Source organism: Callospermophilus lateralis, chromosome 7 (genome assembly GCF_048772815.1).
Source record: "Callospermophilus lateralis isolate mCalLat2 chromosome 7, mCalLat2.hap1, whole genome shotgun sequence".
Lineage (NCBI taxonomy): Eukaryota > Metazoa > Chordata > Mammalia > Rodentia > Sciuridae > Callospermophilus > Callospermophilus lateralis.
The window spans coordinates 125506065-125576253 of record NC_135311.1 but is presented as its reverse complement, the minus strand read 5'-3'; the positions used below and the strand labels follow the sequence as shown (position 1 = coordinate 125576253).

Genomic DNA, 70189 nt, shown 5'->3' with positions numbered 1-70189 from the left:
ATTCCAGAATATGGATACCCATAATTTTATTTATTCCCCCACTGATAAGCACTTAGTTTATACCCATGTTTGTAATAATCTTTATGCTGTTTTTGTTTTAAATTACAAATGTGTTCATTGTAAATTTTTTTCTTAAATATTTATTTATTTATTTTTATATTTTTTAGTTGTTGATGGACCTTTATTTTTCATTTATTTGTATGTGGTGCTGAGAATCAAACCCAGTGCCTCAAGCATGCTGGGCAAGTACACTACCACTGAGCCACAACCCCAGCCCTCTTAAATATTGATAGAGGCAAAAAAAATAAAAATTGTTAAAAACAAAAGTTCACCACATCCCTACCAGTTGGAGATAACTCGTTTATCTTGTCAGTTGCACACCATGGAGTGCTTACTATAAGCCAGATATCACACAAAGCAATTCAAGGAATGGAAGTCTGGGGTTTGAAGAAACAGCTCTCTAGCGAGGCTTGCCCAAGGTCACACAGCTAGAAACAGTGGCACAGCCAGGAATTGGGCCCAACTTTATCTGGTTCCAAGGCTCTCCTGGCCGCTTACTGTTAACATTCCAGTAGGTTTCCTTCCAATCTTTTTTCCTATACAACAGGACAAAAATATTTACATATAAATATTCATGGTTTTTCCTCCTCCAGATTTAGTTCTAAGGAATTTTAGGAGGGCAGAGGGAAAGGGACAGACCTAAGTGAAAGCCTGATAGCAGCTGGAGGAATTGCCTGTGGTCCCACTCAGGAAAAGCAGCTGTGAGAGAAGTGAGCTGGCAGGGCTGGTCAGGAATTTGGAGAACAGAAAGCAGAGGAGTTTGGGGAGCTACTCAAAGCTTGGAAGACTTTGGAGGATTTTGAAAAAACATCTTGTGAGGTGTCCCTTTGTAAGCCCCTGCAGCAATCTTTTTTTTTTTTTTTTTTTTTGGTACTGGGGATTGAACTCGGGGGCACTGGACCACTGAGCCACTACCCCAGACCTATTTTGTATTTTATTTAGAGACAGGGTCTCACTGGCTGCTTAGTGCCTTGCTTTTGCTGAGGCTGGCTTTGAACTAGTGATCCTCCTGTCCCAGCCTCCCAAGCTGCTGGGATTATAGGCGGGCACCACCTTGCCTAGCCCCTGCAGCAACCTTTAATAAAGGCTTTTTTTTTTTTTTTTTTTTTTCTTTACTATTTTGCAGTGCTGGGGTAGTAAAAGTTTTTGCTTCCTATCAGTGTTTTTTTTTTTTTTTTTTTTTTTTTTTTGAGTTAGATGGGTTTTAAGGAGGGAGGAAAGGATGAGCTTTATTAAGGTTAATATAAATTTTGTCTGTTTTTCCTTTTATGAAAATAGAACGGTCTCTCTGCCCCTGGTCATTTTTTTAACACCCTCCTCTTAGAATGACCCACTTTCCCCTGCTGTTCCTTACTTCCTCCATCCCTGCCCCACCCCCAGTGGGTTTTTTCCAGTCCCTCATAATAGCCAGATCAGAATAGATGTCCAACCTCCCTACTGGTATAATAGTAAGCCATGTTAAGTGATGGTTTTGCTTAGAAAGTTTTTGATCATAATAAACTGTGCTGGTTTGTTGATTTTATAAATCTCTCTTTTTCTTTCTTTCTTTCTTTTTGCAGAGCTGGGGATTGAACCTAGGGCCTCACACATGCTAGGCAAGTGCTACCACTGAGCTGCATCCCTTCCTGTGCCTTGATTTTATAATCTCTCGGTTGGGATGACTCCTGTTTCCCTCTTTGCTTTGGAGGCTAACAAACTCAGAATTTTTCTGTATCTTGATCTGTATTTTCTCTCTTCCATTTTTCTTAATTATTTACTTTTAGCCTTAAAAATCTTTTTATTATAGAAAATAAAAGTAGAATGTAACACATCGCTCGCTGTTCACCTTCAATAATTATCAACATTTTGCCAATCTTGTTTTATCTCCTCCCTCCTTTTTCCTCTCTCTGCAGTATTATAAAGCAAATCCACATCATTTCACCTGAATTATTTCAGTGTTTGTCTCTAACAAGGCCTTTTCAAACATAAACCCTAATGCTATTTTCACACCTTAACAAAATAAAAAATTTCCTAATATTGCTTAGTACCTAGTCCATGTTTAAATTTCTTTTTGTCTTAAGGGTTTTTTTTTTTAATTTATTTTTTAGTTGTAGTTGGACACAATACCTTTATTTAATTTATTTATTTTTATGTGGTGCTGAGGATCGAACCCAGGGTCTTGCATGTGCTAAGTGAGCACTCTACCACTGAGCCACAACCCCAACCCTCAAATTTCTTTAATAGCTAGTTCCTTCATTAAAATTCAAATAAGGTCCATACATTCCATTCAGTTAATGTATCTAGTAATTTTTAATCTCTTTATCTTTTTTCATCCTATTTATTTATAGAAGACTCCAGATCTTTCCCCGCCCCCCCCCCCCCCAGGGCTGGGGATTGAACCCAGTGCCTTGTGCTGCTGATAAAAGCAAGTGTTCAACACTGATCTACATCCCCCAGCCCCATCTAGATCATTTTTTCTGTTAAGATTTCCATGTTCTAGAAGATTTAGCTGGTTGCTTCCAGGTGGTATAGTTCTTCTGTCCCTTATGTTTCCAGTAAACTGAAAGTTAGATCTAGAGACTTGATTAGATTTAGGCTTAATATTTTTGGCAAGACTACCTTATTGGTGATGGTTCTGTGTACTTATATTACATAATATTTGGAAGCACACAATGTCTAGCTAAATCATTTTTACTGGTTTATCAGTGGGTTTAGTGCTTTAATGCTCTCTCTCTCTTTTAGGTAGTTCTGGGATTGAAGTCAGGGGTCCTTTACCACTGACCTAAATCCCCAATCCTTTTTTTGTTGTTGTTGTTGTACTGGGGATGAATCCCGGAGGCCCTCTACCAATGAGCTAAAGCCCTGCCCCTTTTTTCCAGTTGGAGATGGATACAATATCTTTATTTTATTTATTTAATTTTATGTGGTGCTAAAGAACCCAGTGCCTCACACGTGCTAGGCAAGCGCTCTACCACTGAGCTACAACCCCAGTCCCCCAGCCCCCCAGCCCTTTTTGAGAGTCTCACTTAATTGCTGAGGCTATCCTCCAACTTGGAATCCTCCTGCCTCAGCTTCTCAAGTAGTGGGGATGCAGGCATCACCACCACACCCAGCTTTAGTGTTCTCCTCATTATAAAATTTCTCATTACCCTTTCACCTGCTGGTTTTAGCATCCACTAATGAACCATTATTTTATGAGGTATTGCAAAATGATGGTTTGTCTAAATTTATCATTCTCTTTGCATTCATTAACTGGAATTCTTCCATAAAAAAGAACTTTTCCTCCATATTTTATTCTCCTGAAATACAGTTTATATGAGGCAAACAGAATAAATGCTTGATTCCTCTTATGTGTTTTTTGTTTTGTTTTCTTATGTGCTTTTAATATTTATTTACTTGTTTGTTTATTTATTTATAGTGCAAAAGATCAAATCCAGGGCCTTATTCATGCACTCTGTCACTGAGATATATCCCCAACCCTTCCTGTGTGTTTGTTTGTTTTTGAGGTGGGGAAGTGCCGGGGATTGAATTCAAGGCACTCAACCACTGAGCCACATCCCCAGCCTTATTTTGTGTTTTATTGAGAGATAGGATCTCACTGAGTTGCTTAGTGCCTTGCTGTTGCTGAGGCTGGCTTTGAACTCCTGATCCTCCAGCTCAGCCTCCAAAGCTGCTGCGATTACAGGCGTGCGCCACCACACCAAGCTCCCATGTGTTTTTATAATTTGCCTCTTTGTTTCTTTGTAGAGGTATGGCATTGTGGATGTGGACGTAGCTCAGTGGTAGAGTAGTTGCCTAACATGTATGAGACCCTGGGTTCAAGCTCCAGTTCATGGGGGAGGGGACCTTATAATTCATTTCTTTGTAGAAAATAAAAGTATTTAAAAAATAAAAAGGCAGAGCTGTGGGATGGAGCACAGGCCTTGGAGTTAAACAGAACCCTGTCCTGTCTCTGTCACTTTTGACTGTGAGACCTGGGCAATCCTGAGCCTGTTTCCTCAACTGCAAGATGTGATTACTATCCCTGATTTCTCTAGACCTATAGAATCATGTCCAGGCCTACATCAAGTAATTTCTTATATAGGAAGTAAAAATATATTAACTGTGAAATTTTAGAGAATAAAAATAAGCACAAAGAAGGGGATAGATGTGTTGTGAAAAGCATCTCATACATGTCTGGCATATGGTAGCTATTTTTTGCAATCTCTGCTTGGCTGTCAGGTTGCCCTGTCTCAGAGGAAAAGAGGAAATTTAGCCAGGGATGACTCCAGCCTCAGCCCAAGAAGATCCTGGCAGGAGTGATAGGGGCTGCCCCAGGAAGGGAAGAGGAACTAGGTCTCTCTGGTCTGTCATGAGCTAGTGAAAGACAGACAGACCTGGCACAGCTTGCTGTGAGATCCTGGGAAAGTCACATACCTCCTTGCACCACAGTCCCTGTAACGTACAGGTGGTCCGTGCTGACTGGCCAGGATTGTTGGCAGGACCACATGAATGGGGGCCATAGATATATGCCACTACTGTTGCCAGCCTTCTGGAGGTGCTCAGGAAATAGGAGTTCGCTTAGATCTGGGCTGGGAAACTCCCTTTCTGAGCTCCCATCACATTCAAGGTCACTCAATTGTCTCCTGTCACAGAGGGGGCTGGGCAAGTTCTGGCTTGGAGCCCAGTTTTGTCACAAAGCTGCTGTGTGATTTGTCAAGCCTCTTCCTCTCTGGGGCTTGGATTCCTCCATTTGTGAAGTGAACAAATTAAAGGTCCAAATTCAGATGTCCACAAGAGCAGGCAAGTCCCTTAAATAATGAAACGGGTGAGGAGTTAACACAGTAGGACAGGGTGCAGACTGGGCATCATCTAAAGGAGATGCCACTCTGCTCCTCATGGTAGCTACCAAGTAGAAATAGTGGCCCAGATGCCCATACTTGTTCTTTTTAGGAGGTGGGGATCAAACCAAGGGCCTTATAAAGGCTAGACAAGCACACTACCTATACCCCAGCTTCCAAGTGGGCTTTTTATCCCATTTAAATAAATTTTATGTATGTATGTATATTTGTAGTACTGGGGATTGACCCCAGGGGCTCTTTACCACTGAGGTATAGCCCCGGTTATTTTTTTTTTTAGTTGTTGATGGACCTTTATTTATTAATTTATAAGTGGTGCTGAGAATTGAACCCACTGCCTCACACATGCTAGGCAAGCACTCTACCATTGAGCCACAACCTCAGCCCCCGCCCTCCCCCCTTGTCTTTTATTTTGAGACAGGGTCTTGCTAAATTGCTGAGGCTGGTCTCAAATTTGCAATCCTCCTGCTTCAGTCTCCAGAATTGCTACGGATTATAGGCATTCACCACCATGCCCAGCTTGTTAAAATAATATTTTTTAAAAAACAAAAAATAATGACCAAAAAATGTATGAACAAAATATCAAACTTTTTTTTCTTTCTTTTAATTTTTTTTTTTTTTTTTGGTTTTGAGGATTAAACCCTGCTGTGCTTTACCACTGAGTCACATCTAGTCCTTTTTATTTTTTTATTTTCCATCTTTTCTTGCGGTGGGGGGGAGCTAGGGATTGAACTAAGGGCCTTGTGCGTGAAAAGCAAGCACTCTACCAACTGAGCTATATCCCTAGCCCCCCATGTTTTTATTTTGAGATAGGGTCTTACTAAGTTGCTTGGGCCTCGTAAATTGGCTGAGGATTTTACTTAGGGGCACTTGACCACTGAATCACATCCCCAGCCCTCTTTTATATTTTATTTAGAGACAGGGTCTCACTGAGTTGCTTAGTGTCTTGCTTTTTGCTGAGGCTGGCTTTGAACTCATGATCCTCCTGTCTCAGCCTCCTGAGCCGCTGGGATTATAGGTGTGTGCCACTGTGCCCGGCTCCTACGTTTTAAATAAAGACAGAATCTGACCTGACATTGTATAACTTGGCCTCACTCACATCACCATAACTCCACCCTGTTGAATCTTGTCTTGATGTAAAATTTAAAGTGAGATGATACTCCATGTTAAACCTCAGAACAGTGCCTGGCACCTCATGGGTACTCAGTGAAAGAGTAATGAAGACTGTTGTGGAGAAGGTGATGTTGGTGTCTGTGGGTCCTATTTTTGTCTTCACACCAATTTCATTCCTAGTGTATTTGACACACATGGATCATATTTTATCCCCCATTAGAAAATGATCTTCAATAATAATCATGAAATAAGTAAAATAACAGCCAGTAAGTAAACACAGTAAAAAAAAAAAAAATGGGGGGGTGTGGAGGTCAGTGCTGAGATCAAACTCAGACCACACACATTAAACATACACTCTACTGCCGAGCTATGTCCCAAACTCTGTATAAAAATTAAAACAACAACAACAAAAAAAAACTCTTTCCTAGAACCTAGGTGCACTCTACCACTAAGCTACAACCCCAGCACCTTTTATTTTTTATTTTGAGACCAGGTCATGCTAAGCTACTGAGACTGGCCTTGAATTTGTGATCCCTCAGCCTCAGCCTTCCAAGTTGCTAGGATTATAGGAGTGCGCCACCATCCTAGCTTCTTCTCTGTGTTATTGCTGATTTCAGAACTTCTGTTTAAATGTGGGTCTTTGGGGACATGAACTGCTCCTGAAGTGAGCTTGAATGATCCCCACCCATTAGCAACTATCAAAAGCTCAGGAGGCTAAAGATTGTGAGTTCAAAGCTGGCCTCAGCAATTTGAGGTCCTAAGCAATTTAGCAAGATTCTGTTGCAAAATAAAAGATAAAAAGGGCTGGGGATGTGGCCAGTGCTTAAGTGCCCCTAGGTTCAATTCCCAGTACTAAAAACAAGAACAAAAACAAAAGTTTGTAGCTGAGTCCATGTGCACTGGGGACCAGTCAGCCACAAAACGATGAGAGTTCTCCAAATTCCAAATTAGCCTCCACTGGAATGTATTATATAGTAAAGATAAGATGATAAATGTGTATTAATTTGAAAAATATATATATATATATTTCTTAATGTTCCCTGTAATCATAGCAGTTATTTAGAACTGTAATTGAAAGAAAGGTGTCTTTGGGCTGGGCATGATGGCACATACCTATAATCCCAGCAATTTGGGAGGCTGAGGCAAGAGGACCTCACGTTCAAACCCAGTCTCAGCCACTTAGCAGGGACCTAAGCAATTTAGTGAGACAGTGTCTCAAAATAAAAAATAAAAAGGGCTGGGGATGTGTTTTGGTGGTTTAAATGCTCCTGGATTCAATCCCAGGTACCAAACAAACAAACAAACAAAATCTCTTTGGGTAGGACAATTTTATCACCAAATCACCAACATTGTTTAGAACTGCCAGGGCATGGTGATAATAAAAAGCAGACATACCCAGTTTCATTGACGTTTTAAAATTCTTTACAGACAATGCATACTTTATTTCTTGCACATGGCAGACTCACCACCACCCTTACCTGATTCACCTCTGCCTCAGGCCAACAGTTTCTGAGCTCGGGCTAAGACAATCCCAAAGGCCCCTTCCAAAACTAACATTCTACTGCTTTCCATTTTTGGCTCCATAAGCTATTTCAGCTATGGGACGTGGGTAAGTCAGGTCAGATCTGTTTCCTCATCTGGAAATGAGACTCATAAACCCTACCCATGCATTATCCCTGCAAGGGCTCCAGGAGGCAGACCTGTGAAGTACATTCTGTAAAGTAGCACAGCCCAGGTGCCCTGCCCCTGGCAGACCTTGCTGACAAATGGGATGATGTTCACCCGAAATCATGCAGAAGTTGCTCCAGGATCCAGGATCTGGAAGAAGGGGATTTTGTGGGTACTGGACCTTGCAAGTCCCCGAGTGTAATTTTTTCCTTCTTAGAAAAGCCTAGATCCCCAGAGTGCAGTGGTGCATGGCTGTAATCCAGCCTCAGAAACTTAGTGAGGCCCTAAGCAACTTAGTGAGACCCTGTCTCAAAAAAAAAAAAAAAAAAAAGGGGGGGGGGGCTGGGGGATGTGGCTCAGTGGTTAAGCACCTTGGGTTCAATCCCCAGTTCAAAAAAAGAAAGGAAAAGAAAAGCCTAGATTCTCTTGACCTAGAGGTAGGAGGCTAATCACAATGACCTGGGCTGCCCTGCAGTGTAAGGAAGCCCCATGCTAGGGGAAGGTTGGGAGGAGCAGGATATGAGGAAATGCCCAGGTCGGTGGGATCTCAGAGGTATCCAGAAATAAGTTTATCTGCTTGTTGACTCCCCCACTGAGAACATAAGTTCCTAGAGCAGGGGCCGACAAACTTTCTTTTCTAAAGAGCCAACTAGTAAATATTTTAGGCTTTGCAGGCCATATGGTCTGTGTTGCAGCTACTCAACTCTGCTGTTGTGGTGAGAAAGAAGCATAGACCATACGTAAACGGAGCGTGGCTGTGTTCCAATAAAACTTTATTTATGGATCCTGAAATTCAATTCTATACAATTTTCACATGTCATGAAATATTCTTCTTTTGATTTTTGAAATTATTTGAAAATTGTAAAAGCATTCTTGGTTTGCAAGCATATAAAAGCAGTAGGCCAGCTTTGGCCTGTGGACTGGATTCTGCCTGCCTCTACCCTGGAGAGCAGAAACCCTCTTGTCTGCTCCTTGGCTATATCCTTGGTGCCTAGGATAGTGCCTGGCATGTGACTAGTGCCCAGTACTTGTTGATGACCACCTGCTGTATTTTCTACCCCTTCTAACTCCAATTCTAATTCCATCTCTTCTTGCTATGGGGTTCTCTCTCCTGTCACCTCCTTTCCTCTCTAACTGGCAGCAGCAAGATTCTGCCTCGCTCATCTCCAGGTCAGTGTCAATGAAAACTTTCCCCTGCAGAAGGCCACTGGCCAATTCTACCACCTACTCTCCTCCACCCACTGCAGCCCTGGGACATTCCGCCTACAGGTTTCTGTTCCTCCTCTTCCTCTCTCATCCTTTCTTTGGCCTCATTCTTTACCAGCTCTGTGATCACGGTCATGAGAGTTTCTCCAAGCCACAGCCTCTTCTCTTCATCCCACATCAACGGAGAATCTGCCCAGTGAACCCAACCCCAGGTTCCTGCTCTTTCCCTCATTTGCAGGGGGAAAAATATGGAGGGAAGGAAGAGTCTTTGATTGCTACCTACCATTCACAGTGAGCATGTATCATGTGACAGGCACAGCACAGGTATTTTATTGCCTGATCTCATGTAATGCTCGTAACCACCCCTAGTTAACAGATGCAGAAACTGAGGCTCAGAGCTAAGAGGTGCAGAGCTGGGATTAGAGCTCAGATTTGTGCAGTTCCATCCACAAGGAAATCTTTTCTCTTTTAAAAAATATTTTCAGTTGTAGATGGACACAATACCTTTATTTTGTTTATTTTTATGTGGTGCTGAGGATGGAACCCAGTACCTCATATACCCAAGGCAAACGCTCCACCACTGAGCTATAACCCCGGCCCCAGAAGGAGATCTTGACCTGCTGCGATGTGTCAGGTGCTCCAGGCAGACAGCAGTAAACCAAGGAGACAGGTCCTGCTTTGTGCATCTTTGTTTCCTGTAGGGAAGCCAACAGGTGAATATGTGAGATGGTTGCTGGATGACAGGCAGGCCATGGGTGGGAAAAAACATCCCGGGAGATGGTGTCCCTGGAGAGCTTCTGTAGAGATAGTCAAGAATGTCCTTCCTGAAGAGGTGACATTAGAGCAGAGGTATGAATTAAGTGAGGGGGTGAACTCTGAGATCTGTAGAAAGAATGTTCCAGGTGGGGGGCACTGCAGGAGCAAAGCCTGGGGTGGGGGCTTACCGGACATGTGCAGTGAGCAGCAAGGGTGCCTGGTGGCAGGACAGAGAGGACAGAATTGAGGTGGGAAAGGATGTGCAGAGGGAGCAGGGGCCAGTCCTGGGGGGCTTTGCAGCCATGGCAAAGGCTTAGGGTTTTGTTAGTAGTGTGATAGGGAAGCGGCAGGAGGGTTGCCCCATCCCTCAGACCTAGCCTTCACCCTGTCACTGCGTCCCACTGTGAACACTGAGTACCTCTGACCCCCTTCTGGAATTAGTGTGGTAACGTGGTAAGAACATTGACTTCGAGGTCTGAGAACTGGGTTCTCACTGCAATACTTACCTGCTGTCTGATCTGACCACAGGCAATCCCCTTCCTCTCTGAGCCTCAGTTTTTTCATCTGAAAAGTAGTAACAGTAATTTCTGTCTCATGGCTTGTTGAGGTGATTTGATGAGCTCTTGCCCGTGATACTCAGCTTTAGGCAGGCCATACAGTTCTCTCAGCCCTCATGGTACTGATGATTATCACTTAAATGAGTATTTAAATATTCAGCCCGGTTCTGGCATATTGTAATCTTTTTTCTTTTTTTGCACCAGGGATTGAACCCAGGGGTGCTTAACCACCATGGAGCCACATCCTCAGCCCTTTTTACTTTTTATTTAGAGACAGGGTCTTGCTAAGTTGCTTAGGGCCTGGCGCCAAGTTGCTGAGGCTAGCTTTGAACTCATGATCCTTCTGCCTCAGCCAGCCTCCCTCCCGAGCTGCTGGGATTACAGGTATGCACTACCATGCCTGGCCATAGTATAATCACTTTTTAAAGGTAACTACCACTGTGATTATTCACCTCACCATGTCCCACCTGCTGCTAGGAGACATGTGGGGTCCCAAGACCCTCTTCTACTGAGAGGCCAAGAAAGAATAGTAAATGACAGACTGGGGCTGGGGATGTGGCTCAAGCGGTAGCGCGTTCGCCTGGCATGCGTGCGGCCCGGGTTCGATCCTCAGCACCACATACAAAACAAAGATGTTGTGTCCGCCGATTACTAAAAAATAAATATTAAAATTCTCTCTCTCTCTCTCTCTCTCTCTCTCTCTCTCTAAAAAAAAAAAAAAAAAAATGACAGACTGGATGCCTGGGGTGGAGCCCATTCAGACCCTGTGCTCTTGAACTCTACTGCATATACGCCCAGGCTGCAGCACAGGGACCCAAACTTGGCCCTCTGCCCCTGCTCCCTGCTCCTCACCTCTTCAACAGGTACAGATAATAAACTCACTGTCCAGCAAGGCCTTTCATACTCATGAGTCACTCATTTAACAAACACTTCAAGTAACCACCCAGAACAGCCTGTTCTAACCCCCAGTACTGTCCCTATTATTAATATCCAGCACTCAGAGTGGAGCACCCCAGAACATGGGGTTAGACCACCTGGGTCAAACAGCTTCACTGTTTCTCAGCTGGGTGATGCTGGACATATTACTTAGCTTAGGTGTGTATGTGTGTGTGTGTGTGTGTGTGTGTGTGTGTGTGTATGTGTGTGTGTTTTGCTGGGGATGAAAACCAGGGCCTTGTCCATGCTAAGCATGCATTCACCCACTGAGCTACACCCTTATCCCCAATTCTATCTTATTCTCTTTGAGCACCTATGTGCTGGCAAGACAATGTGGAGCCAGGAAGTACTACCCTCTCAGAGCTCAGTCTAATAGAAAAGCCAGATGTTAATCAAGGAATCACATAAAAGCATGTAAAAGCACAACTACCAGAAGCATCGTGGAGAAGTATTTGTTGTTTTGGGTCTGTATAACTGGGGGTGAGGGAGGATATCCTGTAGGAAGTGACTGTGGAGGAGGAGTATCATGTGCAAAGGGCCTGTGGCTGGAGAATAAAAGACAGTCAGTGGGGCTGAAGCCTAGAGATTTGGGTCCTGTGATCTCAGCCGAGCTGAGCTAAAGCAGTGGCAGCACTTTGAAGGCTATGGCTTTCTTTTTGTAGCCTTCTGCTGACTTGCCCAGGTACCTCAGATATAGCCCTCTAGTATATGGGCTCCTCTATGACCCACTTTCTCTCCAACATCCTTGGGGAGAGGGGACTTAGGAGGTGAAATGTGAAATTCATACAGTTGAAAGCACAATCAATTACTCAGTCCCTAAGTCAGATGAAGTGTTTGACAGGGAGATTTCTATGAGAGGGGGAAGGAAGAGGGTCAGGGCCCTAGGAAGGGGTTAGAGTGAAGGCAGGTCCACTCCAGCTTTCCCTGCCTCCTCTACTGCTGCCTATTCGGCTGGCCTCCCTCACCCAGCCCGCTGCCCTCATTCTCTGGGTCTTCGTGTCTCTTCCTCTGTAAGTATCACTTAAATAGGGCTGGCTGCAAGATGGACATTTGGCACATGTGTGCAATCTCTTTGAAGCCCTGAGTAGGATTACTAGACTAAACAAAACACAGGACCAGCTGGGTGTGATGGTGCCTGCCTGTATCCCAGCTCCTTGGGAGGCTGAGACAGGATTAAAAGTTTGAGGCCAACAGGAGCAACTCAGCAAGACTCTGTCTCAAAATAAAAAGAGCTGGGGGTGTAGCTCAGTGGTAGAGTGCTTGTTAGAATGTGTTAAGGCCCTGGGTTCATCCCTAATACTGTGAAAAACAAACAACCCCCCAACCAGGATATCCAATTAAATTTGGGTATTCACCAAAACAACCGATAATTATGTAGTCAAAGTATGTCCAAGTAGTACAACTGGAGGTCTGAGCAGCAGGGGTCAGAGCACCACAAACTGCCACCAGCGACTGAAGTGGTGTCTGGACCTGACAGTCATGTACAGGTCTAGGATGCCTTCAGTTTAGACCTCACTTTTCCTAACTGGCAGATGGAGCCAGACTCTGGTTTTCTTTTAGCTCTTGCCTTTTCTAGCTGTGTGACCTTGGCAGGACCCCGAGAATGAAAGGCTTACCTTCTCTGTCCTCATTGTCCTCATCTGTACACCAGCTTCCTAATGTTGTTACAAGGATTATATTATACAGGAAAAGAGCTTAGAACAATGCCTGATACCCAGTCAGTGCTATGTTAGAGTTGGCTGTAATTATTTAATCACACCAGAATGAAGGCAAACTCCATGTGAGCAAGGACCATGTATTTATTAATTTGTGCATTTATTTGGTACCAGGATTGAAACCAGGGGCACTTAACCACTGAGCCACATCCCCAGTTTTTTTTTTTTTTTTTTTAAATGCTGTTTCTTTTTTCTTTTTTTTTTAGTTTTTTCGGGCGGACACAACATCTTTGTTTGTATGTGGTGCTGAGGATCGAACCCGGGCCGCACGCACACCAGGCGAGCGCGCTACCGCTTGAGCCACATCCCCAGTCCCCCAGTTTTTTTTTTTTTTTTTTTTTTTTTTTTTTGTTGTTGTTATTTTGAGTCTTGGTAAGTTATTAAGGCTGGTCTTGAACTTGTGATCCTCCTGCCTCAGCCTCTCAACTTGTTGGTATTACAGGCATGTGACACCACACCTGGCTAAGGACCTTGTTTTATTCATTGCTATATCCTCAGCATCTAGAAGAAGGCCTGGTTTATAAGAGGAGGACTTGGTATGTAATTTATAGCCATAAATAATTTGTTGAATTAAAAGGAATTTAGTTCTTACTGTATACCTGAGACACTGGGATCATTAATTCCCATTTCACACAGGAGAAAACTGAGTTCACAGACACAAAATGAGTTTCCCAATCTTTTTTTAAAATTTTAATTAATTAATTAATTAATTTTTGTATTACAATTCTTAATACACCATTATTTATCATATCTCTGATTATATATAAGGTATGTTGACACCAAATTCATATCTTCATACGACTTTCCCAATCTTGAGGGGGCAGAGCTAGGGTTCAAATCTGGATTCATTGGGTTCTAAAGTCCTTTCCACTCAAAACTCACATTAGGTCAGTTCAACAGTGCAGGGGTGGGGGTGGGGGGGTCCTACCCTGGGGACAAGGAATAAGAGCATATGGATTGGGGAGAAATCATTATCTGCTTTGATTTTTTAAAATTTATTTTTATTTTCATTCATTTATATTTTTTAGTGGTGCTGGAGATTGAACCCAGGACCTCATGCATGCCGGGCAGCACTCAACCACTGAGCTACAGCCCTAGCACCACTTTGATTTTTCTTTTTCTTTTTTTTTTTTTGGGGGGGGGAGGGTGGTGCTGGGGATTAAACCCAGGCCTTGTGCATGCAAGGCAAGCACTCTACCAACTGAGCTATATCCCCAGCCTCCACTTTGATTTTTTTAATCCCTAGTGTGCTCTTGACCTGCTGGTAAGTGGCTTCATCTTTCTGAGCCTTTGGCTCAGTTTCATGATTTGCAAACCATATGGTGGTAGGCCAGGTAGGTGGCATATGCCTATAATCCCAGGGACTCAGGAGTCTGAGGCAGGAGGACTGCAAGTTTAAGTTTGAGGCCGGCCTCTCCAACTTGGTGAGACCCTATCTCAAAATAAAAATAAAGAGGGTTGGGTGTATACCTTAGGGTTTTAAGAGCCTCTGAGTTCAATCCCAGTACAAAACAACAACAAAAAACACCCAAAAAACTAGATGGTGGTGAGGATTCAAGGAAATCGCACGTGGAGTGAAGTTCAGTGGTAGAACTTGCTTCCCATGCCTAGAACCAGAGGAAAAAAAAAAAAAAAGGATATCACCTATTGGTGGAACCTGGCCTTTATGTTGTTTTGGTGCTGGAAGGAGCCCTAGGGCACTGCTAGGCAAGCTCTCCACCACTGAGCTACACCCTAGGCCCACAGGAGGCTGTTGATAAACATTCCCTTCCCTCCCCGCGCCTTAGAGCAGCTTTGCACACTACTGACCAAAAGTCTATGCCTGTGAAACCCGCAAACCCATCCTTCTGCTCCCTCACATGTGAATAAGTCAGGTCACACCTGGACCCCAAGACCTTTTTATGTGGAGGCTGAATCTCTCCAGGGCGATTCCTGGTCGTATACTCCAAGTCCCAGCAAGCACCGAATGATCCTGGAAGGCTGGACCCTGGACCCGGCTTTCCTCCCAGAGCAGGAGGCTCAGACCAGCCTGAGCAGGGTCTGCAGCTGAAAAGATGTCAGACCTGGGCTGAAAGGAGCGCCCTCAAGTGACAGGGCACAACACTTTGCAAAAAATGCACATTAAGAAATCACCCGGAGGGTGCTCTGAGTCTTGACAGAAGAGGGAGAGCCTACCTGAGGCTGGGCAAGGAGCTCACCTGGAGATCCCAGTGCGGGCTTCCGTGTTGGGCAGGAACTTGTAGAGGGGATGGGGATTATAGAGGGCTTGGTGGGGTGTGGGCCTAAGAAGGGCAGGGTCTAGGCTCCTTTCAAGTCTCCGCCTGGGTCAGACCCAGGACACCCTGAGAATGTAGGTGGGTGGGGACATGGGCTTCCTCCTTGCTGGAGGAAGGAACATCTGGGTTGGGATTCCCAACGAGCTGAGTGCAGGAGAGCGGTGGCATCAGAGGGGTCTGCGCAGGGGACAAGCCAGGGGAGGGAAGAACCAGCAGGGCCTCTCGTGGGCGGAGCCGAGTGCGGGCCGGGGGCTCGAGATGGAGGCGGGGCTCGGCTCCGAGGGGCGGGGGCGGGGGTCCGCTCCGGGAATGCCGCGCCGCGGGGGCTGGGGCGGAGCTTAATCAGCCCCGCCCCCACCCAGGTAGCCAATGGGCGCGGCGGCGCCGGGTGACGGAGGGAGCCGAAGTGCGAGTGCCGCGGCAGCGGCGGACGGCCCAGCCAGAGCGAGGGGCTCGGGGGCGCGCGGGGCTCGGGCTGCTGAGCTAGGGAACCCGGGACCCGGAGGAAGCGCAGCCGGGGTCGCCGGAGGAGCGCGGGCGGCCCGGCGGCGGCGCAATGCCGCTCGCCCAGCTCAAGGAGCCCTGGCCGCTCATGGAGCTGGTGCCGCTGGACCCGGAGGTGAGCGAGCGGGGCGGGGGACGGGCGCCGGCGGCCGGCGAGCCCGGATCCGCACAGGGGCGGGGCGGCTCGCGGCGCCGCTGCAGCCCGGCGGACGCCCGCGAGGGCGCGAGTGCCCTCGGATCTCTTGCCCACTGTCGGGCTCCACCCCCGTGTGCCCCGGGTGTGCGTGTGCAGAGGACAGTTCTGCCAAACGCTGAGTAGCTCCCTTCCTTAGCCAGGAGAGCGGATCCCTTGGGGCACTGAGATCTGGTCCCCTTCACCCCTCACTCCTAGGACCCGGCATTTTTTGGGAGCTGTCGCGCTCTCTCCAATAGTGCAAATGGGCAGGGCTTGGGTCAGATGTCTTTGATTCTAATAGAGACAAGGATCATGGGACCCCCACTTATCCCTGTGCCCTCTCACAAGAGCTGCCCTTGTTTCTCTGCTGCTGATCCTAGAAGGGTTGTCCCTCTGGACCCCTGGCAGTTGTGGAATGTGGGATGACAGTACCCCTCTGGGACTGGGATTCCTGTTTCCTTTTGCCCTGAGGCCACAGCCAGGGGACACCTGTGTCACCCACCCCAGAATGTGGAGAAGGGAGGGGAAGGCCCTTAGACCTGGTGAAGATTATTCCTGGAGGGGGAAGACCTTGTGTCTGCCTCCTTCCCTGTGGAAGGGTTGAGCCCTTGGGGAGTGAGGCTTCTGCCACCCAGTCTCTACTAGTGGCATTTCCTGTCCTCTGAGGGAGGGGTAAGGGTGCTTAGGGCCAGGTCCTAAGCATTCAGAAGGCCAGTTTTTCCTTTACCTTGTGACCCCAGGATCAAGGTCAAGCCCCGAACCATCAAGCTGAAAACTTTCCCTTAGCCTCATGCTAGGCAGGAGGCAGGTGATACTCCAGGTTTAGGGGAGCCATTGGGAGTATGCAAAGAGGACTGGATACCTCAATTGACCCAGGATCCTGATTTGAGCCCCTGGTGCTTGCATCTGTCCCCTCCTCTATTCTCCCACCTGGGGCAGCCATAGTGTGTCCTGCCTCTCAGAACCTCAGATGAAGATCAGGGTGAGGACCCCAGGTCTCCAGCACCCAGAGTGTGCTGCCGCTTTAAAGGGATGGCCAACACAGGCTATTGGAGGGTGGGCGCGGCAGGATTAGGTAACCAACCTGAAGGCGCAATTTGGAGTAAATTGCTCTGGGATCCCTGCCATGGGGTTTTTACAGGCCCTACAAGGCTGCTCAGAGGTTCTCTCGCTGACTCACCCTCCAAGGTGAGGAACACTGCCCTCTGTGGCCCCTCTTCTCCCCACCACACGCACAGTAGGACTGTGGCACAAGGGCCTTAGGGGGTGCTCAAAGGCTGGTTTCTTGGCCCAGGCAGGCCCCTGCGACCTGGGCCTGGAGAGAATGTGGAGCTGAGCGGGGAAGGGCTAGGGAGGAACTTCACCCTGCAACTTCCCTTGGGTTCTCCTAGCAGGGAAGGTACAACCCGGGATTCTTGGTCCAGGAAATCACTTCCTGCTTCTCTTTGGAAAATCCTGAGGCAAGGACTAGCTTCACCAGGGGCCAAGTATAATCCAGAAACTCCTCTAAGTTTGAGTACTACTCTACCTGAATTCTGTGAGAGAAGATTGGTGAATTCCTGAGAATAGGGGGGATGCTTTCTCCAAGAGTGTCACCCTGGAAATGCTGTGTGACCCTCAGTCAGTCCTCAGGTTGTCTGGACGTCTGTTTCTGCAGTGGCAAGAGCTGGGTTCAAGCTCTGTTCTCAGGGCCTGAGAGGGTGCAGAGCTCTTCGCACTGCTGCCTGTCTCCCTCCCTCGGTTCATGGGGGTGCCAGGCGACTGGGTGTTATTGTTTGAGTAACAGGAGCCACGGGGCAGCCAGGGTGCCGGTTCCTCTGTTCTGACTGGAGAACAGGGCTTCGCTGTTCTCTTAGCCCAGGTGACATGTAAGTGATACAGTGGCCTGACCTGCAGGTACAGGCGCCATTGCTGGTGGCTCCTGGCCAGGAAAGAGGCAGGTGAGGGGCTGGTGGGGCCATTTGGCAGAGGCCTGGGATCTGGACTGTCCCACCTTCCCTGTGATACTACCAAAAATGAGCTACTGGGAGGCAGGGCCTGGTCGAGGGTGCGGCCCAGGTGGAGAAAACTCATTGAAAGTGTAGTTGAAGAGTCCACCTGGGCTTTCCCTGGTCCTCCTGAAAGTAGTAGCTTTGTCCCCAGGCCTGGTCCTGCCACCTACAAAGCTTTACTATCTGCTACCCACCCTGCTTTACCTGTGTCACCTTATTTTAATTCTCACAATAACTTCTTAAGTTGGGGAATTCACCCCATTTTCAGATGGGACAACGGAACTTGGACAGCAGAACTGGCACATGAATTAATGTCAGGAACAGAATTGGAATCCAGATTTCCTGCTGTCTTTCGCCAAGTTGGGGGGAGTCAAGGATGGGGATGGGCTGGGTTCAAACCAACCCAGGTGGACAGTATTCCAAGAGTGCCTCCGGATGTTGGCAGACTGTCCTCCTCCGCAGGGCCCTTGTCCAGCCTTTGCTGAGGGCTGGCAGAGCCCTGGCACCTGGCCCCCAGCCTCCGGCCATTCAGAGGGCTGCCAGTGCTGGGCTCAGAACCCAGCTCCTGGGGCTGCTTCCTGACTCTGGGGCACGTGCTGCTGTCTTTCTCCATCTGCTGCCCGGCTTCTCTTGACGTTGCCCTGAGTCCCTCTCCCCTAGACAGAGCTGCTTGGGTGGGAAGGAGGAATGTCTGTTGGAATGTCTGATCTCTTGAAAGGGTTGAGTGGTCTGGGGGTCCTGGGCAGCTGTCCTCATGAGTGCTCTCTGAGGAAAAGGGAGGAGAGTGAATCTCCAGCCTCCAAGAGACCCAACGGCCTTCCCTGTACTAGGCTTTTTTAGACAGTGTCCTTCACTCAGGGTCAACATCATTGTCCCCATTCACTTATTCATTCATTCAGCACTTAGGTTACAAGTACTGTTACCATTCGAAATAATAGAGGGCAGCTGTCAACACAACAGACCTGCCCTCATGGTACAGAGGAGGAACAGAGGATCTGAAAAGTGATGTAACAGACCCAAGGTCAGAGTAAGTGGCAGGCAGTTCCAAAATGAGTGGCCAAGTCTTGGTGGCTGCACAGTTGTGTTCTTCCCACCATCCCATGTGGCAATCAGGCCAGAAGGACAGGTGGCCCCGGCCTTCTAGGGCCCAGTCTCTCCTACAGTCCTCTCAGTACCACTCAAGTCCTTTCTCTAGAGCTGCCCTCTCCCCTCTAGAGACCTGTGTATCAGCTTTTTGAGGCTTGGAGTCCCATGAAGGTGGAGCCAGGCCAGAGACCAAGCCAAATGGCCTGGAGGAGGGTCCCCTGAATCATCCAGGCCACTGCTTAAGAAACCTACAAGTTCTGTTATACCTACATCCTTTTCCCATCCCTTGTCAGGAATCTCAGCTTGCAGCCACATGACTTTGGGTTATGGTCCCATGGCTGCTGCCTTGTAGCTGAGGGACCTCAGGTTAGTCCCTTAACTCTGAGTTTGATCTGAAAAATGGGAGTAATGCAACCTGCTCTGGCCTCCTTGCTCTTGTTGCTGAGTTGACTTTTCATTTGACAAACTACATACTGGACACTGGCTAGGTACCAAGGAGCTGACGATGGACAGGCCATGATCATTTTGTGAGTTAACCTGCAGTGTGCTCAGTGCATAGAGGAGCGAGGGAAGAACTTGAGACTGTGTGGCCAGAGGAGGTGGCGCCAGAATTTAGTCCTGAAGCTGGGTGGTGGTGCACACATCTATATTCCCAGGGACTCAGGAGGCTGAGGCAGCCTCAGTAACTTAGGAAAACCCTGTTTCAAAATTTAAAAAATAAAGAAAGAAAAAGGGATGGGGATACAGCTAATGGTACAGCACTCCTTTCAATTCCCTGTACCATTAAAAAAAAAAAAAAAAAAAAAAATCAGTCCTGGAAGAAGCCCAAGAGTTTGCCAAAGTGAGAAGGCAGAAAGGGTTTTCTTTATAGAGTGAGCCACTATACAAATGCTTGGGGGTGTGAAACACAGTTTTGCTTAAATTAGGACCCAATAATAACAATTGCTTGTTTGTAGACCAATTACATGCTAGTGTATATATTTATAGGCATTATTTCATTTATTTCTAGCATCTACCTGATGAAGTACGTTACTTTTATCTGTATTTCAGATGAGGAAACAAGCCCTAAGAAATGCAGTGACCATCTTACCTTCTTAGGCTCTAGCAGATGGTAGAACCAGGATTTGAATCCACAAGGTTGGGTTCTAGAACCACCCCCCCACACACCTTTTTTTTTTTTGTGGAGTGGGGATTGAACCCAGGGCCTTGTGCATGTGAGGCAAGCACTCTACCAACTGAGCTATATCCCCAGCCTCCACAATATCTTTATTTTATTTATTTATTTTCATGTGGTGCTGAGGCTTGAACCCAGTGCCTCACATGTGCTAGGCAAGTGCTCTACCACTGAGCCACGGCCCTAGCCCCCCCACCCCCCGCCCTAGATTGAACCCGTGGATGCTCTGCCACTGAACTATATCCCCAGATCTTTTTATTTATTTTTTATTTTGACACAGAGCCTCACTAAATTTGCTGAGCCTGGTCTCTAACTTGTGATCCTCCAGCCTCAATCTTCCAAATTGTTGGGATTAAAGGCCTGTGTCACCACACCTGGCATGCTAGGCAAGTGTTCAACCACTGAATTCCAACCCCAGCCCTTTTAATTTACTTTTTATTTTGAGACAGAGTCTCACTAAATTGCTCAGGTTGACCTTGAATTTGCGATCCTCCTGCCTCAGCTTTCCAAGTGTCTGGGATTACAGGTATGCACCACCATGCCCAGCTAGAACCTGCATTCTTTTTTTTTTTTTGGTGGAAATTTTTATTTTTTTCCACTTTTTTATTGGTACATTATGGTTGTACATGATGATGGGATTTGTTGTTACATATACATGTGCACAAATAACAATATAATTCCTCCCTTCCTCCCACCTATTTGTCCCTTTCCTCTGCTGATCTCTTGGATTTCATGAGTTCCACCCCCCACCTTTTTATCCCTTTTTCCCTCTAGCTTCCTCATAAGAGAAAACAGGATCCATGACCTTCTGCGTTTGACTTATTTTGCTGAACATGATGGTCTCTAGTTCTATCCGTTTTTCTGCAAATGACATGATTTTCTTTTTCTTTATGGCTGAGTAAAACTCCATGTGTATATATACCACATTTCTTTATCCGTGCATCCGTTGGTGGACACCTAGGCTGATTCCATAGTTTGCTATTGTGAATTGTGCTGCATGTATCACTGCAGCATGGTGACTTTGATTCTTTTTTTTTTTTTTTATAGTTTTTAATGGTCAATGGACTTTATTTTTTTTTTAAGAGAGAGTGAGAGAGGAGAGAGAGAGAGAGAGAGAATTTTAATATTTATTTTTTTTAGTTATCGGCGGACACAACATCTTTGTTTGTATGTGGTGCTGAGAATCGAACCCGGGCCGCACGCATGCCAGGCGAGCGCGCTACCGCTTGAGCCACCTCCCCAGCCCCGTGACTTTGATTCTTTAGGATAAATACCAAGGAGTGGAATGGCTGGTTCCTATGCCTAGTCTTTTGAGGAACCTCCACATTGATTTCCATAGTGGTTGTACTAATTTATAATCCCACCAACAGTGTTGAATGTTCCTTTTCTCCACATCCTCTCCAGCATTTATTAATTGTAATAATAATGGCTGCCTTTCTGACTGGTGTGATATGAAATCTCATTTTAGTTTTGATTTGCATTTTCTTAATTGCTAATGCTGTTATCAATTAAGGAAATGTAATTTTTTATATATATTTGTTGACCATTTATATTTCTTCTTTTGAGAAGTGTATGTTTAAATTCATTTGCCCATTTATTAATTGGGTTTTTTGTTTTTTGGTGTTAAGTTTTTTGATATATTTTATATATATGTGTACACACACACACACACACACACACACACACACATATATTCAGTTAGAAGAATACCTAGCAAAGATTTTCTCCCATTCTGTGGGAAGAACCCATATTCTTTCTTTTTTTTTTTTAATTTTTAATTTTTTTGTAATTGTAGATGGACAGAATGCCTTTATTTTGTCTATTCTTTATGTGGTGCTGAGGACCCAGTGCCTCACACCTGCTAGGCAAGTGCTCTGCCTCTGAGCTACAGCCCCAGCCCAGAACCCATATATATATATATATATATATATATATATATATATATATATATATTTTTTTTTTTTTTTTTTTTTTTTTTTTTTTTTTTTTTTTGTACCAGGGGCACTTAACTACTGAGTCACATCCCCAAACCTTTTTTGCATATTTTTCATTTAGAGACAGGGTCTCACTGAGTTACTTAGGGCTTCACTAAATGGCTGAGGCTGATCCTCCTGCCTCTGAGCCTCTGGGATCACACTTTTTTTTTGTACTGGGGATTGAACTCAGGGCCACTCAACCACTGAGCCACTTCCCCAGCCCTACTTTGTATTTTATTTAGAGACAGGGTCTCACTGAGTTGCTCAGCACTTCACTTTTGATGAGGCTGGCTTTGAACTTGTGATCCCCCTGCCTCAGCCTCCTGAGCATCTGGCGTTACAGGTGTGTGCCACTGCTCCTGGCAGAACTCACATTTTTAATCATTGTATGGACAGTTGGAGATGATGACTTTGAATTTCACACTAAGGAGCATGAATTTTTATTCTCCAGGCAACAAAGTCTTTATTCTCAGTCACAGAAATATTTGAGGCCTGGTCCATTGAAGAGTATCAATAAATATTGGGTGACTGTGTCAAGTGAAAAGGTCACACTTGATTTTGGGGATGATAAAGATTCAGAGTGGAGCAGGCCAGGCAGGGGGCTAGTGGGTAAGCAGTTGTGATCATCTGTGGGATGATTCCTGTGTCAAGTCTGGAAAGGCAGACCTGGGGAGGGACAGGGCAACTCAGGGAGGGTGCGGAAACAAACACACAAAAAGAAGAGTCTAGAATGCTGGGTGAGTTGGAACCCAGCCTACAAATGCAAGCCTGCCCTACTCTGTGCCCTGGGTTCTGATCAACCTGTCCCTTCTCCCTAGGCTGCTGAGAGGTGATGGGGTATATGTGTAGGGACCTGCAGAACACTTGGCCCTGGGGAGGATTTAGGGGCATTAAAGGAGCTCAGGGGCAGGAAGGATGTCCTAGGAGCTGCAAGGGGTGCTGCTCCAGGGCAGGGAGGTTATGTAATAGGCAAAGCACAGCTGTGACTGCTGCTGCCAAGCAAGGCCACAGCTGCCCTTGTGGACCCAGCTCTGGGCTCCAAAGTCCTGCCCTGCCCTAGACTAAGTCTTCCTAGTTACTGGGGTCCTACCCTGCCTCACAGCACTCTCCATGCCAGGAGGGCTAAGGACAGTTCCTTCAGGCCCAGATAGGTAGTGTTACGCACGCAGCTCACCTCACACAGTAAACAGATGGCCTGGTTGGTACACCCCAGTGTGCCTCGTGTGAGGGTGAAATCTAGAAAAGCCAGCGCTGCCCAAGGTGGACTTCAGGTTTCCCACCGATAGCTGCCTTGGGAGCGAGGGGAGTCTCTGCAACAGACTTCTTTGAGCACCTCCTGGATTTTGAACAAGATTTGGAATCCTTGCTTTTCAGTGGTGTGACCTTAGGTGCCATCATTAACCCCCATTTGAGCCTCAATTTCCTCTTCTGCTAATGGGGCCAGGACCTACCTCCTGGGGCTGTCGTGAGGATTAAATGGAGCCACAGGTGTGAGGCACTGAGCCCAGCCTGGCATGTGGCAGGAGCTCAGAGGAGCAGCTGTTGTCACCAAGATCTCCTCTCTGCCCTCTCTGGACTCCCCGTTTATTAGGAAGGGCAGGCCCTGGAGTAAACAGTCCCTTCAGTGTGACAAGTGGTACAGTGAAGGAATGCAGGGGGATGGGGGAGGCAGCCATCACTGTGCCTGATGGGGAGGGAGGGGTTCCAGTCGCCACCTCTGGGCTGGACACTTGCCCAGACTTTGTCTCTTTCCACCCTGGCGGCAACTCTGGAGATCTGGGTAACCAACCCCACACTACAGATTGGGAAACTGAGACCTCTCGCCGTTGGTTGCAGTCTCTCTTGGGAGAGCCCGGGCCACACAGGCCTCTTCCTTCTCCCTGGGAGCTGAGTCTTGGAAGATGAGGTGTTTGTTAGGTGGAGAGCAGGGGAAGGCATGCAGCCCCTGAGATTGTTCTGCCAGGGTCGTGAGGGACTGTTGACAGAGGACTTGGTTCCTGTGCCCTCACTGTGGAAGCAGAGGTCGAGGGGACCCACCCAGAACTCCTACTCCTCTCCATGGCCTCCCTGACTCTTGGGGCCACCAAGAATGAGGCGCCTCTTCCTCCACTCAGGTGAGTTCTCACAATGCCTCCCCATCTCCCTTCTTTTTTTCCAGAATGGACAGGCCTCAGGGGAAGAAGCTGGACTTCAGCTGTCCAAGGTGAGGACCAGGGCCGGTGGCCTGGGCTAGGGACTGTGGGAGTTCTGTTTGTGTGGCTCTGGGGAGAGAGGCCTGCCCCTTGCTCCACCTGTTCCCTCGCCCCTCTGTCCAGTTCAGCCTTCCTTCTCATCCCTCCTAATCCTCATAGCAGCCCTGGGCATAGAACTCGTTTGTTCCAACCTCCCTGTGACATGAGGGGGTCGCAGCCCAGAAAGGGTTAGGAGCAGGATCCAGCCTGGGACTCTGGCTACCTGTCACCCCCGCCAGGGCACTTCCTGGATTTATTTACTTAGGGAATTTGGGTCACTCTAAGGAGAGAGCCTACACAATGATGGGAGAGGCTCAGACACTGTGCTCATCTCCTGGGCCTGGGGGAGTGGCTCCTCAGGCTCCCACCTGGCTGAGGCCCATTTCCTCTCCCCTGCTGTCTCTGCTTCCCGGCTCCTTCCAGAGCTCCTTAGACCTTGCTCCTGGTTTTGTATTGCCAGAACTGCCAGAGGCTAGTTCCTATTGTGTGACCTTGGGTAGGTCCCTTGTTCCCTTTGGGCCTTGGCTATCTCTGTAGTGGGAAGGACCATACCCAACTCATAGGTAGCTCTGGGTCAAAGGAGGCAGCTGTAGAGTGGTTTTGGAAGCCCCCTGGGCTGGGGCAGAACATGGGCAAACCTGGATTCTGGTCTCAGTGTATCCCCCACCATTTGCCCAAAAACTCTTCTCTTGAGTCACAGTGTGGGAGTCCGTAAGTTGGGAAAAATAGTACCTTTCTCACAGGAGGATGTGGAGGACAAATGGGGTGGTGACTACCTGGTCCCCCAGGGGGCATCAGCACCCTTGGTGTGAATGCCTTGAGTGTTGCTCAGTTCCACTTCCTGTGAGAAGCCCCACCTTCCAGGCCTGGGTCTGCCCATCTACCATAGGCTTGACCTTTGAGATGGAGTTGGGGTTGGTCCGGGTGTTTACCTTGACTCAGCTTCCTAAGATAAGGTATTTGAGCTGGTGGGGTGGGGCAGGATGAGAGAAGGAGGTTCCCACCCCCTCCACTGTTGGTTACTGTGACAACAGCCAGCAGAGAGGCCAGTGAGTAGTATGGTCTGGGCTCCTTGGTTTATCATTTTAAAATTAATTTTTTTTTTACTGTAGATGGACATATTTTATTTACTTATTTTTATGTGGTGCTGAGGATCGAACCCGGCGCCTCACATGTGCTTGACAAATGGTCTGCCACTGAGCCACCACTCCAGCCCCCCACCCCTTGGTCTGGAGATGCCTCTCCCACAGAGTAGCTACTCCTAATTACGTAAAATAAAAGAAAAGGGCTGTAGGTCCTGGTGGAGAGCCAGAAGTTCAGACCTTGGGGCTGAGTTTCTTGGTTGCAGGGGATTTTGCAATCTTTGGGGAGCTTGTGGTGAATGTAGCTTCTCACCCCAAGAATTGGAAAAGTAGGCTTGGTGGTGCATACCTGGAATCCCAGCAACTTAGGAGGCTGAGGCAGGAAAATCACAAGTCCAAGGCAAACCTGGGTAACTGGGTGAGACCCTGTCTTAGAATTAAAAAGTGAAAATGGCTGGGGGTGTAGCTCAATGGTAGAGCACCCCTGGGTTAAATCCCTAGTACAAAAGTCAGAGAGGCTGATTGAGAGGAAGGAGGAGGCTTCCCAGGCAGGTAACCTCTACTGGCTCCCCATCTCCCCATCCTGTGATTTCTGCTAAAGAGGAGGAGCACGGGGTATCTGACCCCAATGCCAGCATCCCTGGGTGTCTACATATCCATCTCTTGTTCCAGCCACCAGTATCCCCATTGCCCACTTCCAGGCTTACTACACCAGGGGGCGCTCAACCTGTGATCAGTCCCTCATCATTGTGCAGTAGAAACTGGCAATGGGCCAGTTTATCCTTCATCAGAAATTTAGTGCACCTTGTTGTGACATTGGGAGACCCCAAAGTGAAGTCAACATCCCCCAGCCTCAGGGAGCTCCTGGTCTTGGAGGGAGGGTGGAAACAGGAGAACTGTGTGGTGGGTGCTAGGATGCAGCAGGAACATGGCTGTGGGCATACACAATCTCCATTCCATGTCCACTAGAGACATATACCACCTTCCAGGTGCCCATTTTTCTCTTGGTGGCAAGATGTGATAGCACATCGTAGCCCCAGTTGGTGGCCTCTGAGCTCAGGGCTGAGAGTGGACCAGACAGATGGTCATTGCTATGTGTGGCAGAGGAAGAAGAATTGGGTGGACTCTTGGGCACCTGGCCACTTCCCTGCAGAGCTAGCATTTGGCCAGGCTTTGGACGGCAGAATCTGAGCAGCAGGGCCTTCCAAATAGAGAAGAAGCAGGGGAGGGGACTTGGAAGTCAGAGATTCTGAGATCAGATTCCTGCCCCTGTGTCTCCATTTGCCTTGTGACCTAGGACAAGTAACTTGGTCCTCAAGGCTTGGATCTTTTCCGATAGAAGCAGTGTGGAGCTTACCTCTCAGGGCCACCTGGAAGAGGAAATGTGATATGTATAAATTAAGGTATCCAACAATGTTTCTAGAATAATATTGGTGTCTAATGCTTGCTTATTTTGTTTATTTCAGGCAGAGGGGAATCTGGGTTTTAGCAGTGAGGGTGTAAACAGCTGGTGCAGAGCGTGCACTCCCTGGATCTCTTCAGCACCTGGGTGCACCTGGTATCTTCAGGCACACGGAGTTCCCACTCTCCTTCCCTCCTTTCCTGGGTATGGACTGGGCACCCCAGGCCCTCTCCTCTGGCCATCTCCGGAGCTGGACCCCTTTGAAGTGCCTGCCCTGCTATTTTGAGAACTGAATGTCTCCCCCCTCCCCTCCTCTCTTCCTGTTTATGAAACCCTGATCCCTCCGGATCCCTCATGCGCCCCTGGCCAGAGCTTAGGCAGGATGTGACTGTGGACTTTGGGGAGCCTTGGGCACCCTCAGGTGTTGGGAGGAACTTCCCTTGGACTAGCCACAGCAGGTCAGCCCACCCGCTCAGCACCTGGGGCCAGTGCCTGGATTCTGTCCCTTTCGCTTGCCCAGTGGAGATTCTGCGGCAGTCAGATCAACTAAACCAGGGAGAACTTCTGTTTAAAATGTCTCTTTGTCTCCACGGCTCATTTTGCTTCTACAAACAACCTTCTAGAAATAACCTTCTGAGCATGGAATGTGTAATTTGAAACTTCATTTTACAGAGGAGGAAACCGAGGTTCAGACAGGGAAAGAAAGAGATTTGCCTGGGAGCACCTAGCTAGTGAGGAGCCAGTTCCTTTTCTACCAGAACTGTCTCCCCTCCACACCCTGCATTCTGCCTGGTCAACAATCTTTGTACCCAACTACACTGTCCTGTCTCTAGAAGATCTACCTAGACCCCGCCCTTGGCTCTGGGCATCCACAGCACCTTGACTGCAGCTCTGGGGCAGGGTAATTGTGTTTTGTTATCTTATTTCTTTTCAGAGCTGCCAGAGGTCAAGGCCTGGGTTGCCTTAGCATCTGCTGCCTTCTAGTGTCTGGTTCCTGCCTGAACAGAGCAGGGGCCAGGAACTATCAGGGACCTCCACAGGTGGGTAGGCAGTTTAGCCTTACAAGAGGGCTGTGGTGAGAGGTTAAGAGCGCAGGCTTTGGAAGCAGTCAGTAAGTTTCACTCTTACTTCTCGGCCTCGCTAGCCATGTGACCTCGAGCAAGTCACTTTCTCTCCAAGTCTAGTTTTCTCATCTCTAAAATGGGGATGATGATATCTCCCTTTGGAACTGAGACATGGGCTCTTAACCCCAGTGCCAAGCATACGTCTGGTGGAATTCACATCAGCAAAAGTTGAAAGATAGAATGGGCAGGGGACCTGAATGCTCAGGGACAGGAGTCTCAGTTCTCATTATCACTGGCCCCAAGTCAGGTGCCTGGGTACTGGGGGCCCCTCACCTTCCCAGAGGCATGCTGTTAGACAGAGCTGGAGACATCTGCCCCACTAGAAAGGGGAGCACCTGGGAGGCCCTGCAGATCACTGCCAGTGGAGGAAGAGCTGTTGGTGTCTGTTAGGGCGGGGATTATCAGGTGGGCTTGACCATAGTAGAGGGAGGCCAAGGATGAAGACCTTACAGACTGGGGATCCGCCTGTGCGCTCTCCCCTTCTCTCCCAGCTGCCCTGTGGGAGGAAGTAAATAAAGAGGAAGTGTGTACAGCAGAGACAAGGCAGAAACCCAGGGGTATGGGCTGGTGGCTGTCCCTTCCTCCGCCACCAGCGGCCTTAGGCCCCCCACACCCTTCAGCAGAGGCAGTGCCGAGACGGTTTCCTTCCTCTGGCCTCTTCTGGTACCCCATAGCCACAGAAGTGCTTTCCCTGCTTCTGAGGGATGAAGGGAGTTGGGGGCCCTGAATTGGCACTGGCATTAGATCAAGGGACTTTGGGTGTCCAGGCTGCCCTGCCTGAGGAAGCAACAGGGCCTCCAGGGGAAGATCTTTCACAAGCCTGTAGGCCATCACCGCAGACTGTTATCAGAGGCCCAGTGAGCATGGGGAAGGGGAAGTCCGCCCGAGGGCGGGGGAGCGTGTTTCTCTGCAGGGGATGGCTGTGGAGAGGGTTTCCGATCATCACTGAGTGTATCTGTCAGTTCCTGTGGGTGTACTGGTGTGAGGATGAGGTGAAGCCACATGGGAAGGGGCTGGGCCCACTCCACCTCCGGCCTCGGAGGCCCACTCCTCCTCGTAGCCCTCTGTGAGGTCCTGGCTGGAGTCTTCTTGCCCATCCCAGGGCCTAGGACTGGCAGGCGTCTTCAGGGCACCTGAGCTGGGGCAGGGCCAGGCATGGTGGTATGTGTTCTGTGGACTGCTGTTCTGGGTGGCCACAGCTGGGGCAAGCCAGTGCCTACACTGTCTGCTGGGCAGTCGGGCCCCAGCCTTTCCAACTGCTGTCCCACGTGCTCTTGGGGACCTCCAGGTGCATGTTTGCGGGTACTGGGAGCCCACTGTGTCACCACCTCATTGCCTTGTGACTTCTATCTGTGACCCTGTCACCCTCATTACGGTCAGAGGAGACAGGGAGGGACATAACCTTGGGCTGTCCCTGGGTTATAAGCTTGGGGTCTGCAGTGTCCTCTCCGCAGCAGAGGCTCCTGACCCATCTGCTGTCCCTCCTCCTTACCAAGGGGGAAGTGAGAAGGAGGGGGGCCAGGGACCCTGCCTTCTGAGCCAAGAACACTAAAAAAAGCAGAAGTAAGAGGAGTAGCGGGGCCCTCTGGCCACTGCTGGAGCCCCACCATGCAGACCCCAGCAGATTTCCCCAGGGTTGAGAGAGACCTGGTCTCCTGTCCCAGGAAGGTGAGCAGAAGGGTGGCCTGCCTCCAGTAGTATCTGTCACCATGTCTTTGAGCAAGGAGTAAGTTTGGGGATGGCTCTGTCCCTTGGGGTTTCCGGGTGACTGCCTCTGTCCCCGGGGAGTGTTCTCTGTCAGAGACAGCCTGGCAAGGTAGAGGCGCAGATCTCAGGGTGGGTGGCCAGGGATTGCTGTGTGGTCTTGGCCCATCTCAGCCCCTCCCTGAGCTAGGCTTTCTGCCTGTCCCAGCAGAAGGTTAAGCTCAGGGGCCTGATTAGCATGCGGCTTCTTTTTGTTGGGGTGGGGGGTGGAGGGGTGGTTACACCAACTCCTTTGTCCATCAGGTACAGTCTGCCAAAGATAGGGTTGAGTCTGAGGGTCAAGACCTGGAGCGGGAAGTCTCAGACTGGCCCTGGGTCTGAAGGTGAGAGTGGGCAGGGAGCAGCTCTGGCCGACTTACCTGCCCGCCCTTTGCTGGTACTGGAGGCTGTGGACCCCAGGCCAGGCAGGAGCCAGAGGAGGGTTGGGTCCATGCTGGCTCTGCCACTGCTTTGCTCTGAGCCTGGGAGTTATTCTCCTCTGGGCCTCAACTTCATGTTCCTGAAAAAAGGGGTATTTGGGATCTTTGGACGGGAGTCAAAGCTATCAGATTCTACTCAGGAGATGGCCCTCTTGGCCACTACCTTAGTCATGGGTCTCTCTCAGGCCCTGGAATGTGAGGAAAAAAACTAGGGTGGACTGGTTTGTGGATTCGGTGGCAGAGCGCTTGCCTAGCATGTGTGAGGCACCACATATGAATAAATAAAATAAAGGTCCATCAACAACTAAAAAAAAACCTAGGGAAATGGAATACCTCAGAGATTGTCTGACACAGACGCTGGGCTGCTCTCCTGAGTGCTGGGCCCTGCAGGTTGTGTCCTCTCATCCCTTTCCCCACCCCCAGGCATATCATCAAGAACCCACAGCTCTGCCCTTAATCCTTTGGGGATCCTGCCTTGCTGCCTGCCTGAGTCTACCCTGGTATCTGTCAGTCTGTGTGGGCCTGGTGATGGGTGCTTCTCTGCTGTGCAACCTGTCTGTGTGTGTGAGTTCCTGTCTCTGTTCTCTGTGTGATAAGTGCCTCTTCAGTTGGGTACATGCCACATGTTGGGTGCCTATTGCGTTTGTGTTCCCTTCTGTCTTTTGGGTCTGTGTCCCCATTTGCCTCTGCATGTTGGATGCTAGTCCCTCCACCTCTGCCTGTTAGATGTGAGTTCCTCTTGCCTCTGCCTGATAGGTACATGACTCCCTCCTGTCTCTGCCTATTGGGTGTGTGTCCTCACACATCCCTGCCTGCTGAGCCTGTGCGCCTTCCTGCCCCTGCTTGTTGGATGCGAGTCTTTATCTGTCTCCACCTGTTGGGTGTCTCTTTATCTGCCTGTACATGTTAGGTGTCTGACTGTGCCTGTTGGGTCCCTTTTGCTTCAGCAGCTGGGTTGGCATGGGGCTTTCCCTTTGTGGGCATTCAGGGAATATCAAGGAGGGCCAGAGGGCAGCCCTCAGGCACTGGGGAGAGGGGAAGAGAGGGAACATGGGGAGGGTGGAGGCCCAGGGCTGGGAAACCACAGGCCCTGAATGATTGGCTGCCCTGGGCCGGCCCAGCCCCTGCGCCCTCATCCTGCACATCCGCCTTGGGGCCGACCACCTCTACAGCAGCCCCGGAGACTGCTTGTCCCTGCCATGGTGCTGTGGCCCTGCTGGGCGGATGGAGCAGGATCCCAAGCCGCCCCGATTGCGGCTCTGGGCCCTGCTCCCCTGGCTGCCCAGGAAGCAGCGGCCCAGGATCGGCCAGACCTCTCTGCCTGCCCATGGCCCTGGCTCTGGTCCCCAGCAGGACTTGGTAAGTGTGTCCGGATATCTAGTCCTGGCCTGGTTGTGGCCCTTGGAACAGGTGCCCAGGCAGCTGGTTTGGCTTAAGCTGCTTTGGGCTCCTCGGGCCCAGGCCCGTGCCTGCTGGGGGACCAGCCCTGCCTAGACTTGCTTCTTGGGGAATTGTTGAGGCTTTTTGGAACTTCAGGGCAAGACCAGCTGATAGAACAGTAGGACCTGATGAGGGGTTCCTAGAGGTTTGTCGGGGGAATGTTTGGGCAAGTAAGGCATAGATTCTCTGGCCTAAATCCCACCTGCCCCACACAGGCATTTCCTGGGTTGAGGGGAATATCTGGATGACTCTGGGTCTCCATATGTCTTAGCCCTGTCCATTCAACCAGAGGATCCCCTCATCTCAGGAACAGAGGCCCAGCTCTGCCTCCCCATTATGAGAACAAGCCCCACTTCCTATTGTGGCAAAACCAAAACAGCAGAGGGGGGGGAGCCCCACAGGGCGGACCTGGGGCAGGTCCCTTCGCCTCAGCCTGAGTCAGGTTGGCTTGGTCTGGCCTGGCTTGGCCTGGCCTGGCCAGCCTGGCTGGGCCTGGGCACCTTTTTGAGCCTAAGCAGGCCAGAACATCAGGAGTGATAGGAGCAGTGACTCTCCTGGGCTTGCACCACCTGGTGGTTTGACCTGCCCAACCTTGAACCCTGTTTATATTGATGATCCTGAGGCTCCCTGACCAGGGGTGGCCTATTGGATCTGATGAATTCTGGGGGAAACGACTTGGCTGGGGATATACCCTGTGCTACTGCTGGTCTACCCACTCTCTCCCTCCACCAGGATGAGGGCATCCTCAAGGAGATCTCCATCACACACCACGTTAAGGCTGGCTCCGAGAAGGCCGACCCATCCCATTTTGAGCTCCTCAAGGTTCTGGGCCAGGGATCTTTTGGCAAAGTGAGTCGTGAGCCCATGTCTGGGAGGGCAGCATTGGTTACGTCAGAGGTGGGGGTCAGGGTCACCTTGGGGTCCAGAGGCTCTGAGGGCAAGTGTGAAAGGTCACCTGGGTACCCAGGAAAAGGTCAGTGTGGGACCCAGAGAAGCAAGAGGACAGCATAGGACAGAGCTGGTGGCTTCAGCCCCTTTCCAGCTTTTCCCTGGCTTTTCCTCCTCTGCCCTCTCAGGTCTTCCTAGTGCGCAAGGTCACCCGGCCGGACAGTGGGCACCTGTATGCCATGAAGGTGCTAAAGAAGGCAACATTGAAAGGTGAGAGGGTCTCATGGGGCTTGGGTGGGATGAGGGAGGCAGCTCCGTCTTCAGGAGCACCCGGCAAGAAGGTGGAGAAACAGGCCTACTCTCAGCCGCCCCTGCCCTCAGGCCCCCCTCCCAAGCCAAGTGAAGGTGGCTGGCTGAAGGCTCATGTCTAGAGTGGTATTTGGTTGAATGCAGCCTGCTTGTGGCAGGGTGGGGGGCATATCCCCCAGAATTCATCAGGGCCTAAGAGAAGAGGTGGGGAGACCGGGGACAACTGGGCCCATAAGAGGGTGAATCAAGGAAGCCATGGAGGTAGGTGGCAGAAAGGTGTGGAAGGGAGCCCCAAGCCAAAGTCTAGAATTCCGAGGTTTCAAGTGGTTTGAGGACAGCTGGAAGAGGATGCGGGGCGGCTGTCACTGACTGGTGTGGCAGCCAGTGTGGCGAATGCAGGGTGGAGTCCAAGCCTAGCCCTGGCTGGGGGTGTGGTGGGGAGAATAGGAGTGACAGCTTAAGGTTGTTATCGGCCGTGTGGCTCATGAAGGGCTGTCTGTGGGGTGAAGGCAGTTTTCGGGGAGACTCCTCATTTTCCCACAGTACAGGGCTGTGACCTGTGTGTGGCGATGGTCAAAGCTGGAGCCTGAAAGGGGGGGGGGGTGCAGCCTCACAGAGGGCAGGTTGAGGGCTGGGGGGACACCTAAGGAGTAGCCATGTGAGATGTGCCTGAAGGGATGAGTTAGGAGTTTTCGAGATCCCGGTGACTGAGGATGGGCACTCCAGGAAGGAGGGACTGTTTACCTGAGATGGTTTGGAAATGTAAGGTGTGTTTGGGAAAGTGTGGCTGCAATAGTTAACCTCAGAGGCACAGACCCTGCTGTGTCAAAGCAAGGGCACTAAAAGTTGAAGCAGAATAAAGGCCTGTGCGTGGCTTATCCCGTAATCCCAGCAGCTCAGGAGGCTGAGGCAAGAGGATTGCAAGTTCAAAGCCAGCCTCAGCAACTAAGCAAGGCCTAGTCTCAAAATATTTTAAAAAGGGCTAGGGAGATGGTTCAGTGGTTAAGTGCTCTTTGATACAATCCTTGGTACTGAAAAAAAAAAAAAAAAAGGAAAAGAAAAGCATGTGGCTAGGGGCAGTGGCACGTGTCTTAGATTCAAGGCCAGCCTCAGCAAATTTAACAAGGCCTCAGCAACTTAAGGACACCCTGTCTCAAAATGTAAAAAAATAAGTAAAAAGGACTGGAGATGTGACTCAGTGGCAGAGTGCCCCTGGGTTTAATTCTAGTACCAAAAAAAAAAAAAAAGCAAGAAAAAGGAAAAGCATGTGGAGAAGCCCCACTCAGAGCTATCAATCAGGATTGTTCAGGATTTTAGACCCAGAAAATCTACCCCTCTAGCTAGCTCCCTAGGTTACCAAATCTCAACACCCCAGACTAGAATTTGGGAATTTTGATGGCAGATGGAGAGGGGCCTGGTAAAGGAGTATTGCGGGGAGGTACAGAGGCAAAGTCTGGAGACCTCAGAAAATAGGACAGACAGGGGCACAAGTTGCTCGGAGGCCCTCAACGGAGCATGGTGGAAGATAGGCCAGAGAACTGGTGGGGTGCCACGGCCTAGCCCGGGGCATTGCCATGAGGAACGGGGGGCAGAAAGCCAGTCGAGGAGCAGAGCAGCCTGGGAAGGAAGAAGGAAATCAAGATCGAGTGTCCCCAAAGCCCTAGGTGAGGGACCGTGGGAGATCAGACCTGGAGGAACAAGTGGAAAAGAGCCCTTAGTTGGAACCGAGAGAGTGGCTCGGTGTGTAGACTCTTAGTGACTCCTTTCTCCTCTGGCCAGTGCGTGACCGTGTTCGGACCAAGATGGAGAGAGACATCCTGGCTGATGTAAACCACCCATTTGTGGTGAAACTGCACTATGGTGAGACCGCACACCCTGCCTGATCTCCCACCCAGCACTGGGCCGTGCCTATGGTCTGCTGCATTCTCCTGTTCCTTGTCCCACCTCCCTCCTGGCAGACCACGGGAGCCAGGGTCCAAGGGGCAGGTCACAAGGCCCAGCTGACCACCATGGCCTTTCCCCTCTTCCCAGCCTTCCAGACCGAGGGCAAGCTCTATCTCATTCTGGACTTCCTGCGTGGTGGGGACCTCTTCACACGGCTCTCAAAAGAGGTGAGCTGATGTCCCACTGACAGCCCCAGGATAGATCCGGGGGCATGACCAGGCCTCCCGTCTCAGGAGGGGAAAAACACGTCCAATATGGCCTTGTGAAAAACACGTCCAATATGGCCCTGGGCCTGGAACTTCTCAGGCCTACCCAGCAGCCCCTAGCAGGAGTTGTCACCTGTCCGGCATAGAGGTCATACTTGGCAAAGCTGCTGAGAGTTTCTCCCAAGATGGGCTGGGGATGAATAGGCCCTGGATTTGATGCCACCCTGTTTTGGGGGGTGAGTGTACCTCTTACCTCTCCAACTCCATTCTTTCAGGGCTCCATCTGGAAAGCTAGCGACGTTAGCATTCTTGTCCCACATGTTATCCAAGGGGATTTGGAATGGATACAAAAGAATCTGAGCCAAATAAAAAAATGGGACCATTAATGCAATTCAGTCTTTAAAGAGAACCGAACTTTTAATTTTAATTAATTAATTTATTTTTTATTTAAATTTTATTTTATTTTTTGTACTTGAGATTGAACCCACCTGAGCTACATCCCTGCTTTTTATTTTGAGACAGGGCCTCGCTAAGTTGCTGAGGCTGACTTCCAACGTGTGATCCCTCCTGCTTTAGCCTCCCAAGGGGCTGGGATTACAGGCGTGTGCCACATGCCTAGCTAAACTTCATTTTTAAAATATAATTTTAATGTTTGAGTAGGTAATACATGATTCAAAAGAAAACTATTCATCGAGAAGTCCTCCTCCTAACCTAGTCCCTTTCACCTCTCCATAGATGAGCACTTCCCATGTTCCTTTTACAAACAAACCAGATACATGATCTGAACCCTCACCTCCCACCTTCTTATGTAAAAAGCGCCATTCTGAGTACACAGTTCTGTACCTGTCCTTTTTCAAGACAGTCTACCTCGGCAATTGCTCCCCATCGGATCACAGAGAAACTCCTGCTCTAGGTGGTGGCTGCACAGGCTCCATTATGTAGGGGACAGGCAGTTTGTTCCAGGCTCCTGGACATGTGGGCTGTTTCTAGCCTTTTGCTGATTCCAAACAATGCTACAATGAGTGACTCGTATATTAGTCATTTCATACTTCAAACCCCTTTAGAGAGAGAAAGGTCTGTGGTGCTGGGCTGTGTCCCCAGGGTGGCCCCTTGGGACCAGGAAGCTGCTGACCACTCAGCATCCCCATTCCTGAGGAAGAAGCGGTTCCAGCTGCAGCTCCTGCCTGCCTGTTGCAGGTCATGTTCACAGAGGAGGACGTGAAGTTTTACCTGGCCGAGCTGGCTCTGGGCCTGGACCACCTGCACAGCCTGGGCATCATTTACAGAGACCTCAAGCCTGAGAAGTGAGTGGAGTCCCCCCCTGCCCTGCCCTGCAGAAACAGTCTCCAGGCCTCTTCTAGAACAGGGCCACGCCTACGGGGTGGGTGTGGTTCTCCCAGGAACTTCCCCCTCTCTGGGGCTATCTGAAGGGGGAAGGGACAGCAGCAAGCTCATGTTAGGGGCTATCTAATCACCAGTGCTGCTGTGACCAAGGCAGGTACACACACCCCACCCCACTTTTTTGTTAATCCATTGTAATTAAGAGCATTCCTTATTGGAGCCATTTTTAGAATTTCCCTTAATACCTAAATACAGTACCTTCCAACGATAACTTGGGATCCAGAGGCAAGTGATGGGGTAGAATGGGATCTGGCTTTAGCATTAGGCACACCTCAAGCTGGGCATGGTGGCACACAACTATAGTCCCCGCCACTCGGCAGGCAGGAAGGAGGTTCACTTGAGCCCAGGAGTTTGAGGCCAGCCTAGACAACATAGTGAGAGTCCATCTCAAAAACAGCTAGGCACACCTGAATTCAAATCCTATCTCCATCACCTACCTGCTCTGTGACTGTGGGGAGTCACTTAACTTTCCTGAGCCTTAGTTTCCCCATTCGCAAAATGGGGCCGTAATAGAACCTGCTGCACACAGTTCTTGCAGGGATTGATGGAGGAGGTCAGCAGCACACCTGCCTGGCACTGCCACAACCCAGTCCAACACTCATTCATCAGATAGATCTGGGCGAGGCATCTCCTCTGGGCAAGCCAAAGACCCACTGCCTTGTGGTGTCACCAGAACCCACACGGTACCGGCCTCTGGTAGACCCTGACTCCCATGTCTCTATTGCAGCATTCTTCTGGATGAGGAGGGCCATATCAAACTCACTGGTGAGTGGTGGGCCCTGGCCCTCTCAGACCTCTGGACTTGGGTAGAAAGAATTCCTAATAGGTCCCAGCTGAGGGCCAGGGAAGGAGTGCCAATTATTTGGAAGGGGTCAAACCCCAGGCCCCAAACTTGGAACAGCTCAAGATGAAATCCTGGCTCGTCATGGGATTAGAGAGGTCACCTAACCTCTCTGGGCCTTCGCTTTCTCATGAGTGTTACGGGGCGATGCCCTCATGCTTCTGGGCAGGGGAGTCGAGTGTGCAGAGTGTGGCAAGAGGAAGGCAGAGGTCCTAAAGGGTTGTCCTGTGCCCTCCTTGCTGCAGACTTCGGCCTGAGCAAGGAGGCTATTGACCACGAGAAGAAGGCCTACTCCTTCTGTGGGACGGTAGAGTACATGGCCCCTGAAGTCGTCAACCGCCAGGGCCACACCCACAGTGCAGATTGGTGGTCTTACGGAGTGTTGATGGTGAGTACCTAGGCAGGGGTAAAAGATCCAGCCTAGAGCCACATGTGGTGGCACACACCTATAATCTCAGTGGCTCAGGAGGCTGAGGCAGGAGGATCACGAGTTCAAAGCCAGCCTCTGCAATGGCGAGGCACTTAGCAACTCCGTGAGACCCTGTCTCTAAAATAAAAAATACAAAATAAGGCTGGGGATACAGCTCAGTAGTTGAGTGTCCCTGAGTTCAATCCCCAGTTCAAAAAAAAAAAAAAAAAAAGATCCAGTCCAGGACGTGTTCAGTTTCCCCCTATACAGTGAGGGGCTTGGTCACCTCCAAGGTTCTCCCCTGTCCTCTCACAGCCAAGTTGACCTCATCTGACATGCTGCCACGGTTTCCTTTCTTGGATGGATGGATACCAGGCTGGACCCCCCATGGGGCACCCCTGACCTGGCTCTGGGTCTCTCGGTCTCAGGCCCCTAGCGTTGTGGTTCCCAGTGGTCTGGGTTGGCAGAGGGGAAAGGGAAGGGGCAGTCTTTGCTGTAGCTGGGGTCAGAGGTCCATCAGACCAGCAAGAATCCTGGGACAGAGCCAGGTGCAGTATACACCTGTAATCCCAGCTACTCCTGGCTGAGGCAGGAGACTCACAAGTTAAAGGCCAGCCTGGGAAACTGAGTGAGACCCGGTCTCAAAATTTTAAATACATAAATAAAAAGGGCTGGAGATAGAGCTCAGTGGTAGAGGGCTTGTCTGGCATATGCAAGGCTCTGGGTTCCATCCCCAGCGCAGCAAAAAAAGCATCCTAGGCTAGAGTATGGTGGTCTGGGCAGGAGGAGGCCAGCTGGTGTATGAGATGGGTGGAGCCTAAATGGACCCTTGTCCTCTGCAGTTTGAGATGCTGACGGGCTCCCTGCCCTTCCAGGGAAAGGACCGGAAGGAAACCATGACCCTGATTTTGAAGTAAGCTCCAGCCCTGCCCTGGTACTGGAAGGGCTCCCCAAGTTCCACCCCATTTGGGGGGCCAGAGGATTACCCTGTCCCTACCTCTGAGGCCCTCATTTATGGGACACTCCTGGGTTAAACATTACACTTTCCACAGCCCCCTTTCCATGCACCAGGGCCTGTGGGGGGGATCCTTGAAGTCTTTGGCAGGTGAGTTAGTGGTTGGCTTGTCTAGACTAAGTTGGGAACGAGACCTGGACAGATAGGGGGAGGGGAGCTGCGGCTTCTGGGGCGAGGCTCAGCCCTGATGAGACCTGGGGGCTGTTTCAGGGCAAAGCTAGGCATGCCCCAGTTTCTGAGCACGGAAGCCCAGAGCCTGCTGCGGGCCCTATTCAAGCGGAATCCTGCCAACCGGCTCGGTAAGCAACCCCAGCTCAGGGGAGGGCATGGGGTGGAAGGGAGCAGGGTGCAGCTGCAGCCTAGGCCACAGGGACACATCTGGGGCTGAAAGGGGCCCCTTGTCCTTTGTGTGGGCAGACAATGCCCCTGGCCACCCTGCCTTCTGGCTCCATGTGTGGTGATGGAGGGGGTGACCTGTGTGTAGGGGGAGGCAGGAACTGAGTCATTCCCACTCCCTCTGAGGACAAGGACAGGGCCCCTACACAGATTCTCCGCCAAGGCTGCTGGCCCAAGAGAAGGCACGTGAGTTCAGGAGCAAGACGCTCGGTCCTCATCCCAGCTACATCTGTCCCCGCTGCTGACGCACAGTGGGGCCTCCATAAATATTTGTTGAGTGAATGAGTGCCATTTATGAGTTATGTGACTCGGACAGGTGACTTCACCTCTCTGAGCCCCAGATTCCTTGTCTTAGTGGAGTTGGTGGTCCCAGGCCAGCTAGCAGGGCCTGTGGATGAAAGACGTCTGTGCCTGGTGGGGAGTGAGTGTTCAGTGTACTTAGGGTTCCTCACTCCTGGGATCACCTGGACCATGACCCAGTTTGTGAGGTCCAGTCCAGGTCAGGTCCCTGGGGTTGAATGAAACGACAGCCTGTCTCATGATTGAAAGTGGCAAGAGGTTAAGAAGAGCAGAGACAGAACCTGTGTCAGGAGGGCTCAAGGGCCCTCAGGAGGTCTCAGGATAAATCCAGCTTCTGTCCTGACTGGGTGGTCTTGGAAGAGTTGCCTAATCTCTCTGGACCTTCCTCTTCAATAAGTACACTGGAGTTTGATCATCAGAAGCTCCAGAAAGTTCGAGATGCTGAATGGGCCTCAGGCCTTGGGGCAGTGGCTGGGTGCATCTGGCAGGGTGAGCGCCTCATCCTCTCTGCTTCAGCAGCTGCTGGTCCCAGAGCCCTGGGCAGCTGCTTGGCAGGCAGGGGCTGTCTGGGTTTGCGCCATCCAGGGGTAGACCCTTTATGTGGGCTCTTTCAGGCTCCGGCCCGGATGGGGCAGAGGAAATCAAGCGGCATGTCTTCTACTCCACCATCGACTGGAATGTGAGTCAGGGCGGGAGGTGGGGGGCTCTGCCAATGAGGGCCTCAGGAATGGAGGAAAGGGTGAAGGCATGCTCCTGGGGTGAGGGCTGACCTCCCCAGGGCAAGTCGTTATGCCACTGTCTGCTGGGCCCATGTGGGGGCACCGTGGTGACCAGAGCACCCACCCCACCTTGCAGAAGCTATACCGTCGTGAGATCAAGCCACCCTTCAAGCCAGCCGTGGCGCAACCTGACGACACCTTCTACTTTGACACTGAGTTCACATCCCGCACACCCAAGGGTGCGTCCCTTGTCTGGTTTGTCAGCCTGGGGCTGGTATTGGAGGGCAGCAGGGAATGGGGCACCCTGGGGCACGGGGGTGGTTAGGATCTCTGGGAGGCCTGGCTATGTGGGTAGACAGGCCATGAGTGTCTGCCTCTGTGGGACTGTGACTCTGTCCCTGTCTCACGCCCCTGTCTCTCTCCCACTCTGGGGCTCTGTGGGCCTCTTTGTGTTTGGGTGAGAGAGCGAGTTGTGTGGGTGGCCAAGGCACAATAGAAAAAGCAGGACCCCTGCCCCAGGTGCCTTCCCACCCACTGGGAGGACTCAACACATCAGGCCTGCGCGCACGTCAGAGATAAGGAATCTGACCCAGCAAAGCTGTGGTGGAGACAGTCTGGCAGAGCAGAGGTGACAGCACCCACAGGCCAGGGCCAAGCGTGGGCATCAGCTTTGGCTGTCCTGATTGCCAGACCTCAGTGTACTCATCAGGAACATGGGCTCAGCCCCAGCCCTACTCATTCCCAAGAGTCGCTGCAGGAAGCCAGAGGGGAGACTTTGGGAGGGGGCCTGGTAAATTCTTGGCCAGATTTCAGTAGTGGACAGAGGGGAGGGTGTGAGTTCTGAGATGCCACCTAGAGGGGCATGTTTGAGCAAAGGGGGTGCTTTTCTACTCTAGCCTGCACACTGCTGGTGACAGGGAGCTCAGCACGTCTCTGGGTGATCCACCTCATCTTTATTCACTTGTCTGACAAATCCATACCAGGTGCCTGCCATGTGCCAGCCGTGGGGAATGGTGGTGAACGAGACCACCCCACCTGCCTCATGGAGCTCAGACCATTTTTAGAAGGGAGGTTCATAGGAGAAGGGGCTGGAGGAGCAGCGACAGCCAGGCTTTTTAGAGGGAGGCCGTGGGAGCTGAGCCTTAGAGGGCGGATGCCCCCTGACAAGGAGCATCTGGTCAGAGGGACTGGCACGCGCAGGGGCACAGAGACCCTTTTAAGGGTCTAGAGACCCAGCATGGCAGTCAGCAGTCAGGGGAGACAGGAGGCCAAGACCACCAGGGTCTCAGCTGCCACATTGAGGAGTTGGGGGCAGCAGGGACATGTGCAGGGTGCAGGCCAGCTTGTGTTGGAGCCCTCCCTCTGGCTGCCGTCCAGAAGATGGACCCAAAGGGGCGGACTTGAGGCCAGGAGGCCAGGGAGGAGGCACTCAGGATCCTTGGCCTGGGCTTGGCTTGGGCTGGAGGCTGAATGAGAGAGTCTTAGGTCCCCCATGCTATAGGACTGGCTGCTCTACACACGTGTGAACAGATGGGCTGAGGCCTGGAGTGGGTGGGCCCCTAAGGCCCACCATGGCTAGCTACTGTGAGTGGCAGGACCTCCATGGTCTCCCTGTGCTTGGCTGCTCCAGGGTCATGGGTACCCCCTTAGGCTCATATCTCCTTCCACCCCTACAGATTCCCCAGGCATCCCCCCGAGTGCTGGTGCCCATCAGCTGTTCCGTGGCTTCAGCTTCGTGGCCACCGGCCTCATGGAGGACGATGGCAAACCTCGGGCCACACAGGCCCCCCTGCACTCGGTGGTACAGGTGAGGGAGGCTGGGGACTGCTGCTCAGTTGTCCTTTTCCACCCAGAAGACACAGGGCAGAACAGCTAAGGGCACAGCTGTGGAGCTGCACAACCCTGGGTCAAGTCCCAGTGCCCCTGGGTGAGCCAGAGGCCTGCAAGCGCCTTGATCTTCTTCCCCATTCGTAAAGCAGGGCTGATAAAGCCCGCCTCATACAGTGGCTCTCATCATTGGGTGGAAACATGAATATGTAAATTTCCTGGCACAGACCAGGGTCTGGGCAAATGCCAGGGGATGCCCAGGGTAGAGTTGGGGAGTTGTTGTTGAGGCCCTAGTTGATTGGGTGGCAGGGAACTTGCGTGTCCACATTTATCCCTTGTTTGTATGTTACGCTGCTTCATGGGAATTTTAGATTTGAGAGACAAGAATGTAGACTCTGGCCAGGAGCCGTGGTGCACGCCTGTAATCCCAGTGGCTCAGGAGGCTGAGGCAGGAGGATCTCAAGTTCAAGCCAGCCTCAGCAATGGTGAGGTGCTAAGCAACTCAGTGAGACCGTGTCTCTAAATAAAATACAAAATAGGGCCGGGGATGTGGCTCAGTGGTCGAGTGCCCCTGAGTTCAATCCCAGTACCCTCTCCAAAAAAAAAAGAATATAGACTCTGGGTGGGGGCACGGTGGCATACACCTGTAATCCCAGCTACTGGGTAGGCAGAGGCAGGAGGATCACAAGTTTGAGGTCAGCCTGACAATTTAGCAAGACCCTCTCAAAATTAAAAGGGCAGGACTGAGGTTGTGGATCAGTGGTAGAGCGCTTGCCTAGCACATGTGAGGCAATGGGTTCAATCCTCAGCACTACATAAAAATAAATAAGGGGCTGAGGTTGTGGCTCAGCAGTAAAATGTTCGCCTAGCATCTGTGAGGCCCTGGGTTCGATCGTCAGCACCACGTAAAAATAAATAAAGGTATTGTGTCCAACTACAACTAAAAAAATAAATATTAAAAATAAATAAATATGGGGCTGGAGTTGTGGCTCAATGGTAAAGCACTTGCCTCACATGTGTGAGGCCTTGGGTTCGATCTTCAGCATCGCATATAAATAAATAAATAAAACAAAATATCCATTTACAACTAAAAAATATAATTATAAATAAATAAATATTAAAAAAATAAATTAAAAGGGCCGGAGATATAGCTCAGTTGTAGAGCACCCAGTTCAATCCCCAGTACCAAAAAAAAAAAAAAAAGGAAATGCCAACTCCAGATCTCATTGCCTGGGTCCAGAGCCTCCAAGGTAAAGGGACTTTGGCTGAGTCACTTGTCTTCCCAAACCTCAGTTTCCCATCTGTAAATGGAGGTAATGATAGAGTTGCTGTGAGGATTACCTGAGATAATATGAGTAAAGTTAAGATGACTGTAATTTATTATCCAAACTGGGACATCTTTGTCCAAGACAAATGTTAAACCAGACTGGATACGAGAGCAACAGGTGACACATGCCACCTGATGATCGTGCTTGGAATAGTGCCCGGCACACAGCACGCGCGGGACACCGTGTGAGCATTTACTATTGTTAATGTCTCAGAACCTGAGACACCCCACGCCGAGGTCTGTGACACCCTGAAACAGGAGGCTACCCACCCAAAGCTGCAGAAGGTGGCAGAGCTGGAATCCAGCTCAGCACTTCTGCACCCCCTTGGGCTTTCCCAGGCTTCTCAGAACCACGCACCTCTCGGTATGTGTCCCGACTCTCTTGCCACCCTTCCACCACCCTCTGACTATAGACCACCGTGGGCCAGCAAGGAGGCAGTGAGTGTGTCCACTGTATAGAGTAGAAAACTGAGGCCCAAGGAGGGGCAGGTCCTTCCAAGGTCACACAGCCAGCAGTGCCCCAGGCTCCTGGCTCTTCCCCTACTCCATCTCCATGCAGGAAGGCCTTGTACTGGGGTGACCCCTGGCACTGTGGAGCCAGGGATTAGCCTTGTCTCTTGGTCTCTTGCAGCAACTCCATGGGAAGAACCTGGTTTTCAGTGATGGCTATGTGGTAAAGGAGACGATTGGTGTGGGCTCCTACTCCGTGTGTAAACGCTGCGTTCACAAGGCCACCAACATGGAGTATGCTGTCAAGGTGGGCCTCCTGACCACGTCCTGGCCAAGGCTGCTGGGCTGGGGGTGAGGCCAATGTAGGTGTGGTCCTTTGGCGGGGAAGGTTAGTGCCTGAAGCTCTGGATGGTTGAAGGAGAGCCCCCAGGGCAGGGAGATACCTTGGAGTCGTCCCCCTGACATGCCATTTGTTCCCACTTTCTTCAGGTCATTGATAAGAGCAAGCGGGACCCCTCAGAAGAGATTGAGATTCTCCTGCGGTACGGGCAGCACCCCAACATCATCACCCTGAAAGACGTGAGTGGAGGTCCTTGAGGCTGGGCTGGGGCCTGGCATCCTTGACGCTAGGATTTGTCTGTGGGAGGTCATGCCTTGGTTTCTCACCCTCCTCCCAGTGCACAGAGAGGGGCAGGGGCACTCTGGGTCCCAAGTGTCCTCTCCTTGAGACTCGGACATTCTCTTGAGAGCTTCCCTGCTCATCAGGGACCAGGGCTGGCACCACCTCACCCAGGAGGACAGGGTCCGGATGGGTGAGGGTCCGGCCAGGGCAGAACACTGCCGGAGGCTCGTGTCATGCCTCCGTGCTGGGTGCTGGTGACTGAGCCCCCAGGCCTGGCACTGGGGACAGGGGCCTGATGGCGAGGTCTTCGGCAGGTGTATGATGATGGCAAACACGTGTACCTGGTGACCGAGCTGATGCGGGGTGGGGAGCTGCTGGACAAGATACTGAGGCAGAAGTTCTTCTCAGAGCGGGAGGCCAGCTTCGTCCTGCACACCATCAGCAAGACTGTGGAGTATCTGCACTCACAGGGGGTGAGTGTGGACTTGGGGAGGGGCAGAGAGTGCCGAAGGTCATGTCATCCGCCCAGTGGAAGAACCATGGTCTGGCCCAGGAGTGCCAGTCTCCACCCAGCCAGACAGACAGAAGGGACGTGAGGGACAGGTGTGTAGGTGAGTGGATGGATGTTAAGGGAGACAGAAGCCTAACTGCAGAAAGGAACAGTTTCTTTAGTGCCAGGTGCCATGCCAAGGCTTAACGTAGGGTGAGGTCTCCCTATATTATCTCAATTCACACCCCTGAGTTAGTTGTAGTTATTGGCCTGACTTTACAGGTAAGATGACAAGTGTGAGGTCATTTGCCCAAGACTCCACAGCCAGAGAAGAGTAGAGCCAGGATGTCAGGCTGAGGAGTGGGGGTGGAAGCCGCGGGGAAGAGTGGGCTTTGAGTTGGGAAGCTGCAGGGTCCCTGTAGGGAGGTGCAAGCCTTCCAAGGGGTGAATTTGGCTGCGGACCAGTTGCTAAGACAGGAAATGGATGCAGGAGGAAATGCTGCTGGAAGCAGTGGGCGGAAGAGGTATAGGGCCAGAGAGCAGAACGTGGCCTTTATTGCTGCACAAAGCAAGTAAACACTACGTGGCTCTGGGCCAAGGCGCAGAGCGGAAGGTAGAGAAGTTCTGTATGACTGTGAGTTAACCGAGTTTCTCTTTGGATGGGGTGATGTTTTCAGGTACTTCTAATCAGTCTGTGAGGATTAGGAATGGAGGCTCTGAGCTGAGGGAGATGGTGCACACCTGGAATCCAAGTGACTCGGGAGACTGAGGCAGGAGGATTGCAACTTAGAGGCCAGCCTTAGTGACTTAGTCTCAAAAAAATGTAGCCCTGGGTTCAATCCCTGGCACCAAGCAGAGAGAAAAAAGAACGTAACCTCTGAAATCCAATTGACTGTGCTGTGGTCATGGCTTCTCATCTTACCTGCGCATGCAGTTGGGAAAGCCATCTGGCCTCTCTGAGCCACGTCCTCAGCCCGCCTTTTTCTTTAATTTTTTTTTTTTTAAGTTGTAGGTGGACACAATGCCTTTACTTTATTTATTTATTTTTATGTGGTGCTAAGGATCAAACCCAGTGCCTCACATCTGCTAAGCAAGCGCTCTACCACTGAGCTACAGCCCCGGCTCCCCCAGCCCCTTTTTTATATTTTATAGAGACAGGGTCTCACTAAGTTGCTAAAGCTGGCTTTGAACTTGCAATCCTCCTACCTCAGCTTCCCTTAATATATGTATTTTGGAAAATGCATTTGAAAGGAAGTTACAGGCATTTTGACATTGACCTACAAAGGCTTATAAAGTCTTGCTTTTGCTTGGTACTGGACATTGAACCCAGGGGTACTGTACCACTGAGTTAAACCTCCAGCCCTATAACTAAAGTCTTTTAAAGCATGTTTTAGACTTCACATCATCTTAGTCATATATCTGTAATTTTTTATACCTTTATTTAATTTATTTATTTTTATGTGGTGCTGAGAATCAAACTCAGTTAGGCAAGTGCTCTACCACTGAGCCACAACCCCAGCCCATATATCTGTAATTTTAAAAACAGTGGACATTATTTTTCAACCAACTAACAAAATTAGCAGTGAGTTGTTTTCATATAAATTCACAAAAACATTTTCCCTCCTGTCCTTTCAAAAATGTCTTTTCATGATTGGGTATTATAATTGAAATCCTGATCTCTTTTTATGATTGGATATTATTGAAATCATAATCCCTGCAAAGTCCACACATTTATTTCATTTAGTTGTTCTATCCAAGTCTTCTTTTTTTAACATTTATTTTTTAATTTTAGGTGGACATAGTATCTTTATTTTACTTTTATGTGGTGCTGAAGATCGAACCCAATGCTTCATGCATGCTAGGCGAGCTTTCCACCACTGAGCCACAACCCCATCCCAAAATTAAAGCACAGGGATTTTTTTTTTTTTTTTTTTTTTTTTGTGGTGCTGGGGATTGAACCCAGGGCCTTGTGCGTGCAAGTCTTCTCTTTTTTTTTTTTTTTTTAAATATTTTATTTTTTAGTTTTCGGCGGACACAACATCTTTGTGTGTATGTGGTGCTGAGGATCGAACCCGGGCCGCACGCATGCCAGGCGAGCGCGCTACCACTTGAGCCACATCCCCAGCCCAGCAAGTCTTCTTTTTAAACTGAAGTAAAATCTGCATGAGGTAGATGTTCTGTGAACAATTTGATGAGTTTTGTTAAATGTGTATACCCATGTCACCTGCATAGTAAAAACTCCCTTTTGTAAGCCACTTACTTGCTGAAGAGATCAGTTGTTCTGTAGAATGTCCCACATTCTGAATAAGTCTTTTACTTCCTGGTGGCATCATTTATGTTATTTCTCTATTGCTCATATTTCCTGTAAACTGCAAGTTCCTCTAAAGCCTTTTTTTTTTTAATTGCTGTGGATTGAACCCAGGACTGTGTCACACATGCTGGTCCAGTGCTCTACCACTGAGCCACACCCCCAGCCCTTTTGAATTTTGTTTTGAGACAGAATCTTGCTAAGTTCCCCAGGTTGGCCTCAAACTTGGGATCTTCATGCCTCGGTCTCCTGAGTTTCTGGAATTACAGCCATGCACCACCATACCCAGCTTGCTCCAGAGTCTTATTTAGATGTAGCTTCAAATTTTGATGGGATGGGAGAAGTTCAGAAAGCCAGGATCTGGGATCCCAGAGAATCATGTGGAATACTTAACTATTATGAATCATTGACCTTCAAGGAATTCCAACTGTGTTTATCTTGGCCAGATCATGTCTGTAGAGGACTAAGGAAAAGTCTAGAAAAGGGACCTATTGTGACCATGTTCGATCATGGGCACCTATTTCCATACATTGATTACTGGCAGGGATGGGATGGGAATCATGACATCATTGCAGGTGCACGGGGAAAGCGGTTCCTCCATTCAGACCTGGAGTCCAGATGCCATAGGACCTGACTGGTGTTCAAGTGTTTATTCAAAACAAAAGAATCATATGTCCCATTGGCACTTGTACACTAGCTTCTCTTGTGCACAACTAAATATCTGCAGTACCTAATAATACGTTGGCCATTCTGCTACAAAACAATAATAATAGGATAGGGCAAAACAAAACAAAACAAAATCAGCAGGAGGCCACTCCATGAGGTGCAAGTGCTTTGAGCACATGACCTCGTGTTGCCCCCCATTATTCAAGCCAGGTGATAACAGGCCTATCTCCTCATTGTAGAGAGCCTCACGTAATGGCTTCCTCCTTTCAGGGTTTTTGAATCAATTATTTCACTAGGGTGTACAAAAATGGCGCTGTCTGACTAAGTGTGATTGATTAGCAGGATCTCTTTTATAAAAAGGAACTTTACCTCATACTCAGAGCTTCAGTTTGGTTACCACATATGCTTTTAATGGTCCTGTTTGAAGTGGCTTTGGTTTCTGAAATGGCCAATGCAAACAGACTAATGATCAAACATGTGAGATCAAAGAGTGAGTGTGTTTCCTTTTCCTGTTTTGTTGTCAAGTGAGTACTAGTTAAAGTTACCTCCAAGAGGGTTTAGGAGACAAAGCCAAGGCAGTGAGTTACCAGTGGGTTGCCCGAAGCTCAGAGCAAGGAAGAGCTTTCTAGAGCGGGAGATGTCTCCAAAAGGACTCCCTTCCACAAGGCAGGTTCCAAGTTTGAGGAACCACTTGAAGGAAATTGTATCTTTCCCAAATCCAGGAGTTGACTTTAGGAAACTGTAATGTGTCTGGCCCTCTCCAAATACCAGAGACAACTGATGAGGAAATGGGCAGTTGTTCTTTATTTTATTTGTTTATTTTTATGTGGTGCTGAGCATCGAAACCAGTGTCTCACCCATGGTAGGCAAGTGCTCTGCCACTGAGCTACAACCCCAGCGCCTGGGCAGCTGTTCTTATTGAAGTATTTGGAGGGCATTCTCTGGGTTGATTTGGCATCTGGGGCAGCTGTGGTCTATAAGATGGGAATCCAACAGAAACTGAGGGATGGGAAAAGGTGACTGGGGTTCCAGATCTTCTGGGATCCCTATGTGTGTGTGGCGGGGGTCACTGGAGATTGAACTCAGGGGTGCTTCACCAGTAAGCCACATCCCTAGTCCTTCTTTTTGTTTTTGAGACAGGGTTTTGCTAAGTTGCCAGGCTGACCTTGAACATGCAATCCTCCTGCCTCAGCCTCCGGAGCTGCTGGGATTGCAGGTGTGTGCTACTGTGCCCAGCAATGTTTTCCATCTTTTAAGTAGTCATTCTGATAGCTGTGGATGGTATCTCATTATGGCTCTAATTGACATTTCCCTGATGGCTGGTGAAGTTGACGCTTCTTCACATGCATATTGCCATTCGAATGCCCTCTTTCCTGAAATGGCTGTTCCCATCTTCTGTCCATGTTTTTAAATTGGGTTGTCTGCTCCTTTTGTGTTATTTTATAGTCTTTCTTTGTTTAATGTGTAAAGCCTATTAAAGTTCAGACTACTAGGCATGGTGGCACACGCCTGTAATCCTAGCAGCTCATGAGGCTGAGGCAGGAGGATGGCAAGTTCAAAGCCAGCTTCAGCAATTCAGAGAGCCCCTAAAGCAACTTAGTGAGACTCTGCCTCACAATAAAAAATAAAAATTGCTGGGGTTGTGGCTCAGTGGTTAAGCACCCCAAGTCTCAATCCCCAGTACAAAAGAGAGAGAGAGAGAGAGAGAGAGAAAAGTCCCCAGACTCCATCTTGTCTGTTTCCATAAGGTCCCCATTATTGCCAGGAACAGCCTTTGAGATGCAGATTCAGTAGAGCCAACATCAGGCTTTGGCTCTGTCTTTGGTTTTTTTTTCAGTTATAGATGGACATAATATCTTTATTTTGTTTACTTATTTTTAGGTGGTGCTTAGGATTGAACCCAGTGCCTTACATGTGCAAGGCAGGCACTCTGCCACTGAGCCACAACCTCAGCCCCCTGGCTCTGTCTTTAACCAGATGATTCACACAGAACAATTTGTCATGGGTGCCCAAATGCACATCTGCTGGGGATGCTGATGGTGATAAAGGTGCTGGGGCTGTTGGGCACAGTGGCACACACCTGTGATCTTTGTGACTCAGGAGGCTGAGGCAGGAGGATTCCAAGTTTGAGGCTAGCCTTGGCAACTTAGTAAGACCCTATCCCAAAATTAAACTTTATTTATTTATTTTTAAAACAGAGAGTAAGAGAGAATTTTTTAATATTTATTTTTTAGTTTTCAGCGGACACAACATCTTTGTTTGTATGTGGTGCTGAGGATCGAACCCGGGCCGCACGCATGCCAGGCGAGTGCGCTACCGCTTGAGCCACATCCCCAGCCCCCAAAATTAAACTTTAAAAGGGCTGGGAAGGTCGCTCAGCGGTGGAGTGTCCCTGGGGCTGCTCTTGGCAGTTCATGCCCTTGCCACATTCTATAGGTCAGGCAAGGTTCTGAGCACTTTGCATATTAAACTCACTTAATTGTTACAAAAAAGGAACTGGTGAAGAATGTGTGATCGTGATCTTTACAAGTGAGAGGATTAAGGTTTAAGTAACTTGCCTGAAGCCCTACAGCTAATCTCAAATCTGGGCTCTGAACTCATGCACAAGATTGGATACTCTGGACAGCATGTCTTCTGATTTTGTTTTGTTTTGTTTTGCGTGCTAAGGATCAAACCCAGGGCCTCATGCATGCTAGACAGATGCTCTACTACTGAGCCACATCTCTAGCCCTTACCCAGGGATTTGATTACTATTATCATCCCCATTTTACAGTTGAGAAAAGTGAGGGCTAAAGAGGTGGACCACACAGCTATGGAGGGCAAATCCAAGACTCACACTCCAGCCTGCCGGACTCCTTCCTGTGACGGCCAGAGGTCATGGCCCGTTGACCTCTGGTTGCATTTAACCTATAAAAATATTTTGTTTGTCCTGCACGATATGGGATGACTTTTGTTTGGGGTTGGTTTGGTAAGGTGTAGTGATTTGGCTGCTTTTAAAAGACCAGGCTCTACGGTGACTGTCGACTGGCACCAAGAGCAGTTGTCCCTTTAGACTGGTTGGTGTGGTTCCCACTCAGCCTGGCCTCCCTCACAGTCACCCAGCCTGCTGTGACTTCCTGTACCATGAGATGGGAGACCGCATCATCTCCCCACTCCCCACCTGAGGGTCGGGTCGCAGAAACCTGCAGGGCTTTTCCAAGCTGCCCCCCTGCTTCCCTGTTCTTCTCTTACCGCCTGGTGGAGTTTGTCATTTCTCTGTGTTGTTGGGGCGGGATAAGATCACAAACATCCATGTTCCTGTTTCCCAAAAGTGTTATCTGTGCTCAATAGACGGTGGAGGTGCTGGGATTGTGGCTCAGCAGTAGAGCGCTCGCCTAGCACGGGCGGGACCCGGGTTCAATCCTCAGCACCACATAAAAAAAATAGACCGTGGAATTACAGTCAGACTTGGGTTCGAGTCTTGCCTCTGCCTCTTACTATTACAAGCAAGGCCGTCTCGTCACAGAGCCTCAGTTCCCTCCTCTGTAAAATGGAGCCAATCATTACCAAGGTGTGGTGGATAGCCCCAGTGAGATCATGATGGGGGAACCCTCTTAAACCAGGATATCACTTGTACAGGTGTCCCTGGCCTCTCAAGCATGGCTGGGCACTCTGGGGAAGACAGCCTGCATTCTCTGGGGGCCTGCACTTGTGCTGTGTGTCATGTGACCGTGTTGGAAGGAGAAAGTCCAAGGGCCTCCTCCAGTGCTTAGATGCAACTCACAGTGTATCACCGGGGCCAGTGTCTGTGTGGCCCTTTTCCTCTGGAGGTGGGCTGTGCTGGGCCACATCTGTTCTCCATTCTGCCCTTCCCATGGGCACCTGCCAGAGTGCTTGGGGTTCAATTGGAACAATGAAGCCAACCAGTCTGCAGGACTCAACTAATGTCACCTGCAAGGTGACTGCATGTTTCAGAGGTGTGATTCCTTCATTCATTGCACAGAGCTCACTTAGCACTTGCTCTGTGCTGGTCGCTGGCTGGGTACTGCAAGGTGACTAGGCACTCCACAGGCAGACATGGTTAGGACTACTGTGGACAGAGCCCGCGTGGCCTGAGCTCAGAGTGCCTGAGAGAATGCGGTGTGTGATGAGGCCAGGGTAGGCTGAGCCTCCCAGGGCAGTATCTTGCCAGTACTAGGGAGCCATTGAATGGTTTTGTTTTATTGGTATTGGGAATTAAACCAAAGGCACTTAACCATGGAGCCAGATCCCCAGCTCTTTTATTTATTTGTTTATTTATTTACTTTTAAATTTTGAGACAGGGTCTTGCTAACTTGCTTGGGGCCTCTCTAAATTGCTGAGGCTGGCTTTGAACTTGCCTTCCTCCTGTCTCAGCCTCCTGAGTCACTGGGATTACAGGTGTTCGCCACCACACCAGGCCCAGTGAAGGTTTTGACATTCCCCAGGGAGTTCCATTAGCTCATGGGAGGGGAGCAGGAGGGTGAGAACATGATGTCTTGCATTTGGAATAGGTTGAGTTTGAGACTATGGAACATCCAGCAGTTGCCTCCTGGTAGGAAACTGGATCTATGAGCCTGGACTCAGGAAAGTTCTGGGCCAGGGCTAGAGATCTGAGAATTGTAATTAAGTGATAGAGGTTTGGCTATGAATACAACCTTGCAGAGGGGGAGGAACATGCAGAGTGGGGTGTTCGGGCCCCCTTGGGTTACAGAGGAGCACACGGGATCCAGGGGAAAGTCATTTGCTTATGGCCTCAGGGTAAGTGCTGTCCAGTCATTCCTTCAACAGAGATGCATCGAGTACCTGCCGTGTACCAGGAGCTAGTGTGAGTGCTGGGATCAGTAGTGAGCTAAATGCTCAGGGAGCTTACATTCCAGTGAGCAGACTCAGAAAACAAATGAAATATTATGTCCCATGGTGTTAAATGCTACTGTGTGACAAAAGCAGATCAGAGTAAGAAGACTCAGGAATACTGGGTGGCCGGGGGGCTGTTCTGGGGGGATGTTCAGGGGAAACCTTACTGATAAGAACAGAGACCTGAAAGGAAAAAGAGAATTAGCCAGGTAGATGGATGAGGGAAGAGTGTTCTAGAAAGAGGGAACTGCAGGTACAAAGGTCCTGAGGCAGGTGTGTGCTTGGCCTATTGAAGAAGAGCAGAGAGACTGATGTGGCTGAAGCAGATACAGCAAGGGGGAGACCGCAAAGAACGCAAGAGACATGGGGGAGGGGCGGGGAGAGATGGGGGGGGCATGTGGGCCACTATAAGGAGTTTTTCTTTCTTTTTTTTTTTAATTGCGACATACCTGTGTGTGTGTGTGTTACTGAGGGTTGACCCTAGGGGTGCTCTACCACTGAGCTACAACCCTAGCCCTTTTTATTTTATGAGATAGGGTCTCATTAAGTGGCCCAGGCTGACCTTGAACTTGCAATCCTTTTGCCTCAGCCTCCCAAGTCTCTGGGATTACAGGCCTGCACTACCGGGCCTAGCTAGTCATTTTTCCTTTCAAAACAACCCCCCAGGTTGGCCTTGAACTCCTGGGCTCAAGGGATCCTCCAAGTGGTCAGGACTATAGCATGCCACCACACCTAGCAAGGACTTAAAAGGGAAAGGCTTGGAGGGTTTCAAGCTGGGATGACACGATCTGACGTATATTTAACAGGATCGCTGCGGCGTCGATGGTGAGACGCATTGTAGGGGGGAAAGGCAGAAGCAGGAAGACCAGTTAGGAGGTGGCTGCCCTAATCCAAGGGGTAGGGGATGATGGTGGGGAACCAGAGCTCTGCCAGTCGAGGAGCTGAGAAATGACTGGGCTCTGGAAATATTCTAATGGCAGAGTCAACAGAGTTGACCTGTGGGTTTATTAAGGATTATGAGAGGAAAAAGAAAAAGGACCCACACAACAGGAAGGATGCGATTATGTGAGGAGTAGATTTGAGAGGAGAACTACGGAGTTCAGTGTTGGGCAGGTTGAATTCCTGCCACCTTAGATGGTGCTTCATTGAGATTTCAAGCAGGCAGTAGCACCAGGAGAAGGGCTCCTGTGTGGTAGTCCTTTTCCTTCTTCCCGGATTCTAGATTTTTCCCTAGCAGCCTCCCCGTATGGAGGCTGACCCCAGCCCTCTGCCCCTAGGTTGTGCACAGAGACCTCAAGCCCAGCAACATCCTGTACGTGGACGAGTCTGGGAACCCCGAGTGCCTGCGCATCTGTGACTTTGGCTTCGCCAAGCAGCTGCGGGCTGAGAATGGGCTCCTCATGACGCCTTGCTACACAGCCAACTTCGTGGCGCCCGAGGTGAGTGGGGACGGCAGGAGGCTTTGTGCCGCACCTAGAGGCCCACGCTGTCCAGGCCTACAGTGTCTATAGCCTTGACTCAGGATCCGAGAGCAGATCTAACCACAGCGGGAACTCTTGTCCTACCTTTTGGGGAGTGTGTGGCCACTTCCTACGGCCCCCAGACTGACCACCCTCCCCTGCCTTCCTGCCAGGTGCTGAAGCGCCAGGGCTACGATGAAGGCTGTGACATCTGGAGCCTGGGCATTCTGCTGTACACCATGCTGGCGGGGTGAGTGCCCAGCCGGGCCCTCCCCACTCTTGTCCTGGGATCAGCCTGGGCTGGTGCTTGTCTCAGGGAAGATCAGCTCTGCCTGGGGACAGGCCCTGCCTACGGGAGCTGCACCTTGAAGCATGCGGTCTGAGCAGGAGGGGCAGCCTCCCATCTCCAGAGCAGAGGCTGTACCCAGCTGTGTGGGCTTTTCTCCAGATACACTCCATTTGCCAACGGACCCAGTGACACCCCAGAGGAGATCCTGACCCGGATCGGCAGTGGGAAGTTTACCCTCAGTGGGGGAAACTGGAACACAGTTTCCGAGACAGCCAAGGTGAGTCTTTAAGCTCTTGGAGGACGGGCAGGGTCCATCCCGGGGCTTTTCAGCAGTTCAGGTGTCCTAAGCCTTTCTCCCAAGAGGAAGCTTCCTAGGCAGACTGGCCCTTTTTTTGGGTAACTTGGTGACTGATCATTCACGGTCCTTTCCCGTGACTGCACAATCCCAGCCCCTCTCTTCTGGAAGCTCAGTGGAGGGGAGCTGTAGGCTTGCAGGCCTCCCCGGGGGTCCAGGCACAGAGCAGAAGCAGAGCAACTGCCCATGGAGAGAACCTTGCCAAAGAGGGAAGAGTTTTCAGTATTGGTGACAGTTCCTATCACTGGGAGCCTCTGTGCGAACAGAGTTGAGCCCTTCATAAGGCAGCACCACTTCCACCAGCCTGTGTGGCAGTGTTGTTGCCCTCATTTCTCAGAGGGGACATTGAGGCTTGGAGAGTTGAAGTGACTTGCCCAGGGCCCTCAGCTGATGAGCGGAAGAGCCAGGTTGTCACCGGAGTCTGCCCGGCCTCAGCCCTTAGGCTCTTGCCCCTTTCCACCATGGAAGGCAAGCAGGCTCCTGGAAGTGCACGGAGAGCAGAGGCCCCCAAAGGGGAACGCCCTGGGAAGTCGTGGCTTGTGGAGAAAGGATCGCAGGGCAGGGGCAAGGGTTCAGGTGGGAGATGGTCGGTGCAGTTGTCTTCCCCTTCCCCATCTGCGGGACACAGATGATCTCTCCCCTGCTGCCCCTTACACCTCCCCCTTGCCACTGTGCCGCTAGGACCTGGTGTCCAAGATGCTGCATGTGGACCCCCACCAGCGTCTCACAGCCAAGCAGGTCCTGCAGCACCCATGGATCACCCAGAAAGACAAGCTTCCCCAGAGCCAGCTGTCCCACCAGGACCTGCAGCTTGTGAAGGTATGCCAACCCAGCCGCTGGCAGCCGCAGGGGGGCAGGTTACCCAGGCCAGGGTGTCATGTGCAAGGACTTGGGGTAGTGGAACCAGGAGATCCCATGTCTGTGCCCAGGACCAGGAGGTGGGTCAGAGGACATGAGACAGTCCTGTTTCCAGGGGCTCTAGTCTTCTGGGGGACACAACTACCAACCTCTGAAGCCTCCATTCTGATGAAGGAGGCAGGACCAGTGACCATGAAGGACCATCAAGGCTGGAAACAGTGGGCTGGGTGGGCTGTGGGGCTCTGGGGGGGGCTGGCCTGACCTGGGGCAGTGTCCCTCCCCTGCTCACCTCCTCACTGGCCACCTGACTTACCTCCTCTCCCAGGGAGCCATGGCAGCCACGTACTCTGCGCTCAACAGCTCCAAGCCCACCCCCCAGCTAAAGCCGATCGAGTCATCTATCTTGGCCCAGCGGCGGGTGAGGAAGCTGCCATCCACCACTCTGTGAGGGGCCTGGCGCCCAGGCCGCAGGGCGGTGCTAGCTTGATGGAGGCAGCATCCTTCCCAGAGGGAGCAGCCTGAGTCACGGGGCCAAAGCAAGTTGGAGCCTCGAGGGGTCCGGGAAGCAGCCAGCCCAGATCACCCCCGGTGAGGGTGTGAGAAGTGCCTTCTCCTTCCCCAGGATGGACTCTTCCGGCTTAGGCTCTGCTGGTGGAAATCAGTTCACTGTACAAACTCTGACCTTTTTTAAGGAAAATAATGGCGTCAACCCCCGTGGAGTTTTACAAGATCCATTTGCCTTTCTGGGAGCAGAAATAGCCAGTGCAACCCCAGAAGGGGCACTGCGTCATGCTGGGGCTCTCTGAGGCTGAGACTCCTGGAGCAGCTTCGGGGTCCTACCCTGGGGGCCCCATGATTGGTTATCTGGAGCCATTGGCAGATCCCCCACGGCAGCCCGGCATCGCCTCGCAGAGCCACCGACTGTTAAGCAGAACTCCCTCTCTCCCCAGCCAGCTCCTCCTCCAGCCTGTTCTTCCAGGGGTATAGAACCACTTTCGGCTAAGAGCTGCTGGCTCCAGGCTCCAGGCTCCAGGCACCAGCATCCGCATCGGCCCACCAATGGGCCCCTGCGTTCAGGTTGGGCCGCCCCAGGGAGAGGACATGGAGAGCACTTTTCGGCAGATTTCTATTGAGTCTGCTACTGGACAGAGGTCACGGAGACCAGGGGTGCAGGCCACAGGGGCAGGGGCTTTTTTCATTTCTTCCTCAGCTGGTAACTCAGGGTTCATCTGTCCATGGCCTTTCTAATAAACTTACAATCAAATCGAAGCACGCTCTTCTCCACTTCTCATCTCTGAATTTGCCCTCTCTCTGCTATGGGTTGTCAAGGGCTTTGGCAGGGACAAGAAATGGGCCAGGGCCTGGTACGGTGGTTCTCACCTATAATCCCAGCATCTCTGAGGCTGAGGCAGGATGATCATAAGTGTAAAAATATTTACCCCCAGTGATGGGTGTCAGATTCTGTGCTTGGGTCTTACATGCACATTCCATTTACTCTTTTTTTTAAAATACCTTTATTTTTTTAATTTTATTTTTATGTGGTGCTGAAGATCAAACCCAGTGCCTCATGTGTGCTAGGCAAGCGCTCTACCATGGAGCTACAACCCCAGCCCCCATATCCCATTTAATCTTACCAAACCTATGAAGTAGATGTTATTATGCTATTATCTGTATTTTATAGATGGAGAAATGAGCTCAGAGAGGGGAATGATATTTCCTCATGCAATAAATATTTTCTGAGCACCTGTTATGGCCCTGCTGCAGATGCTGGTGAGCTAGGAGAGAATAAGTCTTAGATCTAAGTAGGGGACAGGGATAGTTTGCAAACCTAGGTCAGCCGCTCAGAAGACATGTGGAGAGTTAAATTGGATGAGATTGGGTCAGGGAAGGCCACTCTGGGAAAGTGACCCAGAAACTGAGATCTGAATGAAGAGCAGGAGGCAGAGTTAGGACAGAGGCCCCAAGAGGGAAATAGGGAGGGTATGCTCAGTGTCTCAAGAGGAGCTGATGTAGCTGTGACCTCAGAGCCAGGAGTTTGCACAAGATGAGGTTGGGACATGGAGGCAGGGAGAAATGCAAGCTATTAAAAGAATTTAGGGACTGGGAGTGTAGTTCAGTGGTAGAGCCCTTGCTTAGTAGGTATGAGGCCCTGGCTTCCGTCCCTAGCACTGGGCGGGGGACACACACACACACACACACACACACACACACACATATTTAGCTCATGGTTCTAGAGGCTTAGAAAGTCCAAGAGCCTGGCCCTAGCACCTGGTGAGGGCTGCTTGCTGTATCACATGGCAGAGGGCATCACACGACAAGACTGGGCAAGAGCATTAGCTTGGGCCTTTCTTCTACTTATAATGCCACTAATGTCATCATGGTTTCCTGCCCTCATGACCTCATCTTATCCTAGTTACCTCTCAAAGTGCCCACCTCCAAATATCATTAGCATATGAAAGGGGGACACTCAAACTAAAGCACCAGATGTCCCTAAGTTCCAGAGTCACTGTTCCCTTTAATGCCCAAATAACAATCCCTCAGCTCCTGCCCACAAAATACCCACCTACTAAGCAGGTGCTCACCTTGTGGAGCACCAAGTGCTGTATTTCATGACACCCTCATGTGAACAAGATACAGTCAATCCTATTTCACACGCAAGAAGAAATTTGAGGCTTGGAGATTAACTTGCCCAGGGACACAGCAACATGGCAGAAGAGAACTCATATTGGAGGTCTGAGATCTGAGAGTCACCGTTCAGGGGTGCAGCCCAACTTCTCTGCTTGTGAAACTGCCCAAGACCTACTTGTGTTCCACAGAGCTGTCTGTTTACCACCCTACCCTCAGCCAACCATGTGGTCATAAATTTTCTATACAATTGGGGGTCTGGTCTCAATTACAGAATCCCAGTGGCTCCAGAGGCTGAGGCAGGTGGATCTCAAGTTTGAAGCCAGCCTCAGAAACTTAGCAAGGCACTAAGCAATTTAGCAAGATCCTGTCTCAAAACATAAAAAGGGCTGGGATGTGGTTCTGCAATTAAGTGCCACTGGGTTCAATCCCCGGAACAAAAATAAGAAGAAAGTCCCAGCCAGGTGCAGTGGTACAAGCCTGTAATCCTAGCAACTTGGGAGGCTGAGGCAGGAGGATCCTGAGTTCAAAGTCAGCCTCAGCAACTTAGTGAGGCTCTGTCTCTAAATAAAATATTTTAAAAAGGGCTGGGGATGTAGCTCAGTGGTTAAGCACCCCTGGGTTCAATCCCCAATATAAAAAAGAAGTTCTAATTCCAGTTGGGTGTGGTGGCACATACCTATAACCAGAGACTCTGGATTCTGAGGCAAGAGGATCTCAACGTTTGAGGCCAACCTGAGCAACTTAAGGAGACCCTGTCTCAAAATTAAAATATTTGGATATAGTTCAGTGGTACACGCCTGTCATCCGACTACTTGGGAGAATCTGAAGCTGCTAACAGTGGAAAACAAACTGGGAAATTTGGGGAGTTTCTTACATTCTCAGAAAGTAGCGTTCCCCATCAGTTGGACTACACATCAGGGAACTAATGGCATGTCAAGGGCTTGGAGGGGATTCCTCTTCCCACAGGGGAGCGTTTGAGGGGCTGATGTAATTCCCTGTGGGCCAGCGACCCGGATTCCCAATCGTCCACACAGACAGCAGCATCCCTGGGTGTTTCTTGCATTTTACTCTCTTGTCTTCATGTTTTGCATGACGATTTTGGAGACAGGTACCCTCAGAAAAAAGGCTGGTTTCCTATGTAGGTTATATAAGCAAACATTTACCAATAGGGTTGACACATGGATTTAATTCTCTCACTCAGCCTGTAATTTAAGACCACCGAATAACGTACCAGACTGTGACTTGTTTAATGGCTGTCATAGGCACAATGGGTTGTGCCTGTTTACGCTGGGCAGAGCACAGATGTCATCCCTAATATTCAAAGCAATCTCATGAGGTAGGTATTAGCATTTCCATTTTACAACAAGGAAACTGAAGCTGAGGGAGGAAACGAGCCACAGTCCCCAAGGAAGTGGCTGAGCCCAGGTCTATCTGGCTCCGAACTCATACATGTCCCACTGTCCAACCCTGCTGCACAGGATAAATTTCATCTCACAGTGACTCATAAAAATCTCACATTCAGAAGGGCCTTAAAGGCCCAGACCCAACCTCTGCCCACTACAGAAACCCTCCATAAATGGTTATCCAGTTTCTGTTTGAATCCTGCCAGCAACGGAGACTCCACCACATCACAAGGCAGCCCCCGCATGGTTGGAAAGTTCCTCACTTTGAATGAGGTCTGAGCAGCTTCCGTCTGTTGGGGGGGTGTGGGGGTTCCCAGTAACTCCTGGGCACTCAAGGGAGAAATGACTCATTAGCAAGAGGGAAATCTCTGTGTGTCCCACCCCCAGAGACGGTAGCCGCTAGTAGCAGGCAAAAGAGGAGGCAACAAGCCTGTGCCAAGCAGAGAAACCCCAAGAGGTGAGTGGAAGAACCTGTGGCCCACCACCCTGGGGACATCTGCAGAGGTGCCCCTCACCTCATGTCCTCCTGCCTCTGCCCCCGCCCAGCTCATCTGCGAAGGCAGCAGCAGGTGGCCATGGAGGGTAGTGGGCTCGGAGTCAGTGGGACCTGCCATCCCTTGCTGCTCTGACATTTCCTAAGTGTCCCACAGAGCTACTGCAGGCACTGATGGAGAGCCTGGGTGACAAGCCAACAGCAGCAGGAAGTGGGAAGACCCCAGAGCGGTGCTGAGAGCAGATGTGGGGTCAGTTGTACCTTTTTTCTTTTTTTTTTTTTTTTAATATTTATTTTTTAGTTGTAGTTGAACACAACACCTTTATTTCACTTAGTTTATTTTTGTATGTGGTGCTGAGGATCGAACCCAGGGTCTCTCGCGTGAAGCGAGCGCTCTACCGCTGAGCCACAACCCCAGCCCGTACCTTTTTTCTTGAAATCTGAGTATCCTGGTCTACAGTGCAGCTTTGGGCACTTGCCTGCAGACCTGGGCGAGCCATTTAACCCCTCTGCCTCAATTTCCCCACCTTTAAACTGGGACTTAGGAGTAGTGCCTACTTCTTGGTGCAGGTGAAACGACGTGAGCATGAGAAGCTCATCGCTTGGGACCTAGTACCCACCTCCCTCAGCACAGACTCCAGCCTCCCAGCTCTCACAGCCTGGAGAGACTCAGCTTAACCGGCATCCTCCTCCAAGGAGAAGAGGGAGCTTCTCATAAAGCCCGTCTCTTTCCCCCTCCTGCCCCCGAACCTCTCTCTGAGTTATAGCTCATACTTGTGATTCAATCTGAGACTTCTTTTTTTAGGTAATTTCTTCTGTTTCTCAGTCCCTCCAGGGCTGTGGGCTGATTGAGAAATGGAGGGTGGATGACACATGCCTGACCTGGGCACCAGGACGGAAGCTGGGGCGGGCCTGAGTCACCCATTCACTTGTAGAATCTCAGGAGGGCTGGCCTGGGGCCACGTCACTCCTGTTGCCATCACGGACCTTTACAGTTCTAGGCCCTTGGCATGGGCTCCACGGATCTGACGGGGTGAGAGTCTCAGCTCAGGAGGGAGTAGGGGGCTGGGTGAGGAGGCACAACAAGGTCAGACGCCAATGTCAGCCGTCACGGCTAGGCGTTCTGGGCAAGTCATCTGACCCCAAGAAGCTCATTATCCCTCATCTGCAAACCCTCTTCAGAAGGCTGCGGAGGGGCTTAAAAAAGAATTAATCAGCCAGACATGGTGACGCACGACTGTTATCCCAGTTACTTGGGAAACTGAGGCAAGAGGATCACAAGTTCAAGTCCAGCCCAAGGCAACTTAGGAAGACCCCTGTCTGCAGGGACTGGGGATGTAGTACAATGGTAGAGTAGCCCTTATTCCGTCAATAGTGCCAAAGAACAAGCCAACTAACTAGAAATTATTATTTCCATTCATATATGGGAAAATGGAATAGCAGACAATATGAATCAAATGAAGGTCAAAGAATTTAAAGCCTTAAATCAATAGTTTATTGGGTGCCAAGCACCATAATAAATGTTTTGCCAGTATCGGGGGTGTGAAAGTTTTGATTGTACTCATTTTCCTTAAGAGGTTAAATTATCTACTCAAGTTTGCTCTGTTAGAAAATGGGAGAGCTGATACCAGCGTTGGACCTGGCATCAAAATTTATGCCTATATCTTATTTTTATTTTTTAAAATATGTTTTTGGCTATAAATAGACACAATACCTTTATTTATTTGTATTTATGTGGTACTGAGGATCGAAACCAGTGCCTCACACATGCTAGGCGATTGCTCCACCAACAGCCCTACATCTTATTTTTAGAGTATGATCTGAGGCAAACCACTAAAGAGCTGTGAGCGTTAGTTTTGTTTGTTCTTTAGCATTAAGTTTTTTAACAAGCTGAGGATAATCACATTATTTCACCATACTCTTTTGGTGTTTTCTTTTCTTCTTCTTCTTCTTTTGATACGGGGGATTGAATCCAGGAGCATTTGATCCTTGAACTACATCCACAGCCCCTCCCCTTTTTAAAAATATGTTGTTTTTTGTAGATGGACAAAATACCTTTATTTTATTTAAATGTGGTGCTGAGGATCAAACCCAAGGCCTCACATGTGCGAGGCAAGCACTCGACCACTGAGCCACAACCCAGTCCCCATCCACAGCTATTTTTGTATTTAATTTTGTGACAGGGTCTTGCTGAGGTGTCCAGGCTGGCCTCAGATTTGCCATTCTCCTGCCTCAAACTCACAAGGCACTGGTGTTATGGCCACCAGGCCTGGCCTGTGGTGGCGTTTGTTTGTTTTGTGGTTGGAGATGGAACCCAAGGCCTTATGTGTGGTAGGCAAGCTCTCTACCACTGAGCTGGATTCCCAGCTCCAGATTGGGTTTTGTTTGTTTTTTGGTACCTGGGATTGAACCCAGGGGTGTTCAGCCACTGAGCCACATCCCCAGCACTTTATATTTTTTTATTTTGAGATAGGGTCTAGCTAAATTGTTTGTGGCCTCATTAAATTGCTAAGTCTGGCCTTGAACTTGTGATCCTCCTTCTTCAGCCTGGGATTACAGGCGTGCACCACCATGCCTAGGCCCCAGATTGTTTTAAAGATATGAAAGGAATCTGTAACCTTTAAAGCACTTTGCACATGTATTATTTAACAATGACAACAAAAAAACTCATCACCAATTATATGCAAAGCAGTAAGTACTGGGAGGTCACATAGAATAATAATTTCTTAAGTGGTTTTAGAGGCAAGGTTAAATATAAATACAAATAAGGAACACAGGTAGAAAGGAATCCCAACCTCATAACTGGATGGTGCTCTGGAATCATTCAGATCCAGATTTCTAAACCTTGGCTCTACCACCCTCTAGCTATGTGACTTTGAGCAGACTAACCAACTTTTCTGAACCTCACTCACTCTTTTTCTCTATCCATGCCTGCTTTGAAGGGGTGGTGTGGAGGATTTGTTGAGTTAATAAAGTAAAGTGCCTAGCATCATTTGGGGCACAAAGCAGATGTTCAGACAATGGTAATTATTTCACTATTAAGTGCTGTGAGCCCTTCTGACTGTGTACCCTCTGAGTCAGTTTCCTCTCCTTCCTGGGCACTCACCTGGACTTCCATGTTCCTTTGTTGATAGATGTGGCCATGTGGGTGAGCTATAGCCAACAGGGTGTGAGCAGTTATAATTTGGCAACAAAATCTTCCCAAGCAGAATTTCCCATGCTTTCTCCCTTCCTCCTTTGACAAATGTGATCCCTTTAAAAGTCACAGTGGCCAGGCATGGTGGCCCATGGCTGTAATCCCAGTGGCTGGGCTCCGGAGGCTGAAGCAGTAGGATCATGAGTTCAAAGCCAGCCTCAGCAATGGTGAGGCGCTAAGCGACTCAGGGAGACCCTGTCTGTAAATAAAATACAAAATAGGGCTGGGGATGTCGCTCAGTGGTTGAGTGCCCCTGGGTTCAATCTCAGGTATCAACAAAACAAAACAAAACAAAAAAATCATGTTGGAGTAGGCAGAGCAGTGTAGAGGAAGGAGGAATTGGTACTTAGAAGAAAGCCACTTGTCAATCAGAGACATATGAAAGTACCAGCTGCTGCACATCCTCACCAACATTTGGTGTTACAGCCTATCTAAACCATAGCTAGCCTGGTGGATGTGTGCAGATATCTCATTGTGGTTTTTAATTTGCATTCCCCGATGACAAATAAAGTTGAGCATCCTTTCATATGCTGATCGATTTTTCGTATATCTTTGGAGAAGAATCTGTATACATTTCTTCTTTTTCTGGTGGTACTGGGGATTGAACCCAGGGACATTCTACCTCCTGAACTACACCCCCAGCCCTTTTTGTTATCTTTACTCTGAGACAGGGTGGTATAAATTGTTCAGACTGGCCTCAAATTTGCAATCTTCCTGTCTCAGCCTCCCATGTTGCTGGGAATACAGACCTGTGCCACCATAGTTCACTCTTTTGCCATTTTTAAAAATTGGGTTGTCTAATTATTGGATTGATGATTTTTTTTTTTTGGTACTGGGAATTGAAACCAGGGACATTTTACCACTGAAGTACATGACCAGTCCCTTCTTTTTTTTTTTTTTTTTACTTTGAGACAGGTTCTTGTTAACTTGCTGAAGCTCATCTCAAATTTGTGATTCTTTTGTCTCAGCCTCCAGAGCTGCTAGGATTACAGGTGTGCAATTGTGCCCAGTCCTACATTTGTTGTTGTTTTTGTTGTTTTAATATTTTAGCTGTATATGAATGCAATACCTTTATTTATTTACTAATTAAATACTTTATTGAATAAATACAATACCAAACAAAATACTTTCAAATGCTTTCTAAAAAATATTAGTTTTAAAGCCTTTCTATTCAGGCTAATGATAAACACAATAAAGGCAGATATGCTAGTTTAACATAATTGACTGATTTTATACAGGACTTATATCTTTTAGTCCACAAGTATATGATTAAATGATAGAAAACATCTATACAACCATTTCTATAGAACTAGGAAATAAATTTCTAGAAATCTAGAAATATTTTACAGACCTCATCTCTTATGCCCACCCCAACAGTCTAACCTTAAAGGGGATAAAGCCAGTGACTTTCCTCACAAGAGCTCACAACTAATGTCACTTTGCTATCAAAATCTATATTTCTGATCCGTTATGAGCATTTTTGAGACAAGATTCAAATATTCCCAAAGAAGCACAATGCATGTTGTAATCGCCTATTCAGGAACAGCAGCACTGCATTCAAATATATCTCATCCCAGGAATTAAATAAGGTCAGCCACTGTACTATTGTAGAAAGACTCAGTGTCACAAAGAATCCTCTTGTCTTCTTCAGTAACAAAGTTTGTAGCCACACCTTTCCTCCTAAATCGACCCCCTCTGCCAATTTGGCTCTTTATTCAAACAGTGTGCTGTTTTGCTTATGATTCCGTGTCCTAAGTTACGTCAGTGCCATTTCTGAGCACCATCTCATCACCGACTCCTGCCAGCGACTCCTGTGAATATAGTTTTCACGATTGGTGGGTAGATCATAGTTTATAAGCAAAATTAATGTTGCACATTAACCCCACAAGCCAACAAGTCAGTAATGATCAGAACTCGGCTTGACCCCGATTGGAATGCCCTCATGATAACATCTCTCTCTTTCTGGTCCATGTCACCATGCTGCAAAGGAAAAAAACCTTAATTCAAGAATCACCAGTCAGGTCAACATTTAATTTTAGGAACGTGTATGAGACTAAGCATCCTTGGCTGCTATAAGGTATAGCAGACAGGTATAGGAAAGAAACAACTTTATTTTGAGCAGGGGAAACGACAACACAGCACTTCACAGCTGTATTGTAGTCTGAATCCTGATTATACCTTTATTTATTTTTATGTGGTGCTGAGGATCAAACCCAGTTCCATGTGCTAGGCAAATGCTCTACCACTGAGCTACAACCCAGACCTCCTGCATTGTTTTTTGAAAAGAAGGTTATTTCTTAGCCCCTTTGTTAAAAATCAGTCATACACACACACACACACACACACACATACATACAGATCTTTCCTGAATTCTCTATTCTATTTTATTGATCTATGTCTTTCTAAGGCCATACTGTTTAGCTTATCATGGCTTTGTAATATTTATAGCTAAATCTTGAAATTAAGTAATTTAAGTCCTCATCTCTTACATCCTTTTGGATTTTCTTCCTTGATTTTTTGTCATTTCATTATGATGAGATTCTTAGATTCTTTAAAAAACTTTTTTTTTTTTTTTTTTTTATACTGGGGATTAAACCCAAGGGCACTTAACCACTGAGCCATATCCCCAGACCTTATTTATTTATTTATTATTTTTGGTACTAGGGATTGAACTCATAGTGGGTTAACCACTGAGCAACATCTCCAGCCGTTTTTATATTGAGACAGGGTCTCACTAAATTGCTGAGGGCCTTGCTAAATTGTTGAGGCTGGCTTTGAACTTGGGATCCTCCTCCCCAGCCTCCCAAGGCCCTGGGATTACAGGTGTGCACCACCATACCTGGCTCCTCTTCTTGCTAAGTTACTTAGGACCTCAATAAATTGCTGAGGCTGACATCAAACTTGTGATCCTTCTACCTCAGCCTTTGGAGTAAAAAGAAAAAAAAATTTTTTTTTGTTTTTTTGTTTGTTTGTTTTTTCCTTAGTGCTGAGGATGGAACCCAAGGTGCAATTTGATGAGTTCTCATTTTGCATATACCTGTGAAACCATATTTACAATAAATATAATGAGTATCTATCACCACCAAAAGCTTTCTCGGTCCCTGGAGTTTGAGCTTTGTTATCTGCAAAGTGCAGCTCAGTTGTGACGAGGATGGTATGAACGAGCTTAGCACAGGATCTGGCACATAGAAGTTCCCTGGGGTAGTTACCTGCAGTTAACTGTGTCAGGAGGATAGTTAAGTTTTCAGGTCCTGGAGTCAGACAACCTGGATCCAAACCCATCTCTGCTATTTGCTTCCTTGGCAAATTATTTCATGACCCTATGAATCAACTTGTCCATCTACAAAATGGGAAAGATAATGTGCTTCTTACCTAAAGGATTGTTTTGAGGATTAAAAGAGTTAAAAATGCATGAGATTAGGGCTGGGCTGTGGCTCAGTGACAGAGTACTTGTCTCGAATACATGAGGCACTGGGTTTGATTCTCAGCATCACATTAAAAAAAAAAGGCATTATGTCCATCTACAACTTAAAAAAAATTTTTTTTAAATGTGTGAGATAGGACTGGGGTTGAGGTTCAGTGGTAGAGTGGCTTGCCTGGAATACATGGGGTACCGGCTTCGAACCCCAGCACCACATTAAAAAAAAAAAAAAAACACAACTAAATAAACAGAACAAAGGTTTTGTGTCCATCTATAACTAAAAATATATTTTTTAAAAGTATTAGATTATTTTTTTCTTTTTCATAGGTTACTGAATGATTTTAGATATACTTTTTCTCTTTTGTGATACTGGGGATTGAACCCAGGACCTCACACATGCTACATCCCCAGCCCTTTTTATTTTTTATTTTGAGACAGAGTCTTTTTAAGTTGCTCATGCTGGCCTTGAACTCACAGCCTCCTGCCTCCTGAGTAACTGGGATTATAGGCATGCATTACCTAACCTGGCTAGCTATATTTTTTTGAAACTTTGAATATATTCATTAGCACCCTCTCTGATGACTAGGAATTTAGGATTCCAACTTGGAAGCTTGTGGGCTGAGTATGGTTTCTCAGTTGTTTCTGTAAATATCCTTGCAAAAATTGAATCTTGTGGCTTGTGAGGACAATTCAATAACATTTCTGATCTAATAACAATATTGATACTGAAGCAACCAGCCCCTCTGGGCATGTCACATCCAGGTCTTGTAAGAGTAGCTCAATGCCAGCGTCTGATTGTTCTGAGTCTTTGTGGTTGCACACTACGGTGAACATGTGAACAAAAGGACTTAGCCTTTTGGAGCATAAACCAATTTATAAGTGGCAATAGCAATAAAATAATAATAATAGTCAGCATTTATTAGTGCACAGGTTGAGTCAGGCATGATTCTAAGTGATTTTCACTAACCTATCCTACATAATAGGTATTATTTCCCCACTTTATTATTTTTATTTATTTATTTATGTTTTTATTTCCCCACTTTAAAGGTAAGAAAACTGAGGTCTAGAGGTGAGGAAACTTGCCAAAGATCACACAGTTGTAGAGTGATTTATGGTTAATCTAAGGGAACCTCTTAGTAGGAGAAAAGAGAGAGGGGCTAATGACATTTTTATCTCTTACCTGCTTTTGCCACTCAATCTAAAAGTTGTAGAAAGTGGCAAATTAATCCACCAGATAAGTAAATAAACACCAAAATCAGAGTTCCCCCAAATGATTTTACCTTAGTCTGCCTCTCTTGCAGTGTTCACAAAGAGAAAGACTTGAATTTAGCATTCAAGAGATACTGAGAATGTGTGAAAAAGACACAGCTTAGGGCTGGGGTTGTGGCTTGGTGGCAGAGCGCTTGCTTTGCAATGTGAGGCACTGGGTTCCATCCTCAGCACCACATTAAAATAAATAAACAAAATAAAAATATTGTGTCCATGAAAAAAAAAAAAAAGACACATCTTAGAATAAAAAAGACTAGGTTTAAGCTGTTAATCCTTATAATAGCTGTGTGACCCAGGAGAAGTTTTTTGATTATTTCTGTTTTTGGTACCAGGGATTAAACCCAGGGGTGGGTGCTCTATCACTGAGCTACATTCCAGGTCCTTTTTAAGTTTATTTGGGGGTTTTTTGTTTGTTTGTTTTTGTTTTTTGAGACAACGTCTCAGTGATTGGCTGAGGCTGGCTTAGAGCTTGCAGTCCTCCTGGGATGACAGGCATAAGTCTCCATGCCTGGCGACCCAAGATAAATTATCCAGATTCCTGAATCTAAATTCACTCAGGTGGGAGGATTGCGAGTTCAAAAACAGTCTCAGCGACTTAGCGAGGCTCTGAACTATTTAGCAAAACCCTGTATGAAAAATAAAAAAAAATAAAGAGGGCTGGGGATGTGGCTCAGTGGTTAAGCAACCCTGGGTTCAGTTTCTGGTACCAAAAATTAATTAATTGATTAACCAATTAATTAAAACATTCAGGTGTACAAACATTAAATTATGCACTTTTTTCACAGAGTTTGTGAGATGTAAGAAAGCTAGCTTTTGTAAAGCATCTCGCTTCTGGCATACAATAAGGAGTAAAGGCATGCCAGCCGGATGCCTGGGGGATCTCAGAAGCAAACCTGGCGGAGGAGTCCCAGGTGAGATTTATTATTAAGCACATTCTCCAAAGAGAAGCCAGTAAGAGACCAGGAGGAGCAGAACTGGGAAGGAGGAGCAAACAAGGGAAGATGCAGTTTCAGGCAAAGACCTAGAGAAGGTAGTTTAATCCATAAAGGAACTTAATCCCTCAGGGAACTCAGGAGTGTAAATTCTATCCAGAAGCAAATATGCTGAGCTTTCAAACTCCCGCATCTAATCAGCCATTTGACAGACACTAGGAAAAGGAAGGATCAAAGCCATTCCAGTAACTTGAGGACTCTCTTCCTCAGAAGAGTCTCTGGGAGCTGATTTTTAGAAGCAAAAGCAAGCCACAGCCCAGAAGGAAGCAGGAGGGACTGGTAAGAGATCTGAGAGGATCTGGAGCAACAGGATCCGCTACAGTGTTGCAGTTTTTCTCCTCTGGGAAAAGTGGCACAAAGGAGGATGTGACCTGTTCTACCAAGAGGCAGAGAGGGGAAGTAACAAGAGGAGCTGGCATCTAAGCTGAGTCCCAAAAGATGGGTAGGGGTTTGTCAGGCAGTCGTTGCCAGGAAAAGCATTCCTGGCAGAGGGAACAGTACAAGTGAAATAAAGGGGGTGGGGTGTGAGATAAAGACGGGAGCAGTGACGCACTCCTGTAATCCCAGTTACTCAGGAGGCTGAAGCAGGATCACAAACTGGAGGCCAGCCTCAGCAATTTAGTGAGACCCTATCTCAAAATAGAAAATAAAAAGGGCTGGGGATGTAGTTCAGTGGTAGAGCACCCCTGGGCTCAATCCCTAGGACAGCAAACAAAACAGAACACAAAACAAAGGAGTTTGAAATAGTCTGACGCATCAAGGGATTAAAATCCCATACAGAGGCATTGGATGGCAGGACTAGGCTCTTGAACTTAATCTTATAAGGCAGTGGGAGCCATGGAAGGATTCTGAGCTGGGGAAGGCTTGACCAAGCTTGCATCAAAGAATGATTACTGACTGGCAATGCCCTGGAGGGAGCAAGACCAGACAAATGAAATCAGAGACAATTTGGATGGTAGATAATCCAGAGGTCCGGGGAGGGCTGGGGTATACCTCAGTGGTACAGTGCACTGAACATGGGAGGGGCCCTGAGTTCAAGCCCCAACACTGGAAGAAAAAAAGAGAGAGAGAAAGAAAAACATAGCCACGCACAGTGCAGCAGATGTGTGATCTCAGCAACTCAGAAGGCTGAGGCAGGAGGATCACAAACTGGAGGCTAGCCTCAGCAATTTAGTGAGACCCTATCTCAAAATAGAAAATAAAAAGGGCTGGGGATGTAGTTCAGTGGTAGTGCACCCCTGGGTTCCATCCCTAGCACTGAAAAAATAATTATTGTAAATGAAGCAGATGTTTTGTGTTACGTCTTGAATTATTGAGTGCAGGGAGCGCTTTCATGTTTGTTTGTTTGTTTTCATACTCTTCGAAGTATTTTCACATGGAT

General features: G+C 48.9%; 1 protein-coding gene and 1 non-coding gene across 5 annotated transcripts; one reads left to right on the top strand and one right to left on the bottom strand.

Moving 5' to 3' along the window:
• The first annotated feature begins 15507 nt into the window (after positions 1-15507).
• Positions 15508-58191, top strand: Rps6ka1 (ribosomal protein S6 kinase A1). 4 transcript variants are annotated; one of them, XM_076863168.2, is made up of 22 exons: positions 15508-15723; positions 24169-24213; positions 32205-32321; positions 32549-32630; positions 34449-34529; positions 34701-34780; positions 36017-36123; positions 36948-36985; positions 37307-37449; positions 38313-38383; positions 38696-38784; positions 39796-39860; positions 40037-40139; positions 41577-41707; positions 43686-43811; positions 43994-44083; positions 44441-44599; positions 53722-53883; positions 54078-54154; positions 54353-54470; positions 55230-55367; positions 55732-58190. In XM_076863168.2, the coding sequence occupies exons 1-22, from the start codon at positions 15661-15663 to the stop codon at positions 55852-55854; spliced, it is 2208 nt and encodes a 735-aa protein (XP_076719283.1). In that variant the 5' UTR covers positions 15508-15660; the 3' UTR covers positions 55855-58190. The 4 variants fall into 4 exon arrangements, with proteins under 4 accessions (XP_076719283.1, XP_076719284.1, XP_076719286.1 ...); XM_076863169.2 differs by lacking the exons at positions 15508-15723; positions 24169-24213 and adding an exon at positions 27706-27765; XM_076863171.2 differs by lacking the exons at positions 15508-15723; positions 24169-24213 and adding an exon at positions 29458-29517.
• Positions 58192-65169: 6978 nt separating this feature from the next.
• On the bottom strand, positions 65170-65300 carry LOC143405322 (small nucleolar RNA SNORA63). The gene has a single exon (XR_013092035.2). It is a non-coding gene; the product is annotated as a small nucleolar RNA SNORA63 (small nucleolar RNA).
• Positions 65301-70189: the final 4889 nt, after the last annotated feature.

Excerpts from the sequence above, each read along its gene's own strand:
- Rps6ka1 (XM_076863167.2), top strand. The coding sequence starts at position 31,257 with ATGGAGCAGGATCCCAAGCCGCCCCGATTGCGGCTCTGGGCCCTGCTC. Across the intron at positions 54,471-55,229 it reads CAGTTTCCGAGACAGCCAAG|GACCTGGTGTCCAAGATGCT; the intron begins GTGAGTCTTTAA and ends CTGTGCCGCTAG. Across the intron at positions 55,368-55,731 it reads AGGACCTGCAGCTTGTGAAG|GGAGCCATGGCAGCCACGTA; the intron begins GTATGCCAACCC and ends CTCCTCTCCCAG.